The sequence below is a fragment of the Salmo trutta genome, chromosome 24 (assembly GCF_901001165.1).
Source record: "Salmo trutta chromosome 24, fSalTru1.1, whole genome shotgun sequence".
NCBI lineage: Eukaryota > Metazoa > Chordata > Actinopteri > Salmoniformes > Salmonidae > Salmo > Salmo trutta.
This window is the reverse complement of record NC_042980.1, coordinates 43,621,658-43,693,746: the sequence shown is the minus strand read 5'-3', so window position 1 is coordinate 43,693,746 and position 72,089 is coordinate 43,621,658. Positions and strand designations below refer to the sequence as shown.

General features: G+C 41.8%; 4 protein-coding genes across 8 annotated transcripts in view; 3 read left to right on the top strand and 1 right to left on the bottom strand.

The window, feature by feature from the left end:
• Positions 1-357, bottom strand: part of wdr4 (WD repeat domain 4) — a 9,912-nt gene extending 9,555 nt beyond the window's left edge. For both annotated transcript variants that reach the window (XM_029712294.1, XM_029712295.1), the window contains exon 1: positions 215-357. In XM_029712294.1, coding sequence (XP_029568154.1) covers positions 215-297 — 83 coding nt within the window. In that variant the 5' untranslated portion in view covers positions 298-357. The remainder of the gene's footprint in view (positions 1-214) is intronic.
• A 3,046-nt stretch (positions 358-3,403) lies between these two features.
• On the top strand, positions 3,404-10,645 carry LOC115161361 (KH domain-containing protein 3). The gene is made up of 6 exons (XM_029712293.1): positions 3,404-3,509; positions 5,712-5,805; positions 7,137-7,721; positions 9,832-9,901; positions 10,002-10,126; positions 10,249-10,645. Exons 1-6 carry the CDS (start codon positions 3,465-3,467, stop codon positions 10,278-10,280), a joined length of 951 nt encoding a protein of 316 aa, XP_029568153.1. The 5' UTR covers positions 3,404-3,464; the 3' UTR covers positions 10,281-10,645.
• A 13,203-nt stretch (positions 10,646-23,848) lies between these two features.
• On the top strand, positions 23,849-30,399 carry ndufv3 (NADH:ubiquinone oxidoreductase subunit V3). Its single transcript, XM_029712292.1, has 4 exons — positions 23,849-23,944; positions 24,461-24,566; positions 26,245-27,897; positions 30,054-30,399. The coding sequence occupies exons 1-4, from the start codon at positions 23,900-23,902 to the stop codon at positions 30,221-30,223; spliced, it is 1,974 nt and encodes a 657-aa protein (XP_029568152.1). The 5' UTR covers positions 23,849-23,899; the 3' UTR covers positions 30,224-30,399.
• Positions 30,400-31,042: 643 nt separating this feature from the next.
• On the top strand, positions 31,043-41,128 carry pknox1.1 (pbx/knotted 1 homeobox 1.1). 4 transcript variants are annotated; one of them, XM_029712290.1, is made up of 11 exons: positions 31,043-31,107; positions 32,717-32,780; positions 34,172-34,281; positions 34,491-34,662; positions 34,976-35,164; positions 35,666-35,810; positions 36,058-36,155; positions 36,319-36,447; positions 37,653-37,729; positions 37,906-38,069; positions 40,906-41,128. In XM_029712290.1, the coding sequence occupies exons 2-11, from the start codon at positions 32,727-32,729 to the stop codon at positions 41,088-41,090; spliced, it is 1,323 nt and encodes a 440-aa protein (XP_029568150.1). In that variant the 5' UTR covers positions 31,043-31,107; positions 32,717-32,726; the 3' UTR covers positions 41,091-41,128. The 4 variants fall into 4 exon arrangements, with proteins under 4 accessions (XP_029568150.1, XP_029568149.1, XP_029568151.1 ...); XM_029712289.1 differs by having other exon boundaries at positions 31,077-31,107; positions 32,692-32,780; XM_029712291.1 differs by lacking the exon at positions 31,043-31,107 and having other exon boundaries at positions 31,136-32,780; positions 35,666-35,780.
• Positions 41,129-72,089: the final 30,961 nt, after the last annotated feature.

Genomic DNA, 72,089 nt, shown 5'->3' with positions numbered 1-72,089 from the left:
TAGCGTTCACCTGGTCATTCTGTGATGGAAAATATGTTGTACACTCAGTGTATAACGTTACCGTATATGAATGGACTAACTTCGCTAATATCGTTAGCTGCATATCATCCTAGCTATCTTATTTCTTTCTCATCGCTACTAGCCTACTAGCTTAGCTTATACGACGCATTATTGTTCAAATAACACAATATTAGCCACATTTGTTCTTACCAACCTGCTCTTTTTAGTGTGTATTGCAATTAGTTTTTTTTCATAGGTTGAAACAAGCCATTCTCCACAGGCACCGAGAGCTGCCATGGCTACTTCTACAAATACCGTTCACGTGGGACGCACAGAAGTGCGGAAGTATTTGTCGCACCTCTTTTACGTCACCAAAGAACAAAACGTACAGTAAAAGATGATCGATACACTGATGAGAGATGTTAACCACAAAGAGACACACGGCGGGCTGTCTAGCTCCCGTCTATCCTCTGGATTGCTGGATACAATTACATTCAATTTAAGGGCTATATTGGCATGTGAAACATATGTTAGTAAGTGAAGTAGATAAACAAAAGTGAAATAAACAATTAAAATGTACAGTAAAAACATTACTCACACAATTACCAAAAGAAAATACATTTCAAATGTCATATTATGTGCAAAATGTCATATTGTGTGCAAATAATTCAAAAGGGGAAATAAATAAACATAAATATGGGTTGTATTTTCAATGGTTTTTGTTCTTCATTGGTTGGCCTTTTCTTGTGGCAACAGGTCACCAATCTTGCTGCTGTGATTTCACACTGTGGTATTTCCCCCAGTAGATATGGGAGTTTATCAAAATTGGATTTGTTTTTGAATTCTTTGTGGATCTGTGTAATCTGAGGGAAATATGTGTCTCTAATATGGTCATACATTAGGCAAGAGGTTAGGAAGTGCAGCTCAGTTTCACCTCATTTTGTGGGCATTGCCTGTCTTCTCTTGAGAGTCAGGTCTGCCTACAGCGGCCTTTCTCAATAGAAAAGCTGTGCTCACTGAGTCTGTACATAGTCAAAGCTTTCCTTCATTTTTTGTCAGTTTCCTCTTCCTCTCTGGGACACTCCTTCCTTTGGCTTAGTCGTCACTAGTTACCACAGCCACAAAGTCATAAACCCCACCTATTTCAACAATTTATCTACTTAAAATGTGATTTTTAACATAACCCTAACCACACTGCTAACAGTATGCCTTAAATTAAGAGCAAATATCACATTTTAATGTCCTTTTTTAAAATTATTATATAACCCATTTTGACTTTGTGGTTGTGGTAACTAGCATTTGATTTTGCATGATGCACCATTTGTGTGAAATAAAGTGATTTTATTTGGTTCAACACCCCCCCAAGTCAGAACCGTCCAGAGTAGTGATGCTGGGCGGGCAGGCAGGTGCAGGCAGCGATCGGTTGAAAAGCATGCATTTAGTTTTACTTGCATTTGGAGCAGTTGGAGGCCACAGAAGGAGAGTTGTATGGCATTGAAGCTCGTCTGGAGGTTAGTTAGCACAGTGTCCAAAGAAGGGCCAGAAGTATACAGAATGGTGTTGTCTGCGTAGAGGTGGAGCAGAGAATCACCAGCAGCAAGAGCGACATCCTTGATGTATACAGAGAAAAGAGTTTGCCTGAGAATTGAACCCTGTGGCACCTCCATAGAGACTGCCAGAGGTCCGGACAACAGGTGTAACAGTATTGCTTCCGTACCTCTCCCCTGCCTGGGCTCGAACCAGGGACCCTCTGCAAACATCAACAACAGCCTCCCACAAAGCATCGTTACCCATCCCTCCACAAAAGCCACGGCCCTTGCAGAGCAAGGGGAACAACTACTTCAAGGTCTCAGAGCGAGTGACGTCACTGATTGAAACGCTATTAGCGCGCACCACCGCTAACTAACTAGCCATTTCACATCGGTTACACAGGCCCTCCGATTTGACACCGAACTCTGTCTGAGAAGGAGTTGGTGAACCAGGCGAGGCAGTCATTTGAGAAACCAAGGCTGTTGAGTCTGCCGATAAGAATGTGGTGATTGACAGAGTTAAAAGCCTTGGCCAGGTCGATGAATACAGCTGCACAGTATTGTCTCTTTTTGATGTCAGTTATGATGTCGTTTAGGACCTTGAGCGTGGCTCAGGTGCACCCATGACCAGCTCTGAAACCAGATTGCATAGCGGAGAAGGTGCGGTGGGATTCAAAATGGTCGGTGATCTTTTTGTCAGCTTGGCCTTCGAAGATAGATAAAGCAGTTTGGGTCTAGAGTGTCTCCCCCTTTAAAGAGGGGGATGAACCCAGCAACTTTCCAATCTTTGGGGATCTCAGACGATCAGAAAGAGAGGTTGAACAGGCTAGTAATAGGGGTTGCAACAATTTCGGCTGATAATTTTAGAAAGAGAGGGTTATGGCCTTTCTTGCGTTTCAAAGATGGAACAAAAAACATGTTTTTTTCTTTGTATTGTCTTTTACCATATCAAATGTGTTGTATTCTCCAACATTAATTTCACATTTCCAGAAACTTCAAAGTGTTTCCTTTCAAATGGTTTCAAGAATATGCATATACTTGCTTCAGGTCCTGAGCTACAATTAGATTTGGGTATGTCGTTTTAGGCGAGTTAAAAAAAAAAAGGGTCATATCATCAAGAGGTAAGGGAGAAAACGAATGCCTGAATACACATTTACATAACTAATGTCAAGTTTGATGTGTTATGCAGCTGAACATAAATACAGAAGCAGTATGAAAACAAAACTATTTTATTTTGATATATCGTCCAACAACTGTGCATTACGAATGTTCAGATTTTGTTGAAGGTTCAAGACGAACTGTTCCATACTGTTATCGATGCCATACGTACTTTCACTGCACGGAAGAGTCCCAGACTGGAGGGAGCGTGTACTGTCACTGTTGAGAATATGTTAAATAAACCGCTCTGAAACTGTAGCCACCTGACAGGAGCTTCAAGATTTACCCATAGAAATATCTACCAATAAGTCTGGAACTATTTTCATTCTAACTTCATAGATATAGGAAATATCCACCATCGGTCGAACATTTGTGGAGTCTTCCTGACTATTGTAGCCACTGAACTTGATTTGATAACAGTGGTAAAACTTTCACTGAACTAATGGAAATGTCATCTTGACCCTGGGAGTTCACATTCGTAAAGAATGAGACTAAAAACAGACAGTCGCTGCGCATCAACTGTTACTATCATGTTCCATGTTGCAGACGTGTAATGATTGTTGTTGTGCACTGCTTCAACGCACACGTTTGATATGTTACTAGTTGTGTCGCAAAATCAACTATCCAATACTTTCCTAACATTGATCACATGTGTTCTGTTCTAAAGTGATGGAATATATATGTGTGTGTGTATTACTTTTCAGAGGCACTCAGGCAGACTGTGGGACGGAAATCATTTAGCAGTGTTTCCGCCGGAAGGATTTTAACAGCGCAAAGATGGCGGCTTCATTGCTGAGGATAGGGCGACTTGGCTCTACCAAGGTAATGAAATGTCATGCACATAGCTAATCACAGTATTATTTGAAGTTCTAACATGCTGTAGTTTTCGAAGAGACACCTTTAACTAATTGCAACGTAATGTTTCATTTGTGCTGAGAAAAACATGAATCGTGAGCTTGTTTGTATTTCAGCGACATGGCTAGCTAGTTGGCTACAGTACGTTAGCTAATGGCTAACATTGATTGATAACATGGTACATGTTATCTACTGTAGCTACTTTCATATCAAATACATCATTTGAGCCGTTCGATTAGAAGATTTATGATCAGTTTTTATTTTGAATTAGCAAAGTATTCGTACCAAATATTTTACAGTGGTGTAAAAATACTTTAAAGTATTACTTAAGTCGTTTTTTGGGGTATCTGTACTTTACTATTTATATTTTTGACAACTTTTACTTCACTACATTCCTAAAGGAAATATTGTACTTTTTACTCCATACATTTAACCCTGACAACCCAAAGTACTGCTTAGCAGAACAGGGAAAGTGTGAAATTCACCGTTTATCTAGAGAACACGTGGTCATCCCTACTGCCTACGGTCTGGAGGACTCACTAAACACTCATGCATCTTTTGTAAATAATGTCTGAGTGTTGGAGTGTTCCCCTGACTATCCGTACATTTTTAAAACAAGACAATGGTGTTGTCTGCTTTGCGTAGTAAAATACATTTGAAATTATTCATACTTTTGAAACCGAAGTATATTATAAATCAAATACTTTTACTCAATTAGTATTTTACAGGGTGACTTTCACTTGAGTAACTATCTATACCTTTACTCAAGTATGACAAATTGGGTACTGTTTCCACCACTGCTATTTTATTTAAGTTGATGACTGCTACCTAGCTCTCAAACTGTAGGTGACAGAGTCTTCCAACTCTCTACAGTTTTCAGCCATTCTCTTCACCCATGACTGGCTCATGTGAACTACTATCCCAATGCTGTGTTTTAATGTTTAGAAACGTCAATAATCATCGCTTGTGATACGGTTTTTGAAACATATTGCCCTTTTAATTTTCATCAGCGAGAAAGAACCCTTCAAATAAAAAAAGTGACTTAGTGTATCAGTTTTGTACAGATCCATAGGTCCTTGGGTATAGCTGTGGGAAGAAGCACCCTCTGAAAAATCTGAATGTCATTTTCATATTTATTTTATGAAACAACATTTCTTTAAAAAAAAAAAATCCTCACAAAAGTAGTGCTCTGGGGCTTTACTAGTCCTGTAATAGTGGACTGATAAGCTGTCTGTAGCACGGACAGCTGCTATTGCATTGGTATCTATGGGAGACCCAGCCCATTAAGTGGACAGGCAGTTTACCATTGAAATATTTTAGTAAATTCCGATCTTCAATTATCCACCATCTTCACTCCCGAGTGGCGCAACGGTCTAAGTCATTGCATATCAGTGCAAGAGACGTCACTACAGTCCCTGGTTAGAATCCAGGCTGTATCACATCTGGCCATGATTGGGAGTCCCATAGGGCGGTGCACAATTGGCCCAGCATCGTCAGGGTTTGGCCGGTGTAGGCTGTCATTGTAAATAATAATTTGTACTTAACTGACTTGCCTAGTTAAATAAAAGTTAAAATAAAATATTAATTTATACATTTGCTGTAGCCAAAGATTATCTATTATATAGCTCAGTTGTGACTTGTGAACTTTGCAGGTGTTACTGATTAATAAACAATGCAATGCTGGTGGGTGGTACCATTTAAAATAAAACCCAGCCCTGAAATGAAATGTAGGCTAAAGAATTTATATGTAATTTCTTAGGAAAAGACACGTCATTGGCATGAATTTGCACGAAGTGGGCAGTTCAAGCCCAAATATAAGCTGAGTGTACAAAACATTAGGAATACTTGCTCTTTCCATGACAGACTGAATCCAGGTGAAATCATCCCTACTCGTGTGCGTTTAAACATTAGGAGCATTTTTTTTCCCTGATACAGATCATTTTGTGTTTCTGGCCCTTAAAATCAAAAGCATAGTATACATGCAACTCAATTCATTGCTTTTTAAATGGAAAAATCTTTAATTTGGGCCAAATTTGATCTAATTCTGAAATTGCAATAATCACAATTAACTACCGAAAATCATGCAATTCATTATTTCAATCTATTTAAAAAAAATGTACAGCCCTAGTTGCACTTATATTGTCACTAATTGGTGTGTACTTTGATCAGTGCGTGCAGGCGGAGAGGTGGAGCGCTCCTGCAGCAGCTGCCCTATGCACAAAAGCTGGTGGTCCCAAGAAGCCCAAGAAGAGCAGCTCAGGAAGTAAGTTTGGATCAGCATTTAATTTGACCAAAAATACCTCATACAATTATTTGTAGTTTATGATACTTTAGCAGATGTCAATTCTTGAACATAGTGAGGGTGCTGAAATTGTGCTACAAGTATCATTTAATCAATAAAATTACTCATCATATCCAAATTATACTGACCATTTTCTTGTATATATTTCACAAAGGGACTTAAAGTAGTTGGCGTACAATGACAAACAGTGAAAGAGTTGGCTGTGGACTATCCACAGATTTGATTTAGCTGTAATGCTAGGGTCCAGTTCTTTATTCATCAATTGATCAAGGAGGAAGAGAGACGCATTGATGGCAAGACTGATAAAACTCCCCAATGTGGCTCATCTCACCTTCACTAGAGATATGAACACCTCATTTGTCCCGGAAGATTTCTATTAGTACTAAGACTTTTGTGTGAAACATTTCCATAACCAATCAAGATCACTGCACTGCCAATCAAGATGGACATGCACTGCCAGAAAAGGTTGTCCTCGAGAATACATTTTAAAAGCCTTTCAGATGCTGAAGATATTGTATACAGTAGCCTTACGTGCAAAAGTAATGGGCAGAAGTTAAGATGTTTTGGAGAAGAACTGAAGATGATCAGTTAATATTAAAAAAAGCTAACAAGTCAGATTACAGGTAAGACATGCTGAAGGGAAGCTCAAGCCTACTGGATGCCCGTCTTTGTACCAAAAAGGCTGGGGAATCTACAATTCTGAATCCTCTAGAAGGATTTTGTTTTTGCAGGCTGCTTGTACCACAATTTGAGTAAATGTCTCAGCTAGTGCCACCATTTTTTTTCTATATAAAGTGATGATGAAAAATGCTAATTAAGTTTTCCTTCCCCTATCAAAATAAAATGTAAATCATTTCTACCCCACAGCTTTCACTAATATAAGCAGATATTTTTCAAACAAAATTTCTCTTGTTCTCTATAACAACAATTGTCAATGAAAGATAGTTTTGGCAAGTTGGGAAGTTGGTTTTGGCACATGCGCACTTAATTATGAAACTATACTTTGATTACAATGTCATGTTTCTAGTATGTCCCTCTAATAGTACATTTACACTTTTTGTGCCCCTTCTTGAAATTTGGCACTTTGTGCCCTTTCTAGTCCAGGCACCATATGTGTCTTGCAAAGGGATATTCTTGAATACTGTCTGGGTGTAGCCATGTTGCGTTGGGTAAGTTTTGTCAACATTTAAGGCAAAGTGGGGGCATGTTGGTTTAAATTCCTTTTTGGCTACTTAGAGTATGAATAGAAATGAATAAAACATGTTTTTTTTCTCCCCCCTCCTCCGTCCTAGAAAAGTCCCAGGGCAAAACATATTTTGATTTAGAGAAGCTTGTACCACACAGAAAATATGTGGAGTTTCCAAAGAAAAAAATGACACCAGCTGCTGCAGCAGAACTTGTCGCCGCCCCAAAGCCTGTTGAAGCCGCTGCATCAGTAGCTGAAGCCGCTCCTGTTGTTGAAGCCGCTGCATCAGTAGCTGAAGCCGCTCCTGTTTCAGCCGAAGCGGCTCCCACCGTTGAAGCTTCATCAGCTGCCAACGCTCATGTTGAAGCCGTCCCGGATGCTGCTGCCCCTGCAGAAGTGGTTGCTGAAGTTGCCCCAGTTGAAGCCATAGCAAAGGCCCCAGTAGAAGCTGCCCCAGTAGAAGCCATAGCAGAAGTTGTGGTTGAATCTGCAACCATTGAAGCTGCGGCTGAAGCCCTCGTGGAAGTTGTAGCAGAGGTTGTGGCTGTAGCTGACCCCATTGAAGCGGCGGCTGAAGCCCTCATTAAAGCTGCAGGAGAGGTTGTAGCTGAAGCTGCCCAAGTTGAAGCTGCAGCAGAGGAGCTGATTGCAGAGCCCCCGGCTGAGGCAGAGCGGATTGAGGCACCTGAGGGTATACAACCCCCCCCCCCCCCTTCTCTCCTCTCTGTGGACCCTACTGTTTACCAACAGTCATATTTTCATGTGATGCTATAACTCTAAGGATAACTTGTAAAGATACCCAATATCACAGAAGCGCTTTTCGTTCTTGCTTTGGCTTGTCTTTTACAGTGGGTTTATTTACCACACAACTTATTTGCTATTTATCCCTCAAAAACTACCACATTTCTACATTGTTGCAGCCATGTAGACTCAAGCCACACATCCTTTTTCCCCCCCAAACCCGTTCCTTCTGGGATTCTACGCATTAACTTGTAACCATGCTGCTTTGACCTTCCAACACCCGATGAATGTCTCCTCTTCGTTCTTCAGCACGGCTTCATCATTTACTCTCTGGTTCATCTGTGATGGTCTGCACTGATCTGCTTGGTTTAGTATCTTTATTTTGCCATGTTTTTCCAGCATTCACTAGTTCTGAACTGCACTCTTTCTGCTGCTAGTTTGTTTCTCGACATCTCTGTTTTTCCTTCTGTCACTCGATCATTGTGAATTCTGTTCTTATTTCATAACCTTCTCTGTTCCCTTCACTGAATATTGTTACAAAAACATGATCCTCAACTCCCTCAATTTTTACCATTTGTTTTTATAATTTCAACTATTGTTTTGTTACATTATATTTTGGTACGGTTAATGCTAAAGTTACTGTATACTGTCAAAGGTAATGTTAAGGTCATACTAATCAGCGTTTTGGCTAGTCTGTCTCTGGGCAGCTACTGAGTGATAACGTGAAATGGGGTCTGATGCTATGATTCTCCGTTTCCTACTCTTCCCTCCTCTCTCAACTTCTCTCTCACGTGTTTTCCCTGAGTCGCATGATATCAGTAATCTGTAATTGATCCCCTCACTTCTGTATTTGTTTGGCGCTGTGTAACATATGACTTTGGAAATGTCACCTTTCCTTCCCCTTGGTAGTCAATGCGCTGAGTTTGCACCTTGGTTGCTGGGTGTGGAATCAAACATGAGTGGGGAAAGAAGTTGTTACATGTTACTGTTAAATGTACATGAATTGGTTATACGCAGGGAGTTTGAATTGGACATCTCAAATATAGAACCCTGTGTCTGCCAAGTGATGCTATGAACTTCACAGATGTGAAGCATAGCATTCCACCTTCACATTTTTTACATTTTAGTCATTTAGCAGACGCTCTTATCCAGAGCGACTTACAGTAGTGAATGCATACATTTCATACAATTTCATACATTTTTTTTTCTGTGCTGGCCCCCCGTGGGAATCGAACCCACAACCCTGGTGTTGCAAACACCATGCTCTACCAACTGAGCTACAGGGAAGGCTTACAGCAACTTATAACCTGTTACCTGACCTTTCTAACTTAATCTTTCCTCTCTTACCCCTGTCGATGCCATACAGAGTCTACCACTTCTAAGTGCTATTTTTGTGCATGAGGGTATTGGTCAAAGACGTGATTAGTTTTCATCATGTGGTTCAAGTCAAAAGGGGCATAGCCTGCTTGCCGTCTCCGTTCAGCTATTGCATTCCACTCCTGTCATTTGCCAAAGAGGCTAGCATTTCACAATCTTCAAATATGAATACCGTCATTAATGAGCTCGAGGAGATCATAGGATTTGATCTTGATTCGATAACCCTCACAGCTATCATCCAATCAATGTTTATGCAAATTAGACTGATAGTAAAATGATTAACTTCATGACGTCAGGTGCCAGTTTTGTTTCTTTCCTCATTAATGGGACACAACGGAAGCAAACGTAGCTCTATTGAATCTGGTAGGCTAATAATTTCCGTATCATTATTTCTTTCATTACAAAGTCCTATCTAGGCACTTAGAATTAGAATTTTATGTTGCGCCAAATTTGCGCGCACTCCATGTTACATAACTTTATTATGGGAAATATTCATTTTGTTTCAGACTACAAATCAGGATTTGCGCTGCAAATCTGGCTGCATATTGAACGTTCTATTGGCGAAAGGCCAGTCTCTTTGGCAAATGACAGGAGTGGAATGTCAGCTAAACAGACTGGTACCCAGACTAAAAAGGGTAATTGTTGTAAATTAATATAAAATAATTGTGGTTTTCTTTCATTAGACTCAGTTCAACTAGACCCAATCCAGAAGCTCTTCCTGGATTCGATCCGCGAGTACTCCTCAAAGAGCCTGTAAGTTACACAGCTGTTTTTGGCCATCTCTTCTGTCTTGCTCACAATCATCCCCTTTTTGTCATCAAGCGGACATTTTAACCCTATTTTCTTCTCTCAGGGCCAGTGGCGGTTTGGTAGATGCAGGCCCTGCATATAAGAAGAACTTGGCAGAGGAGCTGACTAAACTCCAGCGGCTTTATGGTGGTGGAGACATCACAGCTTTCCCAGAGTTCAAGTTCACAGGTTAGTAGTTTTATAAAGGTGGCCGTGAGCCCTTTTGAAATGCTTTATTAGATTCTTCTAGGACCAAGAATATAATTCATTAATATTCTCATTGCATACCATTTCTGTCCGTCTCTGTCCAGAGCCCAAGCTGGAGGAAGTGGCCCCCAAGTAAACATCACCAGTTTACTTTTCTGCAGCTTTTTCCTGTCCAGCTGTTCTATGAATATTGGAAGTTTAAAGATAACTGTATCAAGTTGATGCTAAAATCCTTTACATTTTCTATGTGGGGGGGATAGAGCTGATTCCATATAAATAGAAATTCTCTGACTTAGTCTGTATTAGATGCACATGTTGGCGGTCAAGCGTAGGCTGAGCTGTGAAATATATATGCATTTGCATAGGATGATCCAGGAATGTTGGATGGGGGGTAAATAAACTCTGATCCATATTCTACTTTTCTTGCAGTCTTTCTTTCCAAGTTGATCAATGTCATCATTGTAAATCACATGCAATGCTTAAATAAAAAGACTACCCATGTTTGTATTGTATAACTGCACATAAGTTACTGAATGCAGATTTGCCTTGAAACCGCAGTTACAGAAAATTTGTGTTCACATACAGTTGTTGGAAGTTTACATACACCTTAGCCAAATACATTTAAACTCAGTTTTTCACAATTTCTGTCAATTAATCCTAGTAAAAAAGTCCCTGTCTTTGGTCAGTTAGATCACAACTTTATTTTAATAATGTAAATGAATAGTAGAGAGACTTATTTCAGCTTTTATTTCTTTCATCACATTCCCAGTGGGTCAGAAGTTCACATACACTCAATTAGTATTTGGTGGCATTGCCTTTAACTTGTTTAACTTGGGTCAAACATTTCGGGTAGCCTTCCACAATAAGTTGGGTGAATTCCTCCTGACAGCGCTGGTGTAACAGTCAGGTTTGTAGGCCTCCTTGCTCGCACACGCCTGTTCAGTTCTGCCCACAAATTTTATATAGGATTGAGGTCGGCTTGTGATGGCCACTCCAATACCTTGACTTTGTTGTCCTCATTGTCCATTTGGAAGACCCATTTGCGACCAAGCTTTAACTTCCTGACTGATGTCTTGAAATGTTGCTTAAATATATCCACAATTTTCCTTCTTCATGCCATCTGTTTTGTGAAGTGCACCAGTCCCTCCTGCAGCAAAGCACCCCCACAACATGATGCTTCCACCCCCTTGCTTCACGGTTGGGATGGTGGTCTTCGGCTTGCAAGCCCCTTTCTCCTCCAAACATAACAATGGTCATTATAGCCAAACAGTTCAATTTTTGTTTCATCAGACCAGAGGACATTTCTCCAAAAAGTACGATCTTTGTCCCCATGTGCAGTTGCAAACCGTAGTCTGGCTTTTTATGGCGGTTTTGGAGCAGTGGCTTCTTCCTTGCTGAGTGGCCTTTCAGGTTATGTCGATATAGGACTCGTTTTACTGTGGATATAGATACTTTTGCACCTGTTTCCTCCAGCATCTTCACAAGGTCATACTTGCTGTTCTGGGATTGATTTGCACTTTTCACACCAAAGTACGTTCATCTCTAGGAGACAGAACGCGTCTACTTCCTGAGCGGTATGATGGCTGGGTGGTCCCATGGTGTTTATACTTGCGTACTATTGTTTGTACAGATGAACATGGTACCTTCAGGCTTGTAGAAATTGCTCCCAAGAATGAACCAGACTTGTGGAGGTCTACAATTGTTTTTCTGAGGTCTTGGTTGATTTCTTTTGATTTTCCCATGATGTCAAGCAAAGAGGCACTTTGAGTTTGAAGGTAGGCCTTGAAATACATCCACAGGTACACCTCCAATTGACTCAAATGATTTCAGTTAGCCTATCAGAAGGTTCTAAAGCCATGCCATCATTTTCTGGAATTTTCCAAGCTGTTTAAAGGCACAGTCAAATTAGTGTATGTAAACTGACCCACTGGAATTGTGATACAGTAAATTGTAAGTGAAATAATCTGTCTGTAAACAATTGTTTGAAAAATTACTTGTCATGCACAAAATAGATGTCCTACTCGACTTGCCAAAACTATAGTTTGTTAACAAGATATTTATGGAGTGGTTGAAAAAAGTTTATCACTCCAACCTAAGTGTATGTAGACTTCAACTTTATAAGACTTGGCTTACCATTCATGCCCATCACAAAACCGAAGTTAACCCATAATTATATAAATCCAAGATGGCAGCCAATCACTGTCCGTCTGATCCTTGAGATCTGAGTTTTAATGATCCTGTCTACAGAAGCAAAAACGTTTGATGTGAAGGTGGTTGCTCTATTTAACTTTTTTTATTTTAAGATCTCAGCCTCTTACTAAATTTGCTTGTACAAAGATTTCTGAAAATGTCTTTTTTTCTGCCTTGGGCGGCTTGTAAACTGGCCTACACCTTTTTGGAGTTGTAGCACGCCGAAGCAGCAGCGTCTGTCTGCGTGCAAGGTCTGCTACGCAAGCGCAGATGCACACTGAAGGCTTTATGCTTTTTATTTTATGTTATTGGTGATCTCTGGGAATGTGGGACCAACCCCTGGACAGGTAGATACCATGCGATCTCTACCGACTCCCAAATAATAAAAAAACAGCAGGTTTTGGCCTCTTGCATGTACCCTATCCCCAGACCGGATGCGCAAATAGATTTTTACCCCCCCCATGCCAAACGCGATCACGACATGCAGGTTGAAATATCAAAACAAACTGAACCAATTACATTAATTTGGGACAGGTCGAAAAGCATTAAACATTTATGGCGATTTAGCTAGCTAGCTTGCAGTTGCTGGCTAATTTGTCCTATTTAGCTAGCTTGCTGTTGCTAGCTAATTTGTCCAGGGATATAAACGTTGAGTTGTTATTTTACCTGAAATGCACAAGGTCCTCTACTCGACTATTAATCCACACATAAAACAGTCAACTGAATCATTTCTAGTCATCGCTCCTAGGCTTTTTCTTCTTTGGACTTTATATGGCGATTGGCATCTAACATTCATAGTATTTCCCACGACTGACCGACCGACCTCAATTCATATTTCAATCCCCCACCTGGGTGTAACCAATGAGGAGATGGCACGTGGGTATCTGCTTCTATAAACTAATTTAGAGATGGGAGCGGCAGCAACACTTTCAGCATCACAAATAGAACTGAATATTTTAGCGCTCTGCAATGTAGACGCTCTTTGGCGCAATGATTGAATAACATGTACATTTATTTTGCAACGCTCGCGCACACGATGCGTGCGGTGTTGTCAGCATGTTAATGTCAGAAGTCTATTTCCAAAAATAGACATGATTAGAATATTGGCCAATAAAACCATTACGTCTGCATTTGTTGTACCATAAACTTGGCTAAATCTGTGTCAAATAACTCTATTTCTATCGATGGGTAAATGGTTTTTAGAACGGATCGGATGAGTAAAGGAGGGGTTGCAATTTATGTGAAATCCAAGTTTAACACCTGAAATTCTCGATTACCAAAGCCGAACATTTGGAATTGCTTGCGGTTATTTTATTTATGGAGGGAAAGGCGGCCAAATGAGGAACTGGCTTTGGGGGTGACCAGTGAAATATACCTGCTGGAGCGCGTGCTACGGGTGGGTGTTGCTATGTGGACCAGTGAGCTAAGATAAGGCAGGGCTTTACCTAGCAAAGACTTGTAGATGACCTGGAGCCAGTGGGTTTGGCGACGGATATGAAGCGAGGGCCAGCCAACGAGAGCATACCGGTCGTAGTGGTGGGTAGTATATGGGGCTTTGGTGACAAAACGGATGGCACTGTGATAGACTGCATCCAATTTGCTGAGTAGAGTGTTGGAGGCTATTTTGTGAATGACATCGCCGAAGTCGAGGATCGGTAGGATGGTCAGTTTTACGAAGGTATGTTTGGTAGCATGAGTGAAGGATGCTTTGTTTTGTGAAATAGGAAGCCGATTCTAGATTTAATTTTGGATTAGAGATGCTTAATGTGAGTCAGGAAGGAGAGCTTACAGTCTAACCAGACACCTAGGTATTTGTAGTTGTCCACATATTCTAAGTCAGAACCGTCCAGAGTAGTGATGCTAGTCGGGCGGGCAGGTGCGGGCAGCAATCGGTTGAAGAGTATGCATTTAGTTTTATTAGCATTTAAGAACAGTTGGAGACCACGGAAGGAGTGTTGTATGGCATTGAAGCTCGTTTGGAGGTTTGTTAACACAGTGTCCAAAACGTACATAAGGACTCCCATATCGTCGGGAAACGCATGTAACTCTCTTTCTGATGTCCTGCACAAGCTAAATGACTCTGAATTAATTATTTTAGGAGATTTAAACTGGGACATGTTTACATCTGTATTGGACTCTTTTAAAGAACTGGGTGACGCTGAATCTCACGCAATTAATTAATGAGCCTACAAGATCGAATCCAAGAGCACCTAACAAATCAACGCTATTGGACATTCTTCTAACGAATACCCCTCGCGAGTATCGACTGGGATATTATGTAATGATGTCAGTGATCGCTGTGCAATTGCTTGTGTTAGAAATACAAAAATGACCAAAGCCAAACCCCGTTATATTTTTAAAAGGCAATTAGACAGTTCTTACATTATCTGTACCAATAGACAGATGTTGACACTGCCTGGGACTATTTTTATATGAAATTTGTGTCCATTTGTGATAAGAATGCCCCTGTTGAAGGAACTCCTTTAGCACCTCAGAATCAGTGACTGCCTGCAGGGAGAAACATTTTAGCGGGATAGAGAAAAAGAGTGAGGAGCATCAGGGCTAGTCGCATTAGAAGGGGTGGGAGATGAGGAAATGTTGGACGGGCAAGGAGGCATGGCTGAGTCAAATAGGAATCCTGACTCAATGAAGTGGTAATTAAAGAGCTCAGCCATGTGCTCCTTGTCAGTAACAACCACCTCATCAACATTAAGGGACCTTGGCAGCTGTGAGGACAAGGGTTTATCCTCCAGGTCTTTAACTGTTTCCCAGAACATCTTGGGGTTAGACCCACAGAGAGAGAACTGCTCCTTAAAGTAACTAACATTGGCCTTCCGGATAGCCTGAGTGCACTTATTTCTCATTTGCCTGAACGAGAGCCAGTCAGCCTGAGAATAACGTGTGCCGAGCCTTCCGCCAAATGGAATTCTTGAGGTGGAGTAACACTGCCAGATCACGGTCAAACCAGGGGCTGAACCTGTTTTTCATTTTCTTTATGGGGCTTGTTTCTTAACAATACCACTGAAAATATAAAAAAAGGTCTAAATATCTTTGACAGAGGGGGGATCAAGCTAATTCTATACCAATTTGCAGAGGCCAGGTCATGAAGGAAGGCTTGCTCAAAGTTTTTTAGCAAGCATCTATGACAAATCAGGACAGGTCGTTTCACTGAGCAGCCATTACGAACACAGGCTTAAAATAGTGATCACTAAGGTCATTCCAGAAGACACCAGACTGATACCTATCAGGATTATTTGTAAGGATAACATCAAGGAGAGTAGCATTTCTGGGTGTTTGAAGTCATACCTTGTGGGATTGGTAATAATCTGAGAAAGATTTAGGAAGTTCCATTCCTTTAGGACTTGGTCAGGTGGTTTAAGCATGTCCCAGTTTAGGTCACATAGCAGGACAAATTCAGACTTTGATTTGCTGGTTTTAAGCATTACACTTTCAAATAACTCTTTGTTGACTGTTGCTGGGTGTTATCGTCAACCTTCAGCACCGGCCTGTACGCTACCTGCCCTAAACTCTCTCCTGGCCCCTTACACTAATTGTTTAGGGACAGACTTGGTGGAGACAACCGAGCACTGAAGGTGTTCCTTGGTAAAGAATGCCACTTCACCACCTTTGGAAGATCTCTCTTGCCCGAAAAAGGTTATAACCAGAAAGGTTAACATTAGTGTTCAAAACACTCTTTCCTAACTCAGTAATGACCAAGACATCTGGATTAGAGATGTGAACCCACACTTTCAATTGATAAATTTTTGTTAATAACATTCTAGTGTTAACGTTCTGAAAGCCAGGCTTTTATGAGAGCAGAAATCAGTGAAACAGATATCAGAGCACAAGTCAGAATTGTGGCTAGCAACAGTAGATGGGCCAGGGTGTACATGCACATTTCCAGATATCATCAGCAGTAATACAATCAGGGCACGGCAGAGGACAGGGAGAGCTCTGCAGTACTGATTTTTTATGACATTTGAATGTGCATCAGATGGCAACAAGATCATATTGTACAGCAATTTCTTTAGGTAACATGAATACAAAGCCGGCGAGAGGTGGTTAGAATAGGAAGGGAGGCCAAGAGTCTGTGTAACCAATAGAGAGTCAGAGTCCCAAGTGTGGGAACAAACAGTCTGTTCCACGGTTGGGTAAACAAGCAAGTTCGTAGTCAACAAAGCATACAGGAGTCATGAGGCAAATAGCATAAAGCACAATAAAACAATAAACGATTTGGGGCTAGCCATTGTAAGTTCAAAGAGTCACCTACCCCATCAAGATAACTTGAGAGAGTAGGTTTATATGTGTCCAGTAGGCTATAAAAGTATTAAATAAATATTAATAAATAGTAGGCTTACACTAATTAATTGAAGTGTTTCTGAGTAAAGCTCACATAAGACGATAGTTATTAGCATCTTATTATCCCCAAAACTCCCTATCCTGGCCAACATTTATGAATCCCTAGTGAATTCACAGTCAAAAAAACGTTTTAATTTAAAAGAGCATACTATGCTGGGTTCAGTCTGGCTTTAGATCGGGGCACAGCACCACAACTGCAAAATTACATCATCAATGCACTTGATAAAAAGCAACATTGGGCTGCTGCGTTTGTTGATTTATCAAAGGCATTTGAATCAGTTGACCATGAATTGTTGCTAGCTAGACTCAGTAACATTGGTCTCAGTGAAGGGGCAGTAAATTGGTTTAGGAACTATCTTTCTGACAGAACACAATGTGTATATGCTGACAGTCACAAGTCTAGTTTACTAGAGATTAATATAGGTGTCCCCCAGGGTTCCATTTTAGCTCCTGTGTTGTTCTCAATTTCTATTAATGATTTGGGAAATGGGATGCAACCAGCAAAGTTAACCTCTATACGCAGATGATACAGTCATATATTCATGTGCTCTTTCTCTGTTTCTGGCTGTTGAAGAGCTCCAGACTGCTATTCAGTCTCTGCAGACCTCCCTTTATGGTCTCAAACTGGTCCTGAATGTACAAAAAACAAAATTCATGACCTTTACTAGAGCTCGCACTCAGTCAGAGAAGGTTAGCATTGTCACATTTGGTGGCTTACCCATTGAAAAAGTGTCATCCTACAAATACCTAGGTAAATGGTTGGATGACAAGTTGTCCTAAAGTTCATATGGATAATCTTGTGAGCAAGCTTAAATTAAAATGTGTTTTTTATTTTTATAATAAGGCTTGCTTCCCGCTTATGGCATGAAATAAGCTTGTTCTGGACACTTTTCTCTTTGTAATTGATTATGGTGACTTGTTGTATATGCATACAGCCTCCTTCCAGTGACTGGACTCTGTTTAAATCAAATCATATCTGATTGTCACATACACATGGTTAGCAGATGTTAATGCGAGTGTAGCAAAATGCTTGTGCTTCTAGATCCGACAGTGCAGTAATATCTAACAAGTAGTCTAACAATTCCCCAACAAATACCTTATACACACAAATGTAAAGGGATGGAATAAGAATATGTACATATAAATATATGGATGAGCGATGGCCGAGCAGCATAGGCAAGGTGCAATAGATACAGGTACAGTATATACATATGAATTGAGTAATGTAAGATATGTTAACATTATTAAAGTGGCATTGTTTAAAGTGACTAGTGATCCATTTATTAAAGTGGCCAGTGATATGAGTCTCTATGTAGGCAGCAGCCTCTCTGAGTTAGTGACTGCTGTTTAGCAGTCTGATGACCTTGAGATAGGAGCTGTTTTTCAGTCTCTCGGTCCCAGCTTTGATGCACCTGTACTGACCTCGCCTTCTGGATGGTAGCGGGGTGAACAGGCAGTGGCTCGGGTGGTTGTTGTCCTTGATGATCGTTTTGGCCTTCCTGCGACATCGGGTGCTGTATGTGTCTTGTAGGGCAGGTAGTTTGCAGGTAGTTTGCCCCCATTGATGCGTTGTGCAGACCGCACCACCCTCTGGAGAGCCTTGTGGTTTAGGGCGGTTTCTGTTGCCTTCCCGGGCAGTGATACAACCTGACAGGATGCTCTTGTTTGTGCATCTGTAAAAGTTTGTCAGGGTTTATGGTGACAAGCCAAATTTCTTCAGCCTCCTGAGATTGAAGAGGCGCTGTTGCGCCTTCTTCACCACAGTGTCTGTGTGGATGGACCATTTCAGTTTGTCTGTGATGTGTACGCCGAGGACCTTAAAACTTTCCACCTTCTCCACTACTGTCCCTTCAATGTGGATAGGGGGGTGCTCCCTCTGCTGTTTCCTGAAGTACACGATGATCTCCTTTGTTTTGTTGACGTTGAGTGAGAGGTTGTTTTCCTGACACCACACTCCGAGTGCCCACACCTCCTCCCTGTAGGCTGTCTCGTCGTTGTTGATAATCAAGCCCACTACTGTTGTCGTCTGCAAACTTGATGATTGAGTTGGAGGTGTGCATGGCCACGCAGTCATGGGTGAACAGGGAGTACGGGAGGGGGCTGAACACGCACCCTTGTGGGGCCCCAGTGTTGAGGATCAGCAAAGTGGAGATGTTGTTTCCTACCTTCTCCACCTGGGGGCGGCCTGTCAGAAAGTCCAGGATCCAATTGCACAGGGCGGGGTTGAGACCCAGGGCCTCTAGCTTAATGATACGCTTGGAGGGTACTATGGTGTTAAATGCTGAGCTGTAGTCAATGAACAGCATTCTTATTTTTAATGTTTTTTTATTTTACCTTTATTTAACTAGGCAAGTCAGTTAAGAACAAAATCTTATTTTCAATGACGGCCTAGAAACAGTGGGGTAACTGCCTTGTTCAGGGGCAGAACGACAGATGTGTACCTTGTCAGCTCGGGGATGCAATCTTACAACCTTTCGGTTACTGGTCCAATGCTCTAACCACTAGGCTACCTGCCACCCATGCTCTGAGGACGCCGCTAGGGATGCCATCTGGGCCGGCAGCCTTGCAAGGGTTAACACGTTTAAATGTCTTACTCATGTCGGCCACGGAGGGGGGGGGGGGGACGGTCGCAGTCCTTGTTAGCGGGCCGTGACGGTGGCACTGTATTATCCTCAAAGCAGGCAAAGAAGGTGTTTAGTTTGTCTGGAAGCGAGACGTCGGTGTCCGTGTCTGGACTGGTTTTCCTTTTTGTAGTCTGTGATTTCCTGTAGACCCTGCCACATACGTCTTGTGTCTGAGCTGTTGAATTGCGACTCCACTTTGTCCCTATACTGACATTTCACTTGTTTGATTGCCTTACGGAGGGTATAACTACACTGTTTATAATAGGCCATATTTGTCACGTGTGCTCCCTCTCTGGCCTCTAGGTCACCAGGCTGTCCTTTATGGCGCACACCTGTCACCATCGTTATGCGCATCTGTGAATAATGACACTCACCTGGACTCCCTCACCTCCTTGATTACCTGCCCTTTATAGGTCACTCCTTTTGGTTTCTTCCCCAGTTGTCACTGTTTCTGTATCTGTGTCATGTTGGTGAGCTGTTCATGTTTCTTGTTGTGTTCATTTATTTATTATATGTATTCACTCCCTGAACTTGCTTCCCGGCTCTCAGCGCACAATGTTACAATATTCCCAGTCCTCTTTCCATGGTTAAATACAGTGGTTCGCGCTTTCAGTTTTGAATGAATGCCGCCCTCCATCCACGGTTTCTGATTAGGGTAGGTTTTAATAGTCACAGTGGGTACTACATCTCCAATGCACTTCCTTATAAACTCACTCACCAAGTCAGCGTATAGATCAATGTTGTTCTCTGAGGTTGCCTGGAACATTTCCCAGTCCGCGTGATCAAAATAATCTTGAAGCGTGTATTCCGATTGGTCAGACCAGCGTTGAATTGTTCTAGTCATGGGTACATCCTGTTTGAGTTTCTGCCTATAAGACGGTAGGAGCAAGATGGACTCGTGGTCGGATTTGCCGAAGGGAGGGCCTTGTATGCATTGCGGAAGTTAGAGTAGCAGTGATCGAGTCTTGCAATCAATATGCTGCTAGAATTTAGGTAGCCTTCTTCTCAAATTTGCTTTGTTAAAATCCCCAGCTACAATAAATGCAGCCTCAGGATATATGGTTTCCAGTTTACATAGAGTCCAGTGAAGTTCCTTGAGGGCCGTTGTGGTGTCTGCTTGAGGGGGTACATACACAACTGTGACGATAACTGACGAGAATTCTCTTGGGAGATAATATGGCCAGCATTTGATTTTAAAGAATTCTAGGTCGGGTGAGCAGAAGGACTTGAGTTCCTGTATGTTGTTATGATTACACCATGAACCGTTAATCATGAAGCATACACCCCCGCCCTTCTTCTTCCCGGAGAGGTGTTTCTCTGTCGGCTCGATGCATGAAGAAGCCCGGTGGCTGAACCGACTCCAACAACGTATCCCGAGAGAGCCATGTTTCCGTGAAACAGAGAATGTTACAATCTCTGATGTCTCTGCAACCCTTGCTCTAATTTTGTCTACCTTGTCAAGAGACTGGACATTGGCGAGTAGTATACTCGGAAGTGGTGGGCGATGTGCACGCTTACGGAGCCTGACCAGGAGGCCGCTCCATCTGCCACTTCTGCGGCGATGTTGTTTTGGGTCGGCCTCTGGGATTAGATCCACTGTACTGGGTGGTGGTCCGAACAAAGGATCCGCTTCAGGAAAGCCATATTCCTGGTCGTAATGTTGGTAAATTGACGTCACTCTTATGTCCAATAGTTATTCTCGGCTGTATGTAATAACACTTAAGATTTTCTGGGCTAACAATGTAAGACATAATACATAAAAAAGCTAAATGCTGCATAGTTTCTGGACCTCACTTTATATGTGCAGAAAGCTACATTTATATGTGTTAATCTACAAAGCCCTTTTGGGTAAACTCCCTCTTTACCTCTGTAGTCTGGTCTTCACCACCAGCAGTTACCATACCGGTCTGTTAGGTGGTTGCTACTAGTCCCCAGGACATTTACAGTATTAGGCAAGACTGTCTTCTCCTCTTGTACACCAGAGGCATGGAATAGTCTACAATCCATGCTTCATCTAGATATGTTAGTGCCACTGAATAAATAACTATTTTTGATGGGAGACTTTGCTACAGAAGAGTGTAAATGCTTTTTTTTAGGCTTGATCATGTTGCTGAATTGTATTGTTGTATGTTTTCATTCTGTAATGTATTGATTGTTGCTGCCTTCTTGGCCAGGTCTCACTTGAAAAAAAAGAGACTCTGGGTCTCAATGGGCTTTTCCTGTTTAAATAAAGGTTAAATAAAAAATGTAAGAACTGTCCCGTCCTGACCATAGTAAGTTGTTATTTTCTATGGTAGAGTAGGTCAGGGCATGACAGGGGGTGTTTGTTCCGTTTTTGTATTTCAATGTTTAGTTTCTAGTTTTGTATTTCTAGGTTAGTTTTTGTTTGGCATGACCTCCAATTAGAGGCAGCCGGTTGTCGTTGTCTCTAATTGGAGGCCATATTTAAGTTGATGTTTGTCCCACTGGTGTTTTGTGGGTGATTATTTTGTGAGTAGTGTATGCCTGCTCTGCGTCACGGCTTCCTCGTTTTTGTATTTCAAGTTTATGGTTTTTATTGCATTTAGTTTCACGACTGTATAAAAGATGTGGAACTACGATCACGCTGCGTATTGGTCCGATCCTTCCGAAAGCCCTGACAAATAACTGCACTTTCAGTGACCACTGAAGTTGAACACACTAAATTTCATATTCTACTTTCACCATATTTAGGGTCCTGGCTTTCCAGTAAAACGTTGAAGGTCATGTGCAGGCAGGTATTTTAAAGTGGAATTACCAGACACAGCAACAGACACTGGAGCTATTTTACACCTAATTTGTCTTGAAGCACCCAAGAGAATGTGTACATAAAATTGAAGACTGAGGGAAATCATTAGATGCTTTATGCAACTCCATGACATTTTCATGAAGGAGTTGCTAACTGAGGTATAGGTATTTACAGTATCGGTATTTACACTATCGGTATTTACACTATCGATATTTACACTATGTATGTGTTTAATAAAATATTGATTAAAATGACTACATGGTAAGGATATTGCTGCTGGGGATTCTCTGATCCACCTCTACGCAGACGACACCATTCTGTATACTTCTGGCCCTTCTTTGGACACTGTTAACTAACCTCCAGATGAGCTTCAATGCCATACAACTCTCCTTCTGTGGCCTCCAACTGCTCTTAAATGCAAGTAAAACTAAATGCATGCTCTTCAACCTATCGCTATCCTCACCTGCCCCCCGACTAGCATCACTACTCTCGATGGTTCTGACTTAGAATATTTGGACAATTACAAATACCTAGGTGTCTGGTTAGACTGTGAACTTTCCTTCCAGACTCACATTAAACATCTCCAATCCAAAATGTAATCTAGAATCGGCTTCCTATTTCGCAACAAAGCATCCGACACCAATGCTGCCAAACATACCCTCGTAAAACTGACTATCCTACTGATCCTTGACTTCGGCGATGTCATTTACAAAATAGCCTCCAACACTCTACTCAGCAAATTGGATGCAGTCTATCACAGTGCCATCCGTTTTGTCACCAAAGCCCCATATACTACCCACCACTGCGACCTGTATGCTCTCGTTGACTGGCCCTCGCTTCATATTCGTCGCCAAACCCACTGGCTCCAGGTCATCTATAAGTTTTTGCTAGGTAAAGGGCCTTATCTCAGCTCACTGGTCACCATAGCAGCACCCACCCATAGCATGCACTCCAACAGGTATATTTCACTGGTCACCCCCAAAGCCAATTCCTCCTTTTGCCGCCTTTCCTTCCAGTTCTCTGCTGCCAATGACTGGAACGAATTGCAAAAATCACTGAAGCTGGAGACTCATTTCTCCCTCACTAACTTAAGCATCAGCTGTCAGAGCAGCTCACAGATCATTGTGCCTGTACACAGCCCATCTGTAAATAGCCCATCCAACTACCTCATCCCGATATTGTTATTTTTTTTTTTTGCTCCTTTGCACCCCAGTATCTCTACTTGCACATTCATTTTCTGCACATCTATCACTCCAGTGTTTAATTGATAAATTGTAATTACTTCGCCACTATGGCCTATTTATTGCCTTACTCCCTAATCTTACTTCATTTGCACACACTGTATATATTTATATTTTTTGTTATATTATGTTAATGCCTGTACGCTTGTTTATTCCATGTGTAACTCTGTGTTGTTGTTGTGTCGCACTGCTTTGCTTTATCTTGGCCAGGTCGCAGTTGTAAATGAGAACTTGTTCTCAACTAGCTTACCTGGTTAAATAAAAGTGGAAGAAAAAAAAAGATATCAGAATTCTAAATTATTAACTACCTTTCTATTATGAGAATAAACATATAGAGTATATACTTTTTACTATAGAAGAAATTAAACAATTTTTAAAATCCACTGAGGTGGTAAAAGCTCTTTTTATGACCTTGTAAAATCCACTGAAGTGGTAAATGCTCTTTTTATCACCCTGTCAAAGAGGAAATAATGTCGTTCCCAGACACTTCCGCCCAAATGCGCATGCCTGGGGAGGTCACATAGCAATATAATTATTGTGTTTCCCCACGGAAAATAAAAGACGGAGCACCAAAATGGCGACCTCCTTACTTCGGCTAGGACGACTGGGGTCTCTCAAGGTACTATTCGTTGTTTATTGTCTAAACATGTTTTTCTTCAGTTGTCATTTCGATTATTTTACAAATAATATTTTCTTTAGAGGATTGGTTTGTACAGTAATCAACGTATCGTAACCGTTTCCTTTTAATATTAGCTAGCGTCCTTCTGACCGGAGGAGCAGGACCGCTAACTGTATTTACCAGCCTCTACATCTCAGAGAGACTACGCTTCATCTCTGGCGTTTTATTTAGTCACAAATTGTGCTGCTGACATTCATAATGGATAGTAAAAATACGTGCTCATTAATCAGAATTAAGCTAGATATGTAGTTTACGTAAGTAACTAGCTAACACATTGAATAACTTACGTTAAGTCAAAATTTGCTTCGCCTGGTCCCATTGTCAAGCTTGAAACGTTTGGCAGACAATTCCAGAAGGAGCTGGCAAGAGGGCATAAACAGACTGGAACACAGGGCTAAGCTAATGAATGCTGAATTTACAATATAAAACAATGGGTATGTATTTATTTCTGTTTAGGTTCTCCAGAAAGAGAGCTGGGGCCTTTTGAGGAGCTCCTCTGCCGCGGCATTCTGCACCAAGGCTGGGGAGCCAAAGAAAGATGTTAAAAAGGCAACGGCTACAAGTAAGAGTGCAGCTATTTATACTTTTTCCCCCCTCTTCATTTACGTTAATATGTTTTATTCTAGGTCCTTTTTATTCTCCCCTAGGTAACAGTAACGCCATTTCTCTCTCAGGTATAGCCCACACTTGGAGTATCTCCCTGATGTGCCAATACAACCACATCCTGGAATCTTACAGATAAACCATGACCATTTCCTAAAGCCAATTGTACTTCTCTTTTTAAACATTTGCTTGATTGCACTGGAACTGGGATTAAGGATGAATTAACTGGTTAACAAATAGTCACATTTTTTTTCCCAAACAGTAAAATGTGACCAACAGAAAATACTATAAGATATCTCTATATAATGACCAGATGCATATTTCTCCGCCCTAACAAGGGTAGTCGTCCCGATGCTGGAAGGCAGGTGACATAGAAACGCATTGGGCTTGTTTTGGGCTAGAGTTAAAACTCTCGTATTGTCTCTTCTCTGATACTATGTATGCATACAAGGACCAGACATTTTTCATTATGAGCTTAATTGGAAACATGCAACAATAGCAAGCCTAACAGTCAAAAAGCTATAGCCTAGTATTGAACATGCAGCTTCTTTAATGAAGCAGCTAATGAAAAGTAATTTTCAAACATTTGCCAAAATGCAATTTGCTGGAAAACTCCATTCTAAACCTAATGCGAGTAGTTGTGACAGAGATTAACTTCTCCGTTAGAAACTTAGAAAGAGGGGGAATCTATAACAACAACTAGGATGGGTTGCTAATATGATTAGGATTGTGCCTTTCGGCTTCTGGACAACTGAAGAAAGTGCATATGAAAACCAGATCAGGAGAGAAATGCTGGTTAATGGCATCAGGAAGTCTTTATAAAATAGTTTCTATGGATGGATTTTCTCAAGGCTACTTTTCCAAGGTAAGACATAACTCATTATTTGAAGTAAAGCTTTCAGACAATTCCTGCCTCAAGCTCACATTGCAAAGTGGTGGGTGATATGCAGATAGCATGCCTACCGTTGACTATAGCCTATGCACTCTAATGGCAAATGGGAGGTGCGCTTTAGTTACGAGTTGAGATTGATAAATAAAAATACAGCCTTTTTTTTAAAAAATCGTGTCCATCAAAGTTTTTAACACGCGATTGCATTTAGAAATGTTATTTGTTGCGTAATGATTGGGCATACAAAAGCATGTTTCACTCCAGTGAGGAGCTACTCTGGTGCTGTCTGGTAGGCTATTATGCTGTCTGGTAGGCTATTATGCTCCTCAAACTAAATCAAATGCGTGACGACTAAGGAAAATACATGCGCACCAAATTATGAAAATTAACCTATAGACCGATAAGCATTAACCGGTCAAAATGTATTTTTTAGCAGCTAACCAATATATATATATATATATTTTTTTAATAATTATTTTTATTAATTATTATTTTCATTTTTTTAAACTGTTAAATCCCTGTTAGGGATTTCAGGGATGTTATCATAAGAATCTAGAGAAGGTAAAATTACAACGGTTAAACTATAGTTCCACAGTAGCTTTGGTGTCAGGAGTTTTCTGTGTTGTGTTTGGCATAGGTGGTTTTATTTGGTGACAAGCCTCTTGGTTATGAGGAACATACTGATTAGGCTATATACTATTACATTTTGTTTGTGTAACCTGTCCATTTACCATTTCCTCATCCCTAGAGGCCTCAGAAGAGAGGGCTGCACTACAAGCCTACAACACCGCGGTCGCCTTCCCCGTTAAGCTTTCAGCCTCAGGACTTTCCCCAGCACAGGCTCTAGGTGAAATTGAATCAGTGGCTAACCCCGTCACTGCTGAAACAATAGTAGCCGCAGCTGCAGAACCAGCTACCTTTTCCACTTCTGCAAGCCATGCTGACACTATGCCTGCTGAAACTGCTGTGGCTGAAGAAACCGCATCTACTGCTGTAGATGTGGCCGCTCCAGTCATAGAGGTGGCTAAGTCTTCCCCTGCTTCTGAGAGTGTTGCAGAGATCACATCCCTTGTCACAGAGGAGGCTGCAGCACCAGAAACACCAGTTGTAGAATCCACTACACCAGTTGCCAAGGCCGCAGTAGTCGCTGACGCTGTTGCAGAGGCTGCTCCAGTTGCTGAGGCTGTTGCCAGTGAAGCCGCCCCAGTTGAAGCAGTCGCGGCAGAGTCTCCTTCAGTTGCGGAGGCTGTCGCCGAACCTGCTCCAGTCGCTGACATTGCTGCTCCCATCGTCGATTTTGCTCAACCTGTAATCGACGCCGCCACCGAAGTCACGGATGCCGCTCCCCCAGTTGCTGATTCTGTCGTTGCTGCAAGTGATGAAGCTCCCGCGCCAGAAGACATTCCAGTTTCAGCCTCTGCCGATCCACCTGTTGTTGATGCTGCAGCCTCCACTGAACCTGGAGCCCCAGCCGTTGACTCCTCATCCAGTGATTCTGACTCCTCCGACTCTGACACCGACTCTGATGATGAGATGCCCGAATTGAAATCAAAGGCAAAACCAGGAATCCTAGCAGAAAAAAAGAAAAACGCAGAAAAGGATGTAGTGGCTTTGGCCAGCGACGCTGAGGAGGTGGCAGTGCCGTCTGATGCCATCCTTGTGGCCACTGCTAAAGCTGTGCAAGAAGCTACACCTGCAGCGACTCTGGACGCCGTTCCTGAAACTGTCAAGGAAGAAGCACCAGAAGTTGTAGCCGACGCCGCACCAGAAGTTGTAGCCGACGCCGCACCAGAAGTTGTAGCCGACGCCGCACCAGAAGTTGTAGCCGACGCCGCACCAGAAGTTGTAGCCGACGCCGCACCAGAAGTTGTAGCCGACGCCGCACCAGAAGTTGTAGCCGACGCCGCACCAGAAGTCACCAAAGAAGTTCAAGCGGCCGCTCCAGAAGTTACAAGTGCTGAGCTGGTTGACCCCACCTCTGTCCTGGAAGCAGCCACTGCAAAAGCTACCCTGGAGGTTGGCCCTGAAAGTGCCCCTGCTCCAAGTTTTGAGGAACTAGTAGACTCTGCCCCTGAGATCGCTAGTGTACCCAAAGAGATTTTTGCAGAAGCTGCTCCAGAGGTTGAAGTGACGCCTCCAGAAGTCACAGCTACACTAGAAGTCACTCCAAAAGTTGTACCGGAAGCGGCAGAAGAAGCATCTGAAGCTGCCCCTGTAGAAATTGCTGCTGAAACCCCTGTTGAACCTACAGCGGAAGATGCACCGGCCGTTGCTAAAGCTGCCCCAGCTGAAGCCGCAGCAGAGGTGCTGGTAGACATCGCCCCTGTAGTGGCTGTAGTCGCAGGAGAGGAGCTGATTGCAGAGGCCCTGGCTGAGGCAGAACCGAATGAGACATCAGAGGGTATACACAACACCTTGTCTAAATCCTACTCTTTCTCTCCTCTGTGGACTTTTCCAACCACAGATGGCCATATTTATTTACAATGTCCTTCATAACACGTAGGGTTATATGTTAATACATTGTAAAGCGCATCACATACGTGCTTTGGCTTTAGCCTTAGCTTTAACTTTTTTTTTGCAGTTATTTTCTTTTGCCATTTAATTGACTGTAGCTAGCTTTATTGCCGTTCATAATGCAAAAATCTTAAGTGAAAGTATACTCCTCATTTCACACAACTTGATACTTTAGCTACTTCAGCCAAGTGCGAGATGCATGTTTGAATTGTATGCTTTTTCACCTTAGCCCTGTCTGCTTGCCTTGCAATTTAACTCTCTTGTTATACTGAGGGTTCCTAGTTGGGACTTTGGGTCTGTATTTCCATATTTTATTTTATTTACAAAAGCTTTGCCTTTTTTAATACCTGGCCTGCACTGTGCCTCGAGAGGTTCATACTGTGACTGTTTGGAGGTCACTGCGATGCATGGTATTTGACTGGCTCATGTTGGAATCTTCACACAAAACAAAAACTAATCCTGCCCTGTTTCCTCCCCTCACTCTTATGACTCACTCTTATGACACCCAGATGGAGCACTCCTGCTCTCTGTCCATATGTCTCACCTTTCTTTCTTTATCCATCTCTACTCCCAGGGTGTTTTGTTTTTATTTACTGTATTTGGTATATAATATTCTCTAATGTCCATTGACACGTGTGTATTCGGATTCTGGGTTGTATGCTAAGGTGTAGTGTACATGCTAAATGCTAAGGTGTACTGTACATGCTAAGGTGTACTGTACATGCTAAGGTGTACTGTACATGCTAAATGCTAAGGTGTACAGTAAATGCTAAGGTGTACTGTACATGCTAATGCTAAGGTGTACTGTACATGCTAATGCTAAGGTGTACTGTACATGCTAATGCTAAGGTGTACTGTACATGCTAATGCTAAGGTGTACAGTACATGCTAATGGTAACGTTACAGTGAACCAGCCTCCCACCCTTGACTCCATCTTGAAGAACCGAAGCTGGGAGTGATCACTCATTGGTCTCCTTTCACTTCCTCTCTTACTCTGGACTTGTGTGCATATGCATGCTATCAATTCATGAAAATGTCTGTATATGCACACGAGGTGGAAGGTGTCATTTTGCGTATGACCGTCACCTAACTTATTTCAGTGTGATTGGATTTGGACCTGTTAACCCTCTTTTTAAGCCTGACGTTTCAAAAAGGCGAGTTGCCCCCAAAACGGTCAGCTTACAATATTGCAGTAGTATTTGAATAATGGTCTGGGTATTGTCCAATTTTGGTATTTTGAACAACAAAACATGACAACCAGTGTATAAAACCTTATTTGATATGGTCAAGAATAATCGTACTTCAAGGATAATACATTTATTTTTACATGCTGCCCAATTGACAATGTCTCATTCATGCTTCTGCCAAAGTTAATTTTCTAATTGGCTGTTAGTGCCAATTTTGCTATCCTCATTCTCCCCTTCCTTCCCAGAAGGTTGTGCTGTAGACAATAGATGCTAAGGCCATTCACATCAGCCTGTCTCCAGGCTCTATAGTTGGGGTACATCCTTAACGCTGTAGGAAATGCCCCACCATAAATTACTTTTGTCAAATGGGTGAATACATTTACATTTTAGTCATTTAGCAGACGCTCTTATCCAGAGCGACGTACAGTAGTGAATGCATACATTTCATGCATTTTTTTTTTGTACTGGCCCCCCGTGGGAATCGAACCCACAACCCTGGCGTTGCACACACACCATGCTGGCATTGCAAACACCATGCTCTACCAACTGAGCCACGACCATGAATATTTAAATGTGTACCTTTTTTTTTAAGTACATTTTTTAAGATAAGTAAATGCTGTGTCATGTATGGGCATCACTTTTTGTGGCTAGTGATTTATACTTTTAAAACATTTTCTATTTGACGGGGTTCCGAATAGCACTCTAAAACCAAATGGAACTCGCCAATTTGCAAACCGCCTATTTCTACCTTTTGGGTTCTGGTTTTATTTAACCAAACTCCAAGTCAGTCAGGGTACCCAATACCCTTATGCCTGTGCTGTGTCTTATACCCGTCTCTGTGTTCTACCCCCTTCAGAGGCGGCAGCTGTACCTCCAGAGCCAGCCCCCGAGCCTTTCGACAACAGCACTTATAAGAACCTCCAGCACCACAACTACAACCATTACACCTTCGCAGACCTGGACCTGGAGATGGCCAAGTACCGTCTTCCCCAGCCCTCCTCCGGTAGACCCTCCCCCAGGCACTGAGACAGCCAGGAACCCAGGCCCCATGTCCCCAGACAGCATGTCCCTGATACCGCTGACCACCCCATGTCTTTTTTTGTGTGAATAATAATGATTTTTGCCTTGTACTTTATGATCCCTAAGATGTGCTTGTAATTCTGTTTATAAGAAATCTATTATATTAAACTACACAAAAGGGATCTGAGGCGTTGAGATATTTTGTATTGTTTGAGGTTTTTCTCTTGTTTTTATAATAAGGGGAAAATATCTAACATTGATTCTTTGCCGGGTTCTGCCTCGGGTCATTTGAATAGTGCTGTATATGCAAATATTTTTTATCTACGTTCTATTTTAATGACTCCTGACTTTGACTCTGTGTCTGATCGTTCAGTACACATCCTGTTGACCTAATTATCACAGCAGTATAATCACAACACTGCACATCTGAGAAAGGATCTTCTTTGTCTGTAATAATACATTACCCACTAATGTGGGAGGAGGATAAGGCTCCTTGTAAAAGTCACAATGTCAAGTTAATTACATTAATTTCATTGTTATAACAGGCTTTTAATTTTGCATTGACCTAGATTAAAGAATAGCAGTGGTTTAGATTTTGCCAGGCATTCCGCCAGCAAGATAAGGGGGGGGGGGGGGGGGGGGGTAGGCAGTCATTGTAAATAAGAATTTGTTCTTAACTGACTTGCCTAGTTAAATAAAACAAAAAGATGCCTAGATTTGGGGCGAGAACAAGGCACACCAGACGTCACATCTCCCCCCCCACCCCCTCCCCCCCGTATAAATATTCATGAGTCAAATATCCTGCGTGACCATGCGCGATGACGCAGCACGACAACTGCGGATCCCGATTGCTGCAGCCGCTTGTCAGTGTGACGAAGATTGGCACTCAGGTAAGCTGTCACTCAAAATCTTCTTTTTCCGTTCCCTATCAATCAAACAATCTGGGCCGAACAGAATAATGCCTAGGGCAAAAGCTCGGGGAGGGAGAAAGGGAAGGGAGGCCAGTGGAGTTCATATAGCAGTGAATAGATAGCCGGAGCCAAGGAAGATGAAAATTACCCGAGGAAGGGTGGTAAAAGAAGGATTCTGAAAAAGCAAGGGCGACAGCTAGAAGCAAGGCCCCAGCCAGTTTACCCCTTCCAGTCGAATCGCCACTGGCACAGGGGAGGAGGGATAGGCAGCTGTTCCTTGCTTGATTGATTGATTGTTGTGGGCAAGATTTTAGAACTAAAAATTAGAAACTAATATTTATAAATTAATTTACGAATAGTAATAATACTTTAATACAATGTCAATGGATATTGGATGAAATACGCGTTTATATACACTTTAATCCAGCAGTATTTTATGTCAGTTTACTGTGTTTTCGCGTAGCTACCTGTGAAAGCGGTAGCTAATCCGCCGCTGTAAATATGGCGCTTCTGCTAACTTCACTATTACAAACTAACGTTTAAAACAAGGACTCTTCAGCTGGTGTTGCGGCCATGAAGGGAGTTGATGTATATTACATTTAGTACACATTTGACGCTGTTATCGCGTAATTTAGTGGGCGAAAGAAAATTCGCAATTTATTAGCTAATAAGCTAACTAGCTAGATAGTTGCTTTCGTAAATAAACTAGCAAACGTTAGCTATTTTGTTAAGCGACCTTGTCTGAACAAGTAAACATGGCAATAAATATCGTTTTAAAGTTCTCTGAAACTGAATTGTCTCACTCGACAGCTTTCCTTCGTATGATTGAAAGCTAATCCAATAATTGCTTGCTATTGCTAACCGTCAAGAAGCTAGTTGGCTTTGTTGCCTCGAGAATGGCAGCGATTAAAGCAAGTCGGTTTAACGTGGTGGGTGTGTGCCATCAGTTAGGATCATTATTAATCTGCTTTAATAAGACATGTATGATTTCTCATCGATTAATAAGTCAAGACGTGCACAAAGCAGTACATTTTGAATGCAAGCGTATCAAACTTCACACATTTTGTTCCCCTTATAGCCTTTGTTTCCTAAGCCTTTTTATATGTAAATATACATACATGTTTCATTGTCGTTGGACGAAGACTTTACAGTCAAATAGGTAGCTGCATTATCGTGTATGTTATTGCTCTACAGGGAGTAGATCATCTCTGTCAGAGCAATCCAGCATTGCCATGCTCTATTCATAGACATGGACATTAATCAAGTTTAAAAGTGGAATGTAATCGTGTTTAGGCCGTTTAAAAACATTCTTATTTCTATGGTTTAGACTACAATAAGGATCAAATATTTATGGCACTTGGTCTTTCAAAGAGGGAAAAACAATTCAATAGATTTTCACTGTAGTTTAGAAATTTACCTCAACCCTTCTCCATAGTGTAGTATTAGTCAATATTGTTTACCAAATACAAATGTCAGTTTTTGTAACTTGTACTGTTTTCTAATAATGTCCATTTATCACATAGAGTAATTTATACTATAATAGCCTTTTTTAATTCTCAACAGTGTGTGGACCTATGTGTCTTTCTAGGTCCGCCAACATGATGGCTGCCCAGTCGGATTCCATAGACAAGTACATGGAGGGAGAGCAGCAGGTGGGTCAGAAGGACAAATTTAGTCTGAGGCTCAGCTTTGCGGCCTACTTAAACCACGAGCATGGGTGTAAGGGAAGATTTGATGTTCTTGAGTTGCTTATTTGAAGTTTGGAAATATTTTGTATCCATCAATGTAAAAAAAAAAAAGTAGAACTACTGTCATTTTTACCTGCAGAATGTTTTGGGGTGTGTTGTAATTCCTTAAATGAGTTATTTCTATGTATTTAAAATGTATTGCCAAAACGACGTATGAGCAGCTTCAACCCAAAGCCATAAGGCTCCTGAACAATTAATCAAATGGCCACCTGGACTATTTGCATTGACCCCTCCCCCTTTGTTTGTACACTGCTGCTACTCTCTGTTTATCATCTATGCATAGTCACTTTACCTCTACCTACAGTACATGTACAAATGACCTCTAACCTGTACCCCCGCACACTGACTCTGTACCGGCACCCACTGTATATAGCCTCGTTATTGTTACTTTATTTTAAAAATTCTTTTACATTAGTTTATTTATAAAATATTTTAACTATAAGGTTGTATTGTTATAAGGATAAGGTTGTACCTACCATTTCACAGTAAAGTCTACACCTGTTGTATTCGGCGCATGTTTATTTATTTTTACCTTTATTTAACTAGGCAAGTCAGTTAAGAACAAATTCTTATTTTCAATGACGGCCTAGGAACAGTGGGTTAACTGCCTTGTTCAGGGGCAGAACGACAGATTTGTACCTTGTCAGCTCGGGGATTTGAACTTGCAACCTTTTGATTGCTAGTCCAACGCTCTAACCAGTAGGCTACCCTGCCGTGACCAATAAGATTTTATTTTGATTTAAGAAAATGGTGAGGACATATCAATGTGACTAACTTGAGGTTTTCCTGCTCTAGCAAACTATTTTTTAGCACATTTGCTCTCAATTAAAGCCATTGTTGGTTCAATCACATGGCTGGAGATGGGATTTATGTTCTTGGAAGTGAGCCTGGCTAGCTGCTGGTAGGCAGTGTGAAAATATGTGAAAGTATGAGAGGAGGAGCACGTTGGCTTCCAATCAGTGAATGTGTTTGAATTCATTCGCTAAAGACGAGCTTTGTGTAGCTATCGGTAATAAACATGATATGCCACGACTCATCTTTCTATTCTACTCCTGTCCAAAGAGAGACTGACAACCTCTGTATCATTCACCCATTTGAGAATAATTTAGCTAGGCTATTTCCTTCCATTGTGTACTGAGAAAACAGTCCTCCAACCTATTACCAATGCCAACAAAACCAATCTTCTCATGGCTTGTTTAGTAGTCGTTGAGGCAGGGTTCTGAGCGTTACCTTACCACTACTATTGCTCCTCACTCTGCTTTCATCTGATCTCCCTCACTCCCGTTTCTCTCCAGATGCAGGGGGTGGAGCAGGCGGACGGTGAGGAGGGTTTGGATGCAGCCTCCAGTCCAGCCCCCACTGAGCCCCAGACCCCCATGGATGTAGATAAGGCTTCCATATACCGGTACACCCCCTGACTCTGTTGGCCCCCTGACAAAGCTTTGGTCAACCCCCACCTCAATTACTTTCAAAAAGGAAATGCTGCTGCTGTCAGTCGTAGATGTTGTCGGGGCTTATGTGCCCTACTAATGAAATTATGGAGTAAACACTACCACGTGTAACAAAGTAAATTATGGCAATTTAGTGATGTCTCTTTGTGTGTCTGTGTTGCAGGCATCCCTTGTTCCCTCTCCTGGCTCTGCTCTTTGAGAAATGTGAGCAGTCTACACAGGGCTCAGACTGTGTCACGTCAGCCAGCTTCGACGTGGACATTGAGAACTTTGTCCGCAGCCAGGAGAAAGAGGGCAAAGCCTTCTTCAGTGAGGACCCTGATCTCGACAATCTGGTGACCTCCCTCATTTGCTGTTAATATTCGTTGAATTATTTTCCATCACAATGACCTCTAGTGACACTATTCATACATTTATGCAAATGACACATGGAAAGTGAGCTACTGTTTCATTGGCGCTGTTTGACTCTTAATAGTTTGATGAAGCCAGTTGTCCATACATAAACATTACAACAGCCTTATACTAAAGTATCTACCAGTGGAATAAATTGTGTATTTACTATAACAGACTACTATGCACATGCCATTTTCAATGCAAACGTCCTGGCCTCTCATAACTCCTCTCCCTGACCTGACCTTTGACCCCTAGATGGTGAAGGCTATCCAGGTGCTGCGGATCCACCTGCTGGAGCTGGAGAAGGTCAGCGACCTGTGTAAGGACTTTTGCAGCCGCTACATCTCCTGCCTCAAGACCAAGATGAACAGCGAGACGCTGCTGAGTGGAGAACCTGGAAGCCCCTACTCATCTGGACAGGGTTTCTCCCCCACCAAGATCCAGGTACACACACCCTGCCGTACAGATATATTTTGCTGCCGATAAAACACACCCATTATATACTGCTATACACACACCCTTGTATACTGCTATACACACACCATTATATACTGCTATACACACACCCTTATATACTGCTATACACACACCCTTATATACTGCTATACACACACCATTATATACTGCTATACACACACCCTTGTGTGCTGCTATACGCACACCCTTGTGTGCTGCTATACGCACACCCTTGTGTACTGCTATACGCACACCCTTGTATGCTGCAGTACGCACACCCTTGTATGCTGCTGTACGCAAACCCTTGTGTACTGCTATACACACACCCTTGTGTACTGCTGTACACACACTGAATCCGTAAAACATAGATCACACCTTGCCTATTATATACACACATGATGCTATATACACAGACTATTGACCCATGAAGACTCCGTTTAACCTGTGTGTGTGTGTGTGTGTGTGCGTGTGTGTGTGTGTGTCGTGCAGACGTCCAGCTCTTTCACAGGAACCCTCAGTCCCCAGGGGATTGTGGTGCCAGCATCGGCCCTGCAGCAAGGCAACGTAACCGTGACAACAGTCAACCCCACACAGGTTATAGCAGGTATGTCACCCTGGCATACAACAACCACAGGTAGAGCCTCAGACACCAAACCCCTCACCTCCCTCACCTCAATAGGAATCATATGGGGCGGTTTCCCGATCACAGATTAAGTTTAGTACTGGATTATATTTCAATGGAGAGTCCAGGACGAGCGAGGCTTAATCTGTGTGGTGGAAACCGGCCCTTAGCGTACAGCTGTCTGTTTCTGTAACAGCAGTTTATGAAAATAAATAAGGACTACTCTGAAAGCATTGTTGGATCCTTGTGTTTCCTCCAGGTGGCACAGTCTACCAACCAGTCACAGTAGTCAACTCACAGGGCCAGGTGGTGTCACAGTCCATCTCGCCCCAGACCATACGCATCCAGAACACACAGGTAAGACACAAACACATCTGGAGGCTGACATTTACTGCCCGCTGAACAGCCCCCCCACCACGCTGAACAGCACCCCCCCACCACGCTGCCCCGCTGAACAGCCCCCCCCACCACGCTGCGTAAATGTGAAAGAATATAGAAACCTAACTGTAACTCTCTTCAGCTCCAGCTACAGCTCAACCAGGACCTGAGTTTCTTCAACCACGACGACAGCTCACCCAAGAACAAGCGTGGCGTCCTTCCCAAACAAGCCACCAACGTCATGCGCTCTTGGCTCTTCCAGCACATCGGGGTGAGTAGAACACAGGCACACTCTATAGGTTTACAACCTGGAATGATTCTGGGATTTGATTGGCTTGCAGTGCAAGATAAAAACACTAACTACTTAAAGGAAAGGTTCACCCATTTTGAATGTTAAATTGTTTTTGTAGAACATCACTCAGAGATTTATCTATTCCCTGGGTCATTTCATGTTTTCATTTGTAGCTTGAGTTGTTGGCGTTTTTAAGCGGGCAGAAACCCAGCCAGTATGACGTAGTATTGTGATAAAGTCTCTTTCACTACACTGGAATACGACTTTTAGATGGTGAAAACGTCTATCATACATGTCAGATTTCAATACTGGCCGATGTTATAACTCGGGAGGGTGTCTTCTCTCGTATGAGCCTATGATCGTATTTTTGCAATACTCCTACCTCGAGAAATGTGTAATTTAAGCACATTTCTCCTTTGTCTGCCTCTTCAGTCCAGGGTGCATTGCATGGTGCAGTTGCCAGAGATATTATAGAAAAGAGAGAGTAATCCAATGAATGAAGGAACGAATAACGCCCCACCCAGCAGATTGTCGACCAATTGCATTCACGTTGTCATGCTGCGTCACGCGGTTGCCAAGCTAATCGTCACACAATTCCTTCTCAGTCAGTGTATGTCGAAAAACGTGCCTATTTTCCTCGAAAGTACGTAATGTTACGATTCCAAAGCTACACGATACTACAGATAGCGAGTTAATTATCTCGGAAAAGATTTGTTATGTTGTACTTCTTGTTGATGAAATTCGTGCTAATATTGGGGTTTAGAGCCAGCGTCCAATAGACTCCCATTCCCTCTTTGAAGGAGATTGCTCCTTGTCCCAGAATGGTCCAGAGTGCACACGCATTCCATTGACGTAGCATGGGCAACGTTTCCCATCTCCTCAAAAGTATTTCTGCCTTTGAAAATGTCAGACTCCACTCTGTGAGCAACGTTATATGCTGATATGTTCTTTGGTATTATTGTGTGTAGCTAGCTAGCTAGCTGGCCAGCCCATAGAGAGAGCATTTCATTGTGGATTTCCACAAATATTTTTCCCTGTTGCTACCAACCTTATTATGACGGCAAAATGGAACATTTGTTCACAAAAAATATTGTTCTTAATATTGTTATTTAACACTGTAAATTCTAGGAATTAGTGGTGTTGGGTGGATTTAGCAGAGCATGACTTTTGTTTTATTTCTATAGCACCCCTACCCCACGGAGGATGAGAAGAAGCAGATCGCTACCCAAACTAACCTGAGCCTCCTCCAAGTCAACAACTGGTGAGTTACATGAACCCATGCCACACTACCATGAACTATCACCTAAGACTATAAAATACCATAAAGAACAACCTCTCCTAGCTTGAACAATCCAATAATGTGTCAAGTTTAGTGATTGGTCAAACCCCTTGTTTCCCCTCTCGTGATTGGTCCAACCTTTCCTCCTTCTCTCTCAGGTTCATAAACGCGCGGAGGCGGATCCTGCAGCCCATGCTGGACGCCAGCTCTTCGGAGACACCCAAAACCAAGAAGAAACCTCCTCCGAACAGGCCGCTACAGCGCTTCTGGCCTGACTCCATCGCCACGGGGATGACCCAACAACAGGTCCAGATGCCAGATGGTACTATTTGACAATTTTTATTTCACCTTTATTTAACCAGGTAGGCTAGTTGAGAACAAGTCCTTTATTTAACCAGGTAGGCTAGTTGAGAACAAGTCCTTTATTTAACCAGGTAGGCTAGTTGAGAATAAGTTCTCATTTGCAACTGCAACCTGGCCAAGATAAAGCAAAGCAGTTCGACACATACAACAACACAGAGTTACACATGGAATAAACAAACATACAATCAATAATACAGTAGAAAAAGTCTATATACAGCATGTGCAAATGAGGTAGGATAAGGGAGATAAGGCAATAAATAGGCCATGGTGGCGAAGTAATTACAATATAGAAATTAAACACTGGAATGGTAGAATGTGCAGAAGATGAATGTGCAAGTAGAGATACTGGGGTGCAAAGGAGCAAGATAAATAAATAAATACAGTATGGGGATGAGGTACTTGGATGGGCTATTTACAGATGGGCTATGTACAGGTGCAGTGATCTGTGAGCTGCTCTGACAGCTGGTGCTTAAAGCTAGTGAGGGAGATAAGAGTCTCCAGCTTCAGTAATTTTTGCAGTTTGTTCCAGTCATTGGCAGCAGAGAACTGGAAGGAAAGGCGGCCAAAGGAAGAATTGGCTTTGGGGGTGACCAGTGAGATATACCTGCTGGAGCGCGTGCTACGGGTGGGTGCTGCTATGGTGACCAGTGAGCTGAGATAAGGTGGGACTTTACCTAGCAGGGTCTTGTAGATGACCTGGAGCCAGTGGGTTTGGCGACGAGTATGAAGCGAGGACCAGCCAACAAGAGTGTACAGGTCGCAGTGGTGGGTAGTATATGGGGCTTTGGTGACAAAACGGATGGCACTGTGATAGACTACATCCAATTTGTTGAGTAGAGTGTTGGAGGCTCTTTTGTAAATGACATCGCCGATGTCGAGGATCGGTAGGATAGTCAGTTCTATGAGGGTATGTTTGGCAGCGTGAGTGAAGGAGGCTTTGTTGCGAAATAGGAAGCCGATTCTAGATTTAATTTTGGATTGGAGATGCTTAATGTGAGTCAGGAAGGAAAGTTCACAGTCTAACCAGACATCTAGGTATTTGTAGTTGTCCACATATTCTAAGTTAGAACCATCCAGAGTAGTGATGCTGGACGGGCGGGCAGGTGCAGGCAGCGATCGGTTGAAGAGCATGCATTTAGTTTTACTTGCATTTAAGAGCAGTTGGAGGCCACGGAAGGAGAGTTGTATGGCATTGAAGCTCATCTGGAGGTTAGTTAACAGTGTCCAAAGAAGGTCCAGAGGTATACAGAATGGTGTCGTCTGCGTAGAGGTGGATCAGAGAATCACCAGCAGCAAGAGCGACATCATTGATGTATACAGAGAAAAGAGTCAGCCCGAAATTGAACCCTGTGGCACACCCATAGACTGTCAGAGGTCCGGACAACAGGCCCTCCGATTTGACTCACTGAACTCTATCAGAGAAGTAGTTGGTGAACCAGGCGAGGCAATCATTTGAATGTTTGAATGTTGTGATTGACAAGTCGAAAGCCTTAGCCAGGTCGATGAATACGGCTGCACACTAATGTCTCTTATCGATGGCGGTTATCATATCGTTTAGGACCTTGAGCGTGGCTGAGGTGCACCCATGACCAGTTCTGAAACCAGATTGCATAGCGGAGAAGGTACGGTGGGATTCGAAATGGTCGGTAATCTGTTTGTTAACTTGGCTTTCGAAGATCTTAGAAAGGCAGTGTAGGATAGATATAGGTCTGTAGCAGTTTGGGTCTAGAGTGTCTCCCCGTTTGAAGAGGGAGATGACCGTGGAAGCTTTCCAATCTATGGGAATCTCAGACGATATGAAAGAGAGGTTGAACAGGCTAGTAATAGGGGTTGCAACAATTTCAGCAGATATTTTTAGAAAAAGAGGGTCAAGATTGTCTAACCCGGCTGATTTGTAGGGGTCCAGATTTTGCAGCACTTTCAAAATATCAGCTATCTGGATTTGGGTGAAGGAGAAATGGGGGAGGCTTGGGCGAGTTGGTGTGGGGGGTGGAGGGCTGTTGATCGGGGTAGGGGTAGCCAGGTGGAAAGCATGGCCAGCCGTAGAAAAATGCTTATTGAAATTCTCAATTATAGTGGATTTATCGGTGGTGACAGTGTTTCCTAGCTTCAGTGCAGTGGGTAGCTGGGAGGAGGTGCTGTTATTCTCCATGGACTTTAGTGTCCCAGAACTTTTTGGATTTTGTGCTTCAGGATGCAAATTTCTGCTTGAAAAGGCTAGCCTTAGCTTTCCTAACTGCCTGTGTATATTTGTTCCTAACTTCCCTGAAAAGTTGCATATCGCGGGGGCTGTTTGATGCTAATGCAGAACGCCACAGGAAGTTTTTGTGCTGGTCAAGGGCAGTCAGGTCTGGAGAGAACCAAGGGCTATATCTGTTCCTGGTTCTACATTTTTTTGAATGGTGCATGCTTACTTAAGATGGTGAAGAAAGCACTTTTAAAGAATAACCAGGCATCCTCTACTGACGGGATGAGGTCAATATCCTTCCAAGATGGCCAGGTCGAGTAAGTACTGACTTGCTACACTGCTCATTGGATAAGCACTGCTATGTGTCAAGAGTTGCTGGAGCTGTTGGCTATACTTGTTTTTAAGGTAACTAGGCGCAAGCGCTTACTGTAATGGAAATGATAGCCACAAGGAGAATTCAGTCACAAGGCAAATTCAAGGCTCCCTTGTTAAAGCGACTTATTTCACAATGGGACTCACTTTGTGTGGAAATAAGACACTAGAGAAAAACATGAGAGCTATGTGTGATGTCACTGACGTGTCCTCTCCTGGGTCGTCTGTTCACCAGGAACCACGGTGATGATGAGCGTGGAGGGTCTCCGGAGCCTGACATCAGACGGCGCCACGCTGGCCGTGCAGCAGGTGATGATGGGCGGGCACAGCGAGGACGAATCAGGAGACAGCGGGGACGAGGACGACGATGATGATGACATGGCTGGGCTGGGCCTGGACAACAGCGACTCGCTGCAGTAGGACACAGACGTACTGTACACGCACACTTAAAAACAAACTTTGTGTGCTTTGTTTTAATATGTATGTGTTTATATATGTGTGTGTGTGTGTATGTATGTATGTGTGTGTATATGTGTGTATATATATATATATATATATATATATATATATATATATATATATATATATATATATATATATATACTGCTAAAAAAAATAAAGGGAACACTTAAACAACACATCCTAGATCTGAATGAAAGAAATAATCTTATTAAATACTTTTTTCTTTACATAATTGAATGTGCTGACAACAAAATCACACTAAAATAATCAATGGAAATCCAATTTATCAACCCATGGAGGTCTGGATTTGGAGTCACACTCAAAATTAAAGTGGAAAACCACACTACAGGCTGATCCAACTTTGATGTAATGTCCTTAAAACAAGTCAAAATGAGGCTCAGTAGTGTGTGTGGCCTCCACGTGCCTGTATGACCTCCCTACAACGCCTGGGCATGCTCCTGATGAGGTGGCGGATGGTGTCCTGAGGGATCTCCTCCCAGACCTGGACTAGAGCATCTGCCAGCTCCTGGACAGTCAGTGGTGCAACGTGGCGTTGGTGGATGGAGAGAGACATGATGCCCCAGATGTGCTCAATTGGATTCAGGTCTGGGGAACGGGCGGGCCAGTCCATAGCATCAATGCCTTCCTCTTGCAGGAACTGCTGACACACTCCAGCCACATGAGGTCTAGCATTGTCTTGCATTAGGAGGAACCCAGGGCCAACCGCACCAGCATATGGTCTCACAAGGGGTCTGAGGATCTCATCTCGGTACCTAATGGCAGTCAGGCTACCTCTAGCAAGCACATGGAGGGCTGTGCGGCCCCCAAAGAAATGCCACCCCACACCATGACTGACACACCGCCAAACCAGTCATGCTGGAGGATGTTGCAGGCAGCAGAACGTTCTCCACGGCGTCTCCAGACTCTGTCACGTCTGTCACGTGCTCAGTGTGAACCTGCTTTCATCTGTGAAGAGCACAGGGTGCCCAGTGGCGAATTTGCCAATCTTGTTCTCTGGCAAATGCCAAACGTCCTGCACGGTGTTGGGCTGTAAGCACAACCCCCACCTGTGGACGTCGGGCCCTCATACCACCCTCATGGAGTCTGTTCCTGACCGTTTGAGCAGACACATGCACATTTGTGTCCTGCTGGAGGTCATTTTGCAGGGCTCTGGCAGTGCTTCTCCTGCTCCTCCTTGCACAAAGGCGGAGGTAGCTGTCCTGCTGCTGGGTTGTTGCCCTCCTACGGCCTCCTCCACGTCTCCTGATGTACTGGCCTGTCTCCTGGTAGCGCTTCCATGCTCTGGACACTACGCTGACAGACACAGCAAACCTTCTTTCCACAGCTCGCATTGATGTGCCATCCTGGATGAGCTGCACTACCTGAGCCACTTGTGTGGGTTGTAGACTCCGTCTCATGCTACCACTAGAGTGAAAGCACCGCCAGCATTCAAAAGTGACCAAAACATCAGCCAGGAAGCATAGGAACTGAGAAGTGGTCTGTGGTCCCCCCCTGCAGAACCACTCCTTTATTGGGGGTGTCTTGCTAATTGCCTATAATTTACACCTGTTGTCTATTCCATTTGCACAACAGCATGTGACATTTATTGTCAATCGGTGTTGCTTCCTAAGTGGACAGTTTGATTTCACAGAAGTGTGATTGACTTGGAGTTACATTGTGTTGTTTAAGTGTTCCCTTTATTTTTTTGAGCAGTGTATATATATATGTATGTATGTATGTATGTATGTATGTATGTATGTATGTATGTATGTATGTATGTATGTATGTATGTATGTATGTGTATATATATATATATATATATATATATATATATATATATATATATATCTCACATACACATATGTGGTGGTTAAGACCTTCCACAACTGACACATTATGTAGGCGGGCTGATAATGAATAAGGCGGGCTGATAATGAATAAGGCGGGCTGATAATGAATAAGGCGGGCTGATAATGAATAAGGCGGGCTGATAATGAATAAGGCGGGCTGATAATGAATAAGGCGGGCTGATAATGAATAAGGCGGGCTGATAATGAATAAGGCGGGCTGATAATGAATAAGGCGGGCTGATAATGAATAAGGCGGGCTGATAAAGAATTGCAACACACACTAGAACCAAATCAGAGCCATTTTTGATGCTCTGCTAAAAATAGGATGGCTCAGATTATGTACGTACTGTAGATAGACTGGTATTGCATCGCAAGTACACAAATGCGGGTACATGCAAGTATACGCTCTCTCAATCGGTTTACACAGAGCACAACCACTGGACATACGGGATCACTCCTGATGTCCCTTTAACGAACGGAGTTTCTTGTTTGTGAGGAGTTTGATTCCAGAAAGCGTTTCTACTACGTCGTCTGTGTGTGTAGGCCAGTGATTTTCTGTATAATATCATTGTGTGTTCCAAAAGACCGAGAACGGAAGCAGCAAAAAAAATCATAAAGTGTTAAATAACACACTCTGAAGTTCCGTTACTAAATGTTGAATGATTTCTTATTTTTCATTTAATCTCTTTTTGGATGCCAACACTTTCAAGTTGTATCTGTAATGGGTTTTGTTCACTTTGCATGCCTGTGTTTGACTACATGTGCCCACTCTGATTAGGACTGGCTTACAGGCAGACCCAATAGGTCCAGCAGAGCCCATTAGGAAAATTAAAGTAAAGAGGCTTATTTTTATATACAAACATGAGAAGTATGTTTTTTGTTTGTTTGGTGCTCTCTTGTTTTGTTTGGAATGTTTATGTACAAAAGTTTTGTTATTGAAGCTAGCGGCCCTGTTTTCCAGGGTCCAATTAAGTTTTCTAAATATTGATGATAAATGAGAAAAAAATTGATTATGTCAAATGGTTTTTAACACGATCCGAAAAAGGCCTTATTTACAGTTAACTGCCAAAATAATGGAAACACTTAAGTAAATGAGGGATACAAAGTATATTTAAACCAGGGGGGTTCTACACAGGGTCTGGTTCAGGAGTCTAATAAACACATTAACATCCCATCATGCTTAGGGCCACGTATTAAAAATGCACAGTTGCTGATTTATTATGGCTAGAAGGGATCTCTGTGACTTTGAAAGAGGGGTCTCAAAGGAGCACAGGCTGTTTTAAAGTGTGTGTGTGTGTCTCAGTTACCAGATCTCTACCAAATTGAACACTTATGGGAGATTGTGGAGCGATGCCTGAAACAATGTTTTCCACAACGTCAATAGAACACTAAATGATGGAATGTCTCATAGAAGAATGGTGTTGCATCCCTCCAGTAGAGTTCCAGACACCTGTAGAATCAATTTAACGGCACATTGAAGCTGTTCTGACGGCTCCTTCTGGCCCTACACCCTATTAAATCGGGGTTTCCGTTATTTTGGCAGTTACCGGTATGTTCTTTTTGTAAAGACATAACTATAGGGAAAAGCACAGAAAGCCTAACTAGTAGAAGCTACACTCCCCTACGTTTTTATTTGGACAGTAAAACTTTTACTTTGGCACTTCAGCATTTTGGGATTTGAGATCAAATGTTTTATGAGGAGACAGTACAGAAAGTCACCTTTTTATTTGAGGGAATTTTCATACATATCTGTTTTACATTTTTTACATTTTAGTCATTTAGCAGACGCTCTTATCCAGAGCGACTTACAGTAGTGAATGCATACATTTCATTAAAAAAAATTTTTTTCATTTTGTACTGGTCCCCCGTGGGAATCGAACCCACAACCCTGGCGTTGCAAACACCATGCTCTACCAACTGAGCCACACGGGACCTTTACAGTTCAGAAATGAATGCACTTTATGTATCTAGTCCCCTCCATTTGAATAACTATTTGGACAAACAGTTTGTAAAAACGTTGTGGTATTTGGTCCCATATTCCTTGATTACATCACTCTTGTGACTCTAGAAACTTGTTGGATGCATTTGCAGTTTGTTTGTGTTTCAGATTATATTGTGCCCAATAGAAATTAATTTTAATTACCTTTATTTAACTAGGCAAGTCAGTTAAGAACAAATTCTTATTTTCAATAACGGCCTAGGAACAGTGGGTTAATTGTTCAGGGGTAGAACCACAGATTTTTACCTTGTCAGCTCGGGGATTCGATCTTGCAACCTTTCGGTTACTAGTCCAACGCTCTTAACCACTAGGCTACCTAGAGAAATGAATGGTGAATAGTGTGTTGTCATTTAGGAGTCACTTTTTTTGTAAATAAACACTGCTACGTTAATGTGGATGCTACCATGATTACGGATAATCATGAATTAATCGTGAATAATAATAATGAGTGAGGGAAGTTAAGGGCATAAATGTCATACCCCACCCAAAAATGCTAACCACCTGTTACTGCTAATGGTGAGAAGTTAGCATGTTTTGGGGGCATGATCTTAGTGCGTCTGTAGATACATAAAGTGCATTCATTTCTAAACTGTAAAACAGATATGTATGAAAATACCCTCAAATAAAAAAAGGTGACTTTCTGTACTGTCACCTCATATAAACATTTGATCTCAAATCCCAAAATGCTGGAGTATAGAGCCAAATTAAACATTTTAGTGTCACTGTCCAAATAAATACATAGGGCAGTGTATATGCCTATAGGGAAATTATAGTCAACGGAAGCTAAACTACAGTAGAGTGACGTAGCTACGGCATAGTAATATGTTACATTGACAATTGCAGTTGGGATAGAAATTCTGAAAAATATACTTGATTTGCAGTACCCTCATTTTCTGCAAACAAGTCCAGTTTTGCCAGTGTGTCATGTTTTTAAAACATTTTTTTAATCATTTATAATAGTTCCGTAGATGTCACTCTTTCAAGTGCACAATTCAGTATACTATGCTTATTGCAACGGTCACAATGAACTGAAATAGATATTATGGTACTTAGGCATACAGATCCACAACACAGAGATACAGCACAAATGCAATCACAGTCTAAAAAAAACCATGGCTATGTTGCATGCATTTAATCTTTTATTTATGTACATATACATATTGCATTAGAGGCAGAGAGCAGTTGGGATCCTCTGACCTCACAGGCAGCACATTGGTCCTCAGTTTGAGAAGGACTGGAGTACTGTGGCTGATCTAGGGATAGCTTTTTAAGAATGTTTTCCAAATGCTCCATCTTCTATTCTAATATTATTGCATAAAGTTCAGGGCCTTTTATTGTTGTGAAAACCTGCACCAATGTACTGTATATTTCCAATCTTACGCTTCTATTTTCTGTCATTCAGAAAAACTGACATGAGATTTAGATCCCCACTGGGTGTTTCTGGCTCGGGGTCAGGTGGTTCTCAGCTGCACTCTCTCTCACATCTCTGCTGTTTTTTATTTTTTTTTATTTTTTTAAATCTACTGTTGACTTTTCTGTCTGTTTGCCCTAGAGCTTTTCTATTTTGGAATAAATGATGCCTAACCTCGACTGTCGTGTTCCTCTGCCTTCATTGTGCTTAGTAGTAGACATGATTCGTGACAAAAATCAACCCTACAAAGGTTATGGCAGGTATGTCAACATGGCATACCACTTAGACGCCAAGCACCGCCGCCTATCCTCACCTTGATAGATGATATGGCTGGGCTGGGCCTGGACAACAGCAACTCCTTGCTGTAGGATACACACCAATAGACAAATACACTCAGACTTTTTGTGCCCTGTTGAAAATATATATTATGGTGGTTCAAACCCACAACTGACATATATGTAGAATAAGGCAGGCTGACAATGAATAAGGCAGGCTGACAATGAATAAGGCAGGTTGGCAATGAATAAGGCAGGCTGACAATGAATAAGGCAGGCTGACAATGAATAAGGCAGGCTGACAATGAGTAAGGCAGGCTGACAATGAGTAAGGCAAGCTGACAATGAATAAGGCAGGTTGACAATGAATAAGGCAGGCTGATAATGAATTGCGTACACACACTAGAACTAAATCAGAGCCATTTTTTTATGCTCTGCAAAAAATAAGATGGCTCAGATCTTTGACAGAATACATATATATTATGTATTCAATGTAAACTGAACAACAATATAAACGCAACATGCAACAATTTCAAAGATTTTACTAAGTTACAGAGTTCCAATTATTATTCAATTGAAATAGATTCAGTAGGCCCTGATCTATGGATTTCACATAACTGGGCAAGGGCACAGCCATGGGTGGGCATGGAATGGGCATAGCCCCACCCACTGGGGAGCCAGACCCAGCCAATCAGAGTGTGTTTTTGCCCACAAAAGTGCTTTACTCAGCATCCCCTCAGACGATCCCGCAGGTGAAGAAGCCGGATGTGGAGGTCCTAGGCTGGCGTGGTTGCATGTGGTCTGTAGTTGTGAAGCAGGTTAGATGTACTACCAAATTCCCTAAAATGACTATGGTAGAGGAATTAACATTAAATTATCTGGCTACAGCTCTGTTGGACATTCCTGCAGTCAGCATGTCAATTGCACGCTCCCTCAAAACTTGAGACATCTGTGGCATTGTTGTGACAAAACTGCACATTTTAGAGTGGCCTTTTATTATCCCCAGCAGAAGGTGCACCTGTGTAATGATCATGTTGTTTAATCAACTTCTTGATGTGCCACACCTGTCAGGAGGATGGATTATCTTGGCAAAGGAGAAACATTTCTGGAATCTATTATTTCAGCTCATGAAACATGGGACCAACACTTTACATGTGTTTTTATATTTTTGTTAAGGAGTAAAAGAAGTCACAATAAGTTGCATGGACTCACTCTGTGTGATAGACGGATATTGCATTGCACATACACACATTCTCATACACACACCTTCAATAGACCTTTCTATTCTGAAGTTGCAGTACACTCTACAGGAGGTTGGTGGCATCTTAATTGGGGAGACCGGGTTCGTGGTAATGACTGGAGCGGAATCAGTGGAATGGTTTCAAATACATCAAACACATGGTTTCCAGGTGTTCGATTCCATTCCATTTACTTCGTTCCGGACATTTTTATGAGCCGTTCTCCCCTCAGCAGACTCCACTGGTACACTCACTGGTTCATAATTGTATTTATTACATAAACCTATAGGGCCTATTGCAACCATCAATGGCCACCAGATTCTTGTCAGCTAATCTCTCTTTTAACCGTCAACAGCACTTAAATCACCTGCGCACACCTGATCTCAATTGTTACCATTATTGTCCATCAGCGACATCTCTTGAACCTGAGGGGAAATGTTAATGCATGTGGTTCCCTCTGCTGGATACAACCATAACTGCAACATGAGTATGTGATCCGTTAACCTGTATCTACACAACATGGGCCAGTTAACTCCATTGCTTCCCACAATTGTGTCAAGTTGGCTGGATGTCCACACAGGAAACTGTTGAGCGTGAAAAACCCAGATGCGTTGCAGTTCTTGATACCAGTGGCGATTTTAGCATGTAAATGTTGCTGGGGCAAACTCCCCCCACATTTTTTTGGGATTTGTGCCAGCAAATCCACTACACAACACTAATCATGACATTAATTGCACTTATAACAGTGACAAATGGTGCCCAAAAACTGTTAGGGCCTACATAAAGCTGTTCCAGCAGCAGAGCTTTCTTTTCAGCACCATGGAGGGAATCCTTACCACTGCTACACCTGGCTATGAGCAGAGCCTTGTCTGGCAGCGAAACAGTTCAATCAGCCTCATGTACTGCCTTTTAAAAAAACATAGCTGATATGGCTGACTTGCTTAAACAAATGTGGTTTCTACTGACAATTGAAATGTACAGACTATGGCATAAGGGGAGGATGAGCGGATAAGAGGCAATCTGTAATTTCGAATAAGACATTAATGAGCGAGCTAGTCAATATAACTATTTGTAAAGCACTTTTGAAATATACAGCAACAGAATTCAGAACATGGGCCGTTCTTACAGTATTCTCCCTGTACACCAAGTCAAAACAGTATTATAAATAAAGGGTGCATATAAGCAGACAATGAAAGCTCTTATAATATTTGATGATTACATTTCTCTAAAACAGGCTATAGGCTACATGTGCACCACCAAGTCAGAACAGTAGGCTAAGTTAAGAGGGAAAGGGACCAAATTATTAGGGTGAGGTACATGCACTAGCAGTTCTGGGGGGGGGGGGGGGCACTGCCCCTGTGACAACAATTTTGGGCCCCCTTGTGTCCCCCTAAATATGGAGTATGAAATAATGTTAACATATCAAATTTTTGCTATCATTCGTTTTATGCATCCGTTATTAGACAGTGGCAACGCGGAACACTAATTTAACCCACACATTTTCTAGAGGGACGGCTTTAGGCGGAACACAACAGTATCGTACCACATGCATCTGCATTATGAACATGGTCTTTTGCCTGCTAATGCCTGCAATGCAGTGAAGAAAAGGATATGACAACAATAACGTCTAATGTAACTGGCCCCTCTAACAGTACAACTAGCCCCAGCTTGCCCCCCCCCACACAGTTGAAATGGTCGAGAACTGCCACTGCTCCCCAGTCCTTATCAATTACAAAGCATACCCATAACATGATGCAGCCACCACTATGCTTGAAAATTTGGAGTGGTAGGCAGTAGTGGGGTATATTGGATTTGCCCCAAACATAAGACTTTGTATTCAGGGCAAAAAGTTAATTGCTTTGCCACATTTATTTTACAGTATTACTTTAGTGTCTTGTTGCAACAGGATGCATGTTTTGGAGTATATTTATTGTGCAGACTTCCTTTTCATGCTGTTAGTTATGTTGTGGATTAACTACAATGTTGATCCATCCTCAGTTTATCACAGCCTTTAAACTATTTTAAAGTCACCATTGGTCTCATGGTGAAATGGCTGAGTAGTTTCCTTCCTCTCCAGCAACCGAGTTAGGAAGGACACCTGTATCTTTGTAGTGACTGGGTGTATTGATACACCATCCAAAGTGTAATTGACTTCGCCATGCTCAAAGGGATATTAATTTTATCCCTTCATTGAAATCATTGCCTTTATACATTTTAATACATTTTATTTTATTTTTTTATTTCACCTTTATTTAACCAGGTAGGCAAGTTGAGAACAAGTTCTCATTTACAATTGCGACCTGGCCAAGATAAAGCAAAGCAGTTCGACAACATACAAAAACACAGAGTTACACATGGAGTAAAACAACATACAATCAATGATGCAGTAGAAAAAAATAAGACTATATACAATGTGAGCAAATGATGTGAGATAATGGAGGTAAAGGCAAAAAAATGCCATGGTGGCAAAGTAAATAAAGTATGGCAAGAAAAAACACTGGAATGGTAGATTTGTAGTTTGAAGAAAGTTAAAAGATAAATAATATGGTGCAAAGGAGCAAAATAAATCAAATAAATAAATACAGTAGGGGAAAAGGTAGTAGTTTGGGCTCAATTAAAGATGGGCTATGTACAGGTGCAGAGATCTGTGAGCTGCTCTGACAGCTGGTGCTTAAAGCTAGTGAGGGAGATAAGTGTTTCCAGTTTTAGAGATTTTTGTAGTTCGTTCCAATCATTGGCAGCTGAGAACTGGAAGGAGAGACGACCAAAGGAGGAGTTGGCTTTAGGGGTGACCAGAGAGATATACCTGCTGGAGCGCGTGCTACAGGTGGGTGCTGCTATGGTGACCAGTGAGCGGAGATAAGGCGGCACTTTACCTAGCAGGGTCTTGTAGATGACCTGGAGCCAATGTGTTTGGCGACGATGATGAAGTGAAGGCCAGCCAACGAGAGCATACAGGTCGCAGTGGTGGGTTGTATATGGGGCTTTGGTGACAAAACGGATGACACTGTGATAGACTGCATCCAGCTTGTTGAGTAGGGTATTGGAGGCTATTTTGTAAATGACATCGCCGAAGTCGAGGATTGGTAGGATGGTCAGTTTTACGAGGGTATGTTTGGCAGCATGAGTGAAGGATGCTTTGTTGCGAAATAGGAAGCCAATTCTAGATTTCACTTTGGATTGGAGATGATTGATGTGAGTCTGGAAAGAGAGTTTACAGTCTAACCAGACACCTAGGTATTTGTAGTTGCCCACAAATTCTAAGTTAGAACCGTCCAGAGAAGTTATGCTGGATGGGCGGGCAGGTGCAGGCAGCGATCGGTTGAAGAGCATGCATTTAGTTTTACTTGTGTTTAGGAGCAGTTGGAGGCCACAGAAGGAGAGTTGTATGGCATTGAAGCTCGTCTGGAGGTTAGTTAACACAGTGTCCAAAGAAGGGCCAGAAGTATACAGAATGGTGTCGTCTGCGTAGAGGTGGATCAGAGATTCACCAGCAGCAAGAGCGACATCATTGATGTATACAGAGAAAAGAGGGAAAGGGACATGTACTCTTGCCATAACAAAGGGGTTGAATATTTGTTTCAAGATCATCTTTGATTTGTTAAATTTCCCAAAACGGAAATCCACTTTGACATTAAGACTTGTATGCAGCGACATTTCTCTCAATTTAATCAATTCTAAATTCAGGCTGTGACACAAAATGTGGGAAACGGGGTGTAAATACTTTATAAAGGCACTGCATCCCATGGAAAGAGCAGATGTTCTGTACACTCAGTGTATGCTACCCTTATCTATTTGCATCCCATTCAGAGCCAATTTTGCCTCGACATAAACACTACAGCTTACGCAACAGCGAGTCAATATCAAGAGTTCAACTGAACACAACCCCTGGCTCATGTACAATTTAAACATGACAATAATGTGAACTGCATCGAAATCTATTAACTAAAAAATAAACAGGCCTACAGTGTTCATGGGCTAATCAGAACTAGGAAACTGAAATTTCCGACATGCTATCTGGTTGTTAACATGCCGCTTACCACCAGTTAGCAAGTCAGAAACACCAGTTTCCAAGTTCCGACTAGCACTTGAACATAGAAATTCTTCACAAGTAGTAATTCAGAGTCAACTCTAAAACCAGGATAATTGTAGGATGGACTACTTCCTTTTTCTCTGCATTAGGTCAGATGGATCAGCTTGCTGGCAAGGAGGGTGCTGCTGGTAAACAGGATAATCAACTCACTCTACATGTACTTAATAGGACTTATATTGTATGCTTAAGCCAATCAACTTGGCACCATGAATAGCCCAGTTGCCATTTGTGGATGGACACTGACAGACCCATGTGTCCATAGCTAGAGCATTAGCTCACCACGGTGGTCATGCAATTTAGATAGGCCGGATTTAATATTCAGAGCATGAGTATAGCACTATTATGAATTTGCACAACCTACAAAAGCCTTGACATTCACAGGGGTTAAACATTATGGCTTACATCCACACATTGCTTTTACTCGCTCATGGGGCAGATTAAGGAAGCGCAGCAGAACAATATTCATTTTAACAGTAGATTCACATTGTGGGAGAACACCCATTTATAATTTCACAGATATTACAAGTCATCCCAGTGCCCTGAAATTAAACATTTAATTTGCAAAACTCAAACTACATGAATCAAAAGCCCAAGGATGTCCTATTGCAGTATTGAGAAGTAGGTGTCCTGACATGTGCCCTCTGATATCCAACTAGCTTTATAAACAGAGGTAGACCTTGACTACATGTTTGCTTTCAACCCACAGAATGCCACTCACATTTTTCTTTGACATAACAATTCACTATTCAGCTGGAAGGACAGCGACTACAACGAAAGATAATATATATCAAAAGTGGAAGTGAAGGTAAACATTTTATTTATTTATTTCACCTTTATTTAACCAGGTAGGCAAGTTGAGAACAAGTTCTCATTTACAACTGCGACCTGGCCAAGATAAAGCAAAGCAGTGTGATACAGACAACACAGAGTTACACATGGAATAAACAAGTCAATGATACAGTAGAAAAAAAAGAAAGTCTATATACAGTGTGTGCAAAAGGCATGAGGAGGTAGGCAATAAATAGGCCATAGTAGCGAAGTAATTACAATTTAGCAAATTAACACTGGAGTGATAAATGAGCAGATGATGATGTGCATGTAGAGATACTGGTGTACAAAAGAGCAGAAAAGTAAATAAAGTAAAAATAATATGGGGATGAGGTAGGTAGATTGAGTGGGCAATGTACAGATGGGCTATGTACAGATGGGCTATGTACAGATGGGCTATGTACAGATGGGCTATGTACAGCTGCAGCGATCGGTTAGCTGCTCAGATAGCTGATGTAATAATAATTATTATTAATTAATAATTATAGCACTCAAAATTAATGACATTAAAATCTATTGGAAACGTTCAAATATACATGGATGTATTGTGGTCATCGGTCTAATTTTCAACTCAAAGTATTCTGCAGCAGGACAATTCCCCAAGTCCTCAACAGGCCGGGACAAGTGCAATACCATACAAGTAAAAAGCATTGCTGCCTATCCCAACCTGCACAGAAAGGGATTGTTATTCTGATGAAGGATTCAATTAATCACTGCTATGATCAGTTTTGCATGGATTTGCACAGCGGTACATTGAAAAAGCTGAAAGCAAACCAGCAAAACTAACCAGAGACCAGTGGCTCCATCCCTCGGCGGCGTCTGCTGTACCCTGTGGCGATGCATGCATTTAGAAGTACATCAAGTGCTCACACTGCAGTAGATGGCCATAGAACTACCTGCACTATAAGCACTTTAATACTGCTGAAACCCGTTTGCACACATTAACGTTGCTGTGGGTGGAAAAGGGTGTAGGATGCCCAAGAGCCCTCCATGCTGCTCAACTGATTATACATTTGAAAAAGTCACCAGGACAGATGGACACACAGGCCACCGTCAGTTTTGCATAGATTTGCACAACTCCATTTCTCTTGTAGTGCAACTATGCAAAACTAGCAGAGGTCTGCAAGGATAAATCATACACTTTTCATAGACCAGACGAGTCCCGGCCCTTATGCCAGAAGGAGCACGTAGGGCAGTAGGTGCTGGTCTACTTCACTATCTGCACTAGATGCACCTTAGCATAAGCACCAGTTAAAGTTCACACAATCAGTGTGCAATGAAGCCAGTCATCGTGCCACTATAGTGCTTAAAGTGCCTTCACTGCAGTAGATATTAGATGACTACCTGCACTGTAAGCACTTTGACACTACAGTGACTGTTAGGCCAGTGAAGCATCCATGCACATATCCAAAACCCACGACGGAATGTTTCTGGGTCAATCACTTGAACAGGGCGCTGGATTCCAAGTGTACATCCCAATGGGTGCCTGTAAAAGGAGAGAAGAGAAACAATTAATTGTAAAAGACAGACTACGACTATTTTAGCAAGTTCGATGGGCCTATGGTTGACAACTTTACCATGTGAGTTGAGAAACTAACCATAGCTACACTGCATTGCCTGTAGCATCATGCAAAAATATTTTTTTGTTGTTGCTAGGAAGACTTCGTATTACATGTTTTGCGACACATTGAAGAGCCACCATAATATTAGTTAGATCAATTTCGTTTGCAAGTGTGCACCTAGTTACACGCAGATATGTCCAGAGCAATACATCACACAAAGCAATTTGTACAGGCGGCAGGATCAAACCCCGCAATCTAGAAACACGTTGCCAATTCAACCAATAGTGGAGATCCTTGGAAGACATCAAGGCAAGTTTAAACGCTGTATGAAATGCGCAGCTTGCGGCCGCGTCGTGGGAGCTGCACATGCGTTCTCTAACAATTCATCAATCCCCCTCCCCCACTGCCATGGCGCCGCTGAGTCCGCATTACCAACCATAATCACTGTTAGCTGTAATAAACAAACAAATACAGCCCATAATAGACTCAATACACTGGGTATGTTGGGGGTGTATGAAATATGCGTTGTTAGTTGGCCAAGCGCACCACGCACACGATATAACACAAAATCCGTAGGAATCGCACACGGCAAAACGCTGCATACAAAGCATGTGGTAGCTGGCTCACGGTTAGCTGGCTAGCCCATGCCACAATAAGTTTATTGCGGTGAGAGCAACTTGTCTCTAATTTTGGCAAACTAGTGTTGGTCGTAAATCATACATTGAGAATTTAACAAAAATGTGGGGTAACACTCATTTATCAAACAAAAACGTACGCAAAGATCCTAACCTGCTAGCCGTGAACGTTAGCAAGCTAGCCGCCCGGCCTTCACAATCCGCGCATACTATTCAACACTGTTGATATGTCATCGACTGCATGTTCTGGACACTTAACACGCGTGAAACATTTTGCCCGGCGTTAACACCAGTTTCTTTCGCTAGCCACCCGTTGATAACTTGTTGAAATAACTGGCCAAGTAATATATCTAGATAAGTGGTCTGTAGTTATCGTTAGCTAGCGTAGCGTAGCAATCCAGCTGAGGCGTGCGGCCTGCTACTTCCCCATGTGTTACTGCATTGTTCTGGAGACACTTCAACAAAACCGCACACCACTGAAGACAGAGTATACCAAATCATTTCACTTTATTTCCCGTCTAGGCAAATATCATTAAAAAAAAAATGGACGAAATCCAGCATTACCAGAAGTAACGCTCACTTCAGCTAGCCACACTGCATCAGGAGGCAACAGCCCACGCTTTTCAAACATCTCTCATTCTAATAACTATGGAGGAGAGTGGCCATGCGCCTCTTACATCGCTGTTAAAAAAGTCGTTTTAAAAGAATATAATTCCCAGGAATCATTTAGGTAAATCTGTGGCAACAAACTGCGCGAATAAGCACGGTTTTAACTTGGAAAGTTGCATCCCAGGAAAAGGCTAACAACAGGTTTCTTGTCAATACCATGCGCGTACTAAGACAGTCGCCTCTGAAATCCACCATCTTCACTCACTTGTGCAGACTTACCCTTTTACTGTCCCTGCTCCAGGCATATCTACGAAAGTAAACCACAAACTTATCAATTGCACAGTAGCTAACAAACATCGCATCGGCATCTGCTGCTATTTTTGATTCGGCATGACTTTCTGAATCGTAGTAAAATTGCGAAAGTGGCGCGAACATACCGTGGTTTTAACCATGTGGTGAATGAAGGGCGGCTCCCGCCGTCCAACGTAAATATCTACAACCCCCGACTCCTTCATTAGCATAAATCAACCACTTCCGATCTTGACCCTCCGCCAATCAGACACACGAGTTACAACAATGGACATGTTGGACACGACTCCTCATCTCTTGGACCATCGTGTATCTTAGATTGGCTACGAATATATATATAAAAACAAATAGACCTTTAACCTATGTCTCTCATGATGAATAGATTGCAGGCTAGTGGAGATAAAATAATACAATACCAAAGTTCTTCAGCATCAGTCTGAACTATTTTCTGTTTTTAGGTTAGATAGGTTATGCAATTAGAATTCATTATAATAGGGATAATTAGTTAAATGTATTCTAAATACGTGAGATTTACGTTACTTTAAAAAAAAAAGTTGCAAAACTAAATATGGAGGGAAATCATGATAACACTTTGGTAACACTGCAAGTATAATGCTTTATTACTTGTTATGAACAAGATAATTTATCATCTCGTATAATGAGGTTTATACTGTATGTTATGCCTATGAAGGACATTTGCAACAGACTCAAAACACAGTTATTTAGTCAGGACCATTATTAGACGATAGGCTAACATGATAAAAGTCTTGCAGTGCTTTATAACATCATCATAATGCATTATACCTGGAGGCTCTCAAATAAAGGTTTACCTAAAACATTAATGTAGTCTCCATTGAACAGATTTTTTTAAGTTCAGGAGGAATAGGCTTAATCTGTGTTCGGGGAGAAATAATAATTAACAATCATTAGGACTAGTTATATTGGAAAGTCAATTTAACTACAGGCATTTTGGCCCTCCATATTTATAAACTTTATTTCCCACTGTGATTAGCCTATATGGGCGGCAGGTAGCCTAGTGGTCAGAGCGTTGGACGAGTAACCGAAAGTGTTGCAAGATGGAATCCCCGAGCTGACAAGGTAAAAATCTGTCAGCGCAGAACAAGGCAGTTAACCCACTGTCACTAGGCCGTTTAAAATACAAATATGCCTCAACTATAATAACTCCCATTATATCCTTGGCACATTCACTGAAACTACGTGGACTGTTCAGTTACAGTGTGTCATGCAATGATTATTTTTTACATTCATTTTTTTTAATTTCACCTTTATTTAACCAGGTAGGCCAGTTGAGAACAAGTTCTCGTTTACAACTGCGACCTGGCCAAGATAAAACAACAACACAAGAGTAACACATGGGATAAACAAACGTACAGTCAATAGCACAATAGAAAAAAGTCTATGTACAGTGTGTGCAAATGTAGTAAGATTAGGGAGGTAAGGCAATAAATAGGGCATAGAGGCAAAATAATTACAATTTAGCATTAACACTGGAGTGATAGATGTGCAGATGATGATATGCAAGAAGAGATACTGGGGTGCAAAAGAGCAAAATAAATAAATAACAATACGGGGATGAGGTAGTTGGGTGTGCTATCTACAGATGGGCTGTGTACATGTACAGTGATCGGTAAGCTTCTCTGATAGCTCATGCTTAAAGTTAGAGGCGGAGATATAAGGGGAGGGAGATATCTCCTCCAGCGTCAGTGATTTTTTTGCAATTCGTTCCAGTCATTGATTAGGAGAGAACAACAATATGAATAACTTAGTAAGCTGTAGTGTCTTAAATAGGATCAATATGAGTGAACATGCAGATTGTAGTCTGTGTGACATGTTGCTTCATCCTTACAGAAATTTACAAAGGTGCCAGTGTAGTTGAAAGTACTCCAGTATATCAATTACTGACATGGATGATGGATGATGTTTCCAACAAAAACAGAGATGGCTTCATGCTGTTGCACACATTACACTGAATAGTGAAGGGAACCACTTACAAATCAAATCAAATAAAAATGTATTGGTCACATAGAATATATTTAACAGATGTTATTGCGGGTGTAGCGAAATGCTTGTGTCCCTAGCTCCAACAGTGCAGTAGTATCTAACAATTCACAACAATACACACATCTAAAAGTAAAATATTGGAATTACGTAAAATATAAATATTAGGACAAGCAATGTTAGAGTGGCATTGACTAAAATACAGTAGAATAGAATACAGTATATACATATGGGATGAGTAAAGCAATATGTAAACATTATTAAAGTGACTAGTGTTCCATTATTAAAGTGGCCTATATACATGTCTATGTAGATAGGGCAGCAGTTGAGTAGCCGGGTGGTAGCTGGCTAGTGATGGCTATTTAACAGTCTGATGGCCTTGAGATAGAAGTTGTTTTTCAGTCTCTCTCTGATGCATCTGTACTGACCTCGCCTTCTGGATGATAGCAGTGTGAACAGGCAGTGGCTTGGGTGGTTGTTGTCCTTGATGATCTTTTTGGCCGTCTTGTGACATCGGATGCTGTAGGTGTCCTGGAGGGCAGGCAGTGTGCCCCCGTTGATGCTTTGGGCAGACCGTACCACCCTCTGGAGAGCCCTGCGGTTGCAGGCGGTGCAGTTGCTGTAAAAGGTGGAGCTGCTACCATGTTGTGTTGCTACCATGTTGTTGTCCTGTTGTGTTGCTACCATGCTGTGTTGTCATGTGTTGCTGCCATGCCATGTTATTGTCTTAGGTCTCTCTTTATGTAGTGTTGTGGTGTCTCTCTTGTCGTGATGTGTGTTTTGTCCTATATTTGTATTTTATTGATTATATTGATTATTTTTTATTTCAGCCCTCGTCCCCGCAGGAGGCCTTTTGCCATTTGGTAGGCCGTCATTGTAAATAACAATTTGTTCTTAACTGACTTGCCTAGTTAAATAAAAGTTAAATTAAATTAAAATTAAAATTAAATTAAAATACAGCCAGACAGGATGCTCTCAATTGTGCATCTGTAAAAGTTACTGAGGGTCTTAGGGGCCAAGCCAAATTTCTTCAGCCTCCTGAGGTTGAGGAGGCGCTGTTGCTCCTTCTACACCACACTGTTTGTGTGGGTGGACCATTTCCGATTGTCAGTGATGTGTACGCCGATGTGTACGCAGAGGTACTGAAGCTTTCCAACTTCTCCACTGCGGTCCCGTCGATGTGGATAGGGGCATGCTCCCTCTGCTCTTTCCTGAAGTCCATGATCAGCTCCTTCGTTTTGTTGACGTTGAGGGAGAGGTTAATTCCTGGCACCACTCCGCCAGGGCACTAACCTCCTTCCTGTAGGCTGTCTTGTCATTGTTGGTAATCAGGCCTACTACTGCTGTGTTGTCTGCAAACTTGATGATTGAGTTGGAGGTGTGCGTGGCCATGCAGTCATTGGTGAACAGGGAGTACAGGAGGGGTTGAGCATGAGCATGAGCTGAGCAAATACACCTCTGCTGTTTTCAATCAGGATCTCAGCGATCACTGCCTCATTGCCTGCATCCGCTATGGGTCCGCAGTCAAACGACCACCCCTCATCACTGTCAAACGCTCCCTAAAACACTTCTGCGAGCAGGCCTTTCTAATCGACCTGGTATCCTGGAAGGATATTGACCTCATCCCGTCAGTCGAGGATGCCTGGTTGTTCTTTAAAAGTAATTTCCTCACAATCTTAAATAAGCATGCCCTTTCAAAAAATGCCCTTGGCCCTTGGTTCACTCCAGACCTGACTGCTCTCAACCAGCACAAAAACATCCTATGGCGGACTGCAATAGCATCGAATAATCCCCGCGATATGCAACTGTTCAGGGAAGTCAGGAACCAATACACGCAGTCAGTCAGGAAAGCAAAGGCTAGCTTTTTCAAACAGAAATTTGCATCCTGTAGCTCTAACTCCAAAAAGTTTTGGGACACTGTAAAGTCCATGGAGAACAAGAGCACCTCCTCCCAGCTGCCCACTGCACTGAGGCTAGGTAACACTGTCACCACCGATAAATCCACGATAATCGAGAATTTCAATAAGCATTTCTCTACAGCTGTCCATGCTTTCCTCCTGGCTACCCCAATCCCGGCCAACAGCACCGCACCCTCCGCAGCTACTTGCCCAAGCCTTCCCAGCTTCTCCTTCACCCAAATCCAGATAGCAGATGTTCTGAAAGAGCTGCAAAACCTGGACCTGTACAAATCAGCTGGGCTAGACAATCTGGACCCTCTCTTTCTAAAATTATCCGCTGCCATTGTTGCAACCCCTATTACCAGTCTGTTCAACCTCTCTTTCGTATCGTCCGAGATCCCTAAAAATTGGAAAGCTGCTGCGGTCATCCCCCTCTTCAAAGAGGGTGACACTCTAGACCTGAACTGTTATAGACCTATATCCATCCTGCCCTGCCTTTCTAAAGTCTTTGAAAGTCAAGTTAATAAACAGATCACTGACCATTTCGAATCCCACCGTACCTTCTCTGCTGTGCAATCTGGTTTCCGAGCTGGTCACAGGTGCACCTCAGCCACGCTCAAGGTACTAAACGATATCATAACCGCCATCAATAAAAGATTGCACTGTGCAGCCATCTTCATCGACCTGGCCAAGGCTTTCAACTCTGTCAATTACCGTATTCTTATCGGCAGACTCAACAGCCTTGGTTTCTCAAATGACTGCCTCGCCTGGTTCACCAACTACTTCTCAGACAGAATTCAGTGTCTCAAATCGGAGGGCCTGTTGTCCGGACCTCTGGCAGTCTCTATGGGGTACCACAGGGTTCAATTCTCGGGCCGACTCTTTTCTCTGTATATATCAACGATGTCGCTCTTGCTGCGGGTGACTCCCTGATCCACCTCTACGCAGACGACACCATTCTGTATACATCTGGCCCTTCTTTGGACGCTGTGTTAACACACCTCCAAACAAGCTTCAATGCCATACAACACTCCTTCCCTGGCCTCCAACTGCTCTTAAACACTAATAAAACTAAATGCATGCTTTTCAACCGTTCGCTGCCCGCACCCGCCCGCCCGACTAGCATCACTACTCTGGACGGTTCTGACTTAGAATATTTGGACAACTACAAATACCTAGGTGTCTGGCTAGACTGTAAACTGTCCTTCCAGACTCATATTAAACATCTCCAATCCAAAAATAAATCTAGAATCGGCTTTCTATTCCAGAACAAAGCATCCTTCACTCATGCCGCCAAACACACCCTAGTAAAACTGACTATCCTACCAATCCTCAACTTCAGCAATGTCATTTACAAAATAGCATCCAACACTCTACTCAGCAAACTGGATGCAGTCTATCACAGTGCCGTCCGTTTTGTCACCAAAGCCCCATATACCACCCACCACTGCGACCTGTATGCTCTCGTCGGCTGGCCCTCGCTACATATTTGTCGCCAAACCCATTGGCTCCAGGTCATCTATAAGTCTTTTCTAGGTAAAGCTCCGCCTTATCTCAGCTCACTGGTCACGATAACAACACCCTCCCGTAGCACGCGCTCCAGCAGGTATATCTCACTGGTCGTCCCCAAAGGCAACACCTACCTTTAGCCGCCTTTCCTTCAAGTTCTCTGCTGCCAATGACTAAAACGAATTGCAAAAATTGCTGAAGCTGGAGACTTATATTTCCCTCACTAACTTTAAACATCAGCTATCCGAGCAGCTAACCGATCGCTGCAGCTGTACACAGCCCATCTGTAAATAGCCCCTCCAATCTACCTACCTCATCCCCATATTATTTTTATTTACTTCCTGCTCTTTTGCACACCAGTATTTCTACTTGCACATCATCATCTGCACATCTATCACTCCAGTGTTAATTTTGCTAAATTGTAATTACTTGCTACTATGGCCTATTTATTGCCTTACCTCCTCACGCCATTTGCACACACTGTATATAGACTTAATTTTTTTTATATTGTGTTATTGACTGTACGCTTGTTTATTCCATGTGTAACTCTGTGTTGTTGTTTGTGTTGCGCTGCTTTGCTTATCTTGGCCAAGTCGCAGTTGTAAATGAGAACTTGTTCTCAACTAGCCTACGTGGTTAAATAAAGGTGAAATAAAAAACATTAAAAAAATGCACCCTTGTGAGGACCCTGTGTTAAGGATCAGCGAAGTGGAGGTGTTGTTTCCTACCTTCACCAGCTGGGGGCAGCCCGTCAGGAAGTCAATGACTAAGTTGCACAGTGTGGGGTTCAGACCCAGGGCCCCGAGCTTAATGATGAGCTTGGAGGGTACAATGGTGTTGAAGGCTGAGATATAGTCAATGAACAGTATTCTGACATAGGTATTCCTCTTGTCCAGATGGGATAGGACAGTGTGCAGTGCGATGGCGATTGCATCGCCTGTGGATCTATTGGGGCTGTATGCAAATTGAAGTGGGTCTAAGGTGTCAGTTAAGGTAGAGGTTATATGACCCAACTTCTTAGGGATAGGTTGCAGTATTCGGAAGTTCGGATGACTGAGGTGCCCAAAGTAAACTGCCTGTTACTCAGGCCCAGAAGCTAAGATATGCATATAATTATTGGATTGGATAGTATTGGATAGAAAACACTCTGAAGTTTCTAAAACTGTTAAAATAATGTTTGTGAGTATAACAGAACTGATATGGCTGGCGAAACCCCGAGGAGAATCCATCCGGAGTTTTTTTGTTGTTGTTGAGGTGACCACCCATTGAAATGGCTGTCTATGGGAAAATCAAAGGGAATCCTCCCAGATTGCAGTTCCTATGGCTTCCACTATATGTCAACAGTCTTTAGAAAGGGTATCAGGCTTGTTTTTTGAAAAATGACCTAGACATTTTTGTTTTTCTAGGTGGCTCTTATTTTGACTGTAGTCTTGTGGTGCACGTGGATGAGGGCGTACACTTTGTTATTTATCTCCGGTATTGAACACACTATTCTCCGTCTTAAATTTGATCGTTTATTTACATATTAGGGTACCTGAGGATGGATTACAAACGTTGTTTGACTTGTTTGGATGAAGTTTATTGGTAACTTTTGAGATTCCTTTGTATGCATTTTGAACGAGGGGAACAGGTGGATTACTGAATCAAGCGCGCCAACTAAACTGACTTTTGTGGGATATAAAGAAGGACTTTATCGAACAAAACGACCATTTGTTATGTAGCTGGGACCCTTGGGATTGCAAACAGAGAAAGATCTTCAAAGGTAAGTGATTTATTTTATCGCTATTTCTGACTTTTGTGACGCCTCTGCTGGTTTGGAAAATGTTTTTAATGTTTTTGTATGCGGGGCTCTATCCTCAGATAATCGCATGGTATGCTTTTGCCGTAAAGCCTTTTTGAAATCTGACAAAGCGGCTGGATTAACAAGAAGTTTAGCTTTTAAACAATGTAAGACACTTGTATTTTCATGAATGTTTAATATTACAATTTTTGTATTTTGCTCTCTGCAATTTCATCAGATGTTGTCAAGGTGGGTCACTAGCAGCACATCTAGCCCAAAGAGTATATATTATTAACTAGTCTCTCAAAGCACTTCATGATGACAGAAGTGAGTGCTACAGGGTGATAGTTAATGACTGCATTGAGCTGCAAGTGATTCCAGACCACCACATAGCACTACCTACTGCAGTTTACCTTTGGCAGCTTGGTGCTCCCTTCTGGTGGCTCTGTGCCCTTCCTTCAGTCTAAAGGCTCTGGTTCTTGTAGTACTAAATCCTGTTTGTTTGTTCTTCTAGTACTGTTATTACTACTGCAGTTTACATTTTAGTCATTTAGCAGATGCTCTTATCCAGACCGACTTACAGTAGTGAATGCATACATTTCTTTCTCCGTACTGGTCCCCCATGGGAATCAAACCCACAACCATGATGTTGCCAACACCATGCTCTACCAACTGAGCCACACGGGACACCTTTGCTCTCCTTTGCTCAGTGTACACAAATGGGTGTTTAATGACTTTTGTCAAAATCATATCAACATTCGTTTTTTTTGTGTGTGATGAGGAAACATCTTAAGGATTTTAGAAATATGTCATGTGTTGGACTAATATGTTGGATAGGTGTCAAAAGAGGTTACGGAAGACGGAAATACAAGAAGTGTCCCATTATTCAGAATTCCCCCTAGCTCCTTTAAACATTTGTTTAACTAATTGTTTGGATTTGTGTTCAACAATAGAGTTAATGTTTTAGTCCATATCATCTCAGTGTGAAGGCTAATAATGGAATCCCTGAAGTAGCAATGCCACCAAGTCTATTTTAAAATGGCAGTTGCTGAAACTCCTCCCACCGTGGGGCCACAGGAGTGTCCCCACCATAAAAGCAATGCTTGGAATTGTCTTGCTTTGTGACCTGCGGTCAGGCCAGCTCACCTCTAGTTCCATTCATGTGTAAAATCTCACACAAGGGGAGCAAAACACAGGGGTCCTTCCTCTCAGAGCCTCATGACAACAGATAAAGCGTTACCAAAACATTATTTTGTTGCTCTCATTCTTGTGTAATGTCAAAACTAAATGTTTTGAATGTATTTGACAAATGTTGGTAGAGCATGGTGTTTGCAACGCCAGGGTTGTGGGTTCGATTCCCACGGGGGACCAGTAGAAAAAAAAAGAGAAAAAAAATGTATGCATTCACTACTGTAAGTCGCTCTGGATAAGAGTGTCTCCTAAATGACTAAAATGTAACCAAGTTTAACACTTTGTGAAATTAAAACTATGTATTTAATCAGCTTTCCATAGATACAAATAAACAGTACTTCTAGCACCTCTGTATTATTAACAGAAGAAAACCTCTGCCATGTTATTAATTACATTTACATTTACGTCATTTAGCAGACGCTAATACTACTGAATTATTGCAATGCATGGATTGATCCCACTTACTGAACTGTTGCTGTGTTTGTTTGTTTGTGTTTAGCTTTTTAGATTCAACAAAATGTCTTGGGAAGAATAATATAGAATTGAAGAGAAAGCACCATAACATCTGCCCCTGTCTGGTCTCGTACTCACTATATTCAGCACATAGAAGTAGATTGGCATTAAGTCTATACATTTTTCTTCAGTTTTTTTATGCATGAATTAAAAAAGCATATGGTAGAATTAACCAAACGTGAAAATTAGATGTATGGTTTAATCAATAAATCGCTAGAAAAATATTCAACATTCACCTATTCATATAGCCTAGTTCTTCGGACATCTCAAATTCTACGTAACCTGAACATTTTAACCTGGCTTCTGATACTCGCAGAGGTGCTTCAACATTTGAAAAAAAAAAATATATATATATATATAACATATACACTACCGGTCAAAAGTTTTAGTCTTCAATTAGCCACCCTTTGCCTTGATGACAGCTTTGCACACTCTTGGCATTCTCTCAACCAGCTTCATGAGGTAGTCACCTGGAATGCATTTCAATTAACAGGTGTGCCTTTTAAAAAGTGAATTTGTGGAATTTCTTTCCTTAATGTGTTTGAGCCAATCAGTTGTGTTGTGACAAGGTAGGGGTGGTATACAGAAGATAGTCCTATTTGGTAAAAGACCAAGTCCATATTATGGCAAGAACAGCTCAAATAAGCAAAGAGAAATGACAGTCCATCATTACTTTAAGACATGGAGGTCAGTCAATCTGGAAAATGTCAAGAACTTTGAACGTTTTTTCAAGTGCAGTCACAAAAACCATCAAGCACTATGATGAAACTGGCTCTCGTGAGGACCTCCACAGGAATGGAAGACCCAGAGTTATCTCTCCTGCAGAAGATAAGTTCATTAGAATTACCAGCCTCAGAAGTTGCAGCCCAAATAAATACTTCACAGAGTTCAAGTAACAGACACATCTCAACATCAACTGTTCAGAGGAGACTGTGTGAATCAGGCCTTCATGGTTGAATTACTGCAAATAAACCCCTACTAAAGGACACCAATAATAAGAAAAGACTTGCTTGGGCCAATAAACATGAGCAATGGACATTAGCATGGATATTTGTCCTTTGGTCTGGAGTCAAAATGTGAGATTTCTGGTTCCAACCGCTGTGTCTTTGTGAGACGCAGTGTGGGTGAACAGATGATCTCTGCATGTGTATTTCCCACCATGAAGCATGGAGGAGGAGGTGTTATGGTGTGGGGTTGCTTTGCTGGTGACACTGTCTGTGATTTATTTAGATTTCAAGGCACCATTAACCAGCATGGCTAACACAGCATTCTGCAGAGATACCCCATCCCATCTGGTTTGCGCTTAGTGGGACTATCAATTGTTTTTCAACAGGACAATGACCCTACACACCTCCAGGCTGTGTAAGCGCTATTTGACCAAGAAGGATAGTGATGGAGGGCTGCATCAGATGACCTGGCCTCCACAATCACCCAACCTCAACCAAATTGAGATGGTTTGGGATGAGTTGGACCGCAGAGTGAAGGAAAATCAGCCAACACGATGTTCGCATATATGGGAACTCCTTCAAGACTGTTGGAAAAGCATTCCAGGTGAAGCTGGTTGAGAGAATGCCAAGAGTGTGCAAAGCTGTCATCAAGGCAAAGGGTGGCTATTTGAACAATCTGAAATATAAAATATATGTTGATTTGTTTAACACTTCTTTGGTTACTACATGATTCCATATGTGTTATTTTGTAGTTTTGATTTCTTCACTATTATTCTACAATGTAGAAAATAGAAATTAATAAAGAAAACCCCTTGAATGGGTAGGTGTTCTAAAACTGTTGACCTGTAGTGTATATGATAAAGCATGTTCTTTATTCTGTTTGTCCCCTTGATACAGCCCTCTCCAGGTACTGCTCTAATCCCACACTAGTAAGTGTTGAAGGCTATCTGCTGAGCACACCAGTGAAGAGACAAGGTCATACCCTCGCTCTGACCTCCTGAGACTGCCCCACTCACACTGCCCCACTCACACTGCCCCACTCACACTGCCCTACTCACACTGCCCCACTCACACTGCCCCACTTACACTGCCTCACACTGCCCCACTCACACTGCCCCACTCACACTGAAAGGGAATTTATATTTCCTGGATTAAGCCATGTATGTCTGCCCCAACCTCCCACATATTATATATGGCTCATTCCACCACTCAAGTGCAATTACATATTATCTATGGGTCATTCCACCATTCCACCAATCGGGCGCAATTACATATTATCTATGGGTCATTCCACCAATCAAGTGCAATTACATATTATCTATGAGTCATTCCACCATTCCACCAATCGGGTGCAATTACATATTATATATGGGTCATTCCACCAATTGAGTGCAATTACATATTATATCTTATATATGAATGTCTGGCTCTGGAGCCAATCTGCCCTATACCCACCTCTGCTTCTCCTGGAATTATCAATGTTCAGGGGAAACCGTATCAACTGCTAAGGGATCAGATAACAAGGTTATATCTGTATATCTGATTGTGGGTGGAATGTTTTATTCATCTCTGATCTATTTCTCCTGTTTAAATTAATCATTTGTAAGTGATGCCTTGGCTTTTTACTAAATGATATTGAATCAATGCAAGTATTACGCCACATTATGCCACCATAAGCAAAGTGATTGTCCTGGTAATATACCAGAGGTTTTTTTCTCCAATAATCAATCGCTAGATAAGTAGTGTTTGAATTCTTCCCTCGGAGAGGAGATTGTGTGCCATTCTTGGGTCTTGCCAGCAGAGGACGCTCTGCACATGCAAATAAGACTGTAGACTGGATTATGATTTTACAACCCAGAGCTGTTTGTCCAGTAGTAATTCATCCTCAACACCAGAGTTCAACCTGGGAGACAGTAGCATAGACATACATACGACTGGAATGTTGAACCTTTTGTCGTCTGTTTTAATAATCCTCAAACAGTAATCCTTAGAAACGATATCTAAGGGGTTGGCCCGTTCTTATACTGTAGTACAATACACCATTAGAAGTGTAGAGTCTAGTTGTATGAGGTAGTGTTTATGTGCATTATAAACAGCCCTACATAATAACTGTTCATAAGTGGGACTGACACCATCTGAGCAAGACAGAAATTACAGAAAGGTAGAACACTGTTTTAATATAAGACAATACACTTATTTAATACATGTTTTAACATAAAACAATACACTTATATAATACACTTATATAATACACTTGCATCTATTGTGTATCACAGTGTGCTTTGACTATGACAAATCTATTTCTCATAGAAATCAAAGGATTCATAATAGTCAATTCCTATACCTAATATGTTTAATCTCCAGTGGTATGAAAGAGTGGTGCAGTGGAAAATCAATTAGTAAAACAGATATTTTCTGTTGCTACAGATATAGGATTGTGATTTGATCACCCTGTTGCAGTAAACTAGTAGTGTAGTGACTTGATTTTCCCTTATGAAAAATGTACCAACCCCTTCAAAAATGTCCATTAATTATAATCCACATAATAATTCAAATTTCCTGTTTCTGCAGGATTATTTTCATGCTGTAGCAAACTTGCTCAAATTAAGATCCTACATCTGTATACTGAATCAACATACACAACATACAGCATATGGAAAAACAAACATATTTTTATATTATGGAAAAGCATGAATATTTAAAAAAAAATTACATTACACAACCTTTCCTCTGCACTACAAATCTGAAAACAGATCAAAGTAAATTCACAGTTGGGCACTTTCAAGTCAGCGTTACCCCTGCAGCTAGAGTTCTGGAGTGTGCAGGAAGCATGCTTTTGAAGTGGAGATTACTCAGTTTCTCGTTCAGAAACATTTTATGGGGGGATTCATGTGCAACACCATGGGACGGTGATGGCTAAACAAACCCCAGAACTCTGGATGGAGAAAACATTCTTTCTGTCTTAGTTCTTTTGTCAACACTATTAGTCTCTTGGGGTTTAGGTTAAGTAGGGTTGCAGTGGGTGGGGTCTTCCTGTCAAAAGGCAAGTTGTTTAGTGGAGACATACATGGAAGAATGTGAAGAAAGATCTATTGTGACCTTGGGTGATTGTGGTATTATTGTACATAATATCAAAAAGGTGCTATAAGGTCAAGAGTTAAGTACTGGTTTGTCTCATTACACATTGATACGCGTGACGAAAGGGCAAGGGGGATACCTAGTCAGTTGTACAACTGAATGCCTTCAACTGAAATGTGTCTTCCTGCATTTAATCCAACCCCTCTGAATCAGAGAGGTACGGGGGGCTGCCTTAATCAACATCCACGTCTTCGGCGCCCGGGAACAGTGGGTTAACTGCCTTATTCAGGGGCAGACTGACAGATTTTTTACCTTGTCAGCTCGGGGATTCGATCCAGCAACCTTTCAGTTACTGGCCCAAAGCTCTAAGCAAGGTCATTTACCAAAGTTAATGACTACAGGCCTAACTGTGAATAGATCTGAAATTAAATATGGTTGAAGAAAGAGCCATTTCTGAAACAGGGTACCAGTTAATGGAGGAGACACCAGTAGAGTGAATGCTCTCTCTCAGTAATCCGCTTCTCATTTGCATTTCAATTCTCTTGTTTTTTGCTCAGCCTCCAAAGCTAATCCAGTGGCAGCATGAATGTGGCCTGTGCGTGCAGCAACAATTGCTCAAGGCCTCTCCACACAGAATGGTTACCGTCTGACATGACTGTTCACTGTGAAACTCTGTAATAACTGTTCTAAACCCATCATACGACACTTCTCCGGGAGGAATTTCCATATTTCTCCAATTGGTGCATAAGGACAAAACCAGCTTTACCATTTCTAATCGTCTCAAAATTGGAGTCGTCGACATGTTACCCTGAAAGTCTGGAAGGTAGCAATTGCAGGATATGACACGTATTGTCCTGCAAAGTGGCTGATAAAAGGTGCTGGTTAATCGTCAATTACTTTGTGACATGGGCGTAATGGTATTAGCTATCCTTGGCCCAGTGCCTTCCTCTCCTTAACACTATTTCCTACCCCCTAAGTGGCATTCAGCCATGATTGTGGATCTATGCATTTAGCATTCCATTCAGCACCTCCCCTGAACCAACCGCTGCAGGGACATTACAATGTGAGAGTGTTAGCATTCTACACTTGTGAAGCCAGCAAGTGCTGATAGACCATTTTTTAAAACCTAAACTAAACCCACATTCGCAGACTTTAAATAGTCGTAAGTTCCACACAGTCTTTTAAACCTCCTCTCCCTCTATGAATAGGGATCTTAAGGCCAGGCACCACAGGCTATTTATTTAGAAATTTGTTGTTTGTTCCATTAATATGAGTATTTTCAAAAAGTAATCATAAAAATGTCAAAAGCTTTATGAAATGTTTTATTTGATTTACTTGCTCATACTACCTTCATTAATATTTTTATGAATTTTAACCACTCTAAAATGGACATACTGTACATCAATAATTTCAAAGCTCACTACATTGAATTACACATAATTTCAAAGTCCATTTCATAAAGAATGTTACAAACTGGACTACATTTAATAACTTACTTTGAAGAGATGATGATTGGGTCTAAATAGGGTTTTGGCATTTGGTAGTCTAAATTCAGTGTACTTGTCTTTAACTGTCATTTCCTGAAAGTCAGACTCTTCTCACATGCCAACAAATTTTTCTTAGTTTTAGAAGCATCTGCATTCACACCATGTTGTGTGACTATCCTTAGATACATTCTCCAGACTTGCACAGAGGGAATTGTTGATGTACTGTCAATGTTTAATTGACAGCATATCAACATTTTATTGGGAAAAATGCTCCAAAAATGTATTTTACATACTGTATACACTACCGTTCAAAAGTTTGGTGTCACTTAGAAATGTCCTTGTTTTTGAAAGAAAAGCACATTTATTGTCCATTAAAATAACATAAAATTGTTCAGAAATACAGTGTAGACATTGTTAATGTTGTAAATGACTATTGTAGCTGGAAACGGCTGATTTTTAATGGAATATCTACATAGGTGTACAGAGGCCCATTATCAGCAACCATCACTCCTGTGTTCCAATGGCACGTTGTGTTAGCTAATCCAAGTTTATCATTTTAAAAGGCTAGTTGATCATTAGAAAACCATTTTGCAATTATGTTAGCACAGCTGAAAACTGTTGTTCTGATTAAAGAAGCAATAAAACTGGCCTTTAAACTAACTGAGTATCTGGAGCATCAGCATTTGTGGGTTCGATTACAGGCTCAAAATGGCCAGAAACAAAACACTTTCTTCTGAAAATCGTCAGTCTATTCTCAACACAAACAATTATTTTAATTGTATCTACATTAAACTGGTAAAAGTTGATTGTGATATGATTAGGATTATTTTGTTTTAAACATCCCATGGTGATAATAACCCAGTCATCACATGGTAGAAATAGGCTGATAATAACCCAGTCACAAGGTGGAAATAGGCTGATAATAACCCAGTCACATGATAGAAAAATAGGCTGACAATAACCCAGTCACATGGTAGAAATAGACTGATAATAACTCAGTCACATGGCGGAAATAGGCTGATAATAACCCAGTCACATGATAGAAATAGGCTGATAAAAACCCAGTCACATGGTAGAAATAGGCTGATAATAACCCAGTCATCCCATGGTAGAAATAGGCTGATAATAACTCAGTCATCCCATGGTAGAAATAGGCTGTAATAACCCAGTCACATGGTAGAAATAGGCTGATAATAAACCAGTCACATGGTAGAAATAGGCTGATAATGCCTAAGTCATCCCATGGTAGAAATAGGCTGATAATAACCCAGTCATCCTATGGTAGAAATAGGCTGATAATAACCCAGTCACATGGTAGAAATAGGCTGATAATAACCCAGTCACCCATGGTAGCAATAGGCTAATAATAACCCAGTCACATGGTAGAAATAGGCTTATAATAAACCAGTCACATGGTAGAAATAGGCTGATAATCACTCAGTCATCCCATGGTAGAAATAGGCTGATAATAAACCAGTCACATGGTAGAAATAGGCTGATAATAACTCAGTCATCCTATGGTAGAAATAGGCTGATAATAACCCAGTCATCCCATGGTAGAAATAGGCTGATAATAAACCAGTCCCATGGTAGAAATAGGCTGATAATAACCCAGTCATCCCATGGTAGAAATAGGCTGATAATAAATCAGTCCCATGGTAGAAATAGGCTGATAATAACCCAGTCACATGGTAGAAATAGGCTGATAGTACTCAGTCATCCTATG

Bases quoted from the DNA above. Each gene is read 5' to 3' on its own strand.
- pknox1.1 (XM_029712289.1), top strand. From the start codon at position 32,703: ATGTGTCTTTCTAGGTCCGCCAACATGATGGCTGCCCAGTCGGATTCC. The intron at 35,165-35,665 runs GTACACACACCC...TGTGTCGTGCAG, and splicing joins TCTCCCCCACCAAGATCCAG to ACGTCCAGCTCTTTCACAGG. The intron at 35,811-36,057 runs GTAGAGCCTCAG...TGTTTCCTCCAG, and splicing joins CTGGCATACAACAACCACAG to GTGGCACAGTCTACCAACCA.
- LOC115161361 (XM_029712293.1), top strand. From the start codon at position 3,465: ATGGCGGCTTCATTGCTGAGGATAGGGCGACTTGGCTCTACCAAG. The intron at 3,510-5,711 runs GTAATGAAATGT...TACTTTGATCAG, and splicing joins GGCGACTTGGCTCTACCAAG to TGCGTGCAGGCGGAGAGGTG. The intron at 7,722-9,831 runs GTATACAACCCC...TTCTTTCATTAG, and splicing joins GCGGATTGAGGCACCTGAGG to ACTCAGTTCAACTAGACCCA.
- ndufv3 (XM_029712292.1), top strand. From the start codon at position 23,900: ATGGCGACCTCCTTACTTCGGCTAGGACGACTGGGGTCTCTCAAG. The intron at 24,567-26,244 runs GTAAGAGTGCAG...CCTCATCCCTAG, and splicing joins TAAAAAGGCAACGGCTACAA to AGGCCTCAGAAGAGAGGGCT. The intron at 27,898-30,053 runs GTATACACAACA...TACCCCCTTCAG, and splicing joins ACCGAATGAGACATCAGAGG to AGGCGGCAGCTGTACCTCCA.